The sequence below is a fragment of the Globicephala melas genome, chromosome 8 (genome assembly GCF_963455315.2).
Source record: "Globicephala melas chromosome 8, mGloMel1.2, whole genome shotgun sequence".
NCBI classification, from domain to species: Eukaryota; Metazoa; Chordata; class Mammalia; order Artiodactyla; family Delphinidae; genus Globicephala; species Globicephala melas.
The window spans coordinates 91,856,779-91,928,446 of record NC_083321.1 but is presented as its reverse complement, the minus strand read 5'-3'; the positions used below and the strand labels follow the sequence as shown (position 1 = coordinate 91,928,446).

Genomic DNA, 71,668 nt, shown 5'->3' with positions numbered 1-71,668 from the left:
TTTTCAGTCGGTAAATAACCAACTTCCTGGGAGCAGGAGGAACGTTAAGCTCGGGATCTAGGTGAAACCATCCCAACAAGAGAGGCCCTGACCATGAGAATTGAGGCTGAGGTCAAAGGCAGAGGACGGAGGGAATGGGGACAAGGTGACTCACGCAAGAGGGTGTGGAGTGGATAATCCTCAACAGTGATTAATACGCACGTCCTCAAAATTTAAAAATGAATAAATGTTTCTTTTCAGCAGATGTACTTTCTCAATGATGCTTGACTTAGATTAATGATAATGTGCGTTTATGTTTCCAAAGTACACACAGACCGCTCTGCTTGGAGGGTTGAGGGGAGGACGTGGGAGTGGGTGGATGGGGAGGAAATTCACGGTGGCCCCCAAGACTGTTGAGTGGGAGAATAGCCACAAGGACATTATATTTAATTGTCATCCAGTCTCTCCATATGCAAGATAGGCAACAGTCCGATCGTTGTTTAAACAGAATGAGAATGGGAGGTATTGTATGTCAATGGTGCTCTGGTGCTGTCTCATAATGGCGTGCAAAAATGAACTGTTAAATTTTCAGGAATTCTGTGAGCTGTTTTACACTATATTGATAGCTTGCAATCAACCACAGTGGAATTATTTACACTGAGGCAATTGACAAACCTGACAAAATTGAACCCCACCCCTAGCCTCTGCTGGTTGTTAAACGTTTAACAGCTCACCAGAGTGGTAGCGATCCTTTCCACTAGTGTTCGAGCGGTGGGGAAGGACCACTTGGCAGGTTAAAAATAATACAAGTTAACATTCACCGATCACTTGCTATGTGCCACGCACTATTCTAAGCACTTCATGTATAGAGTCATGAATCCTCTTAACAACTTTATGGGGTTGATGTCATTCTTGAGCCTAATACTGTACCCCGAAGGCTGAGACTCAGAGTCAGAGCCAGAGGAGGTTATTAATCCATATCCCCATTCAGAGGAAGAATTGACAGCCAGAGAGGGGAAATGACTTGGCCAAGTTCAGTGGCCTGGTGATGGGTCTACTGACTCCCCAGCCAGTGTCTGTTCTCCTGCTCTTATACTTTTGGCTTGCTATGCCATAGTCCTGCCTCAGTCCAGGCAAGAGCTGAACCCAAAGGTTGGGAGCTAGGGCTTCCCTGGTGGCGCAGTGGTTAAGAATCCACCTGCCAGTGCAGGGGACACGGATTCAAGCCCTGGTCCGGGAAGATCCCACATGCCGCGGAGCAACTAAGCCCGTGCGCTGCAACAAGAGAAGCCACCGCAATGAGAACCTGCGCACCACAATGAAGAGTAGCCCCCGCTCGCCGCAACTAGAGAAAGCCTGCGCACAGCAACGAAGACCCAACGCAGCCAAAAATAAATAAATTAAATAAATAAATTTAAAAAAAAAAAAAAAAGAAGGTTGGGAGCTGACCAAAGGAGGCAGCCTTAGGCCCGAGTCCACGGGATGAGCCTGGTGGGCTCCATTTGCAGTGTTCCTGCCGCCTCTGGCTGCCTGATAGAGGGTTGACTGCTCCCTGGTGCCCCAGCAACATCCTGAGCTGCCTTTCCTTCCACTCTGCCATTGTCTGAGCATCCCACTGGAAGTAATTCATACTTCAATCTTCCAGCAACAACCATCTGGAATAACGAGAAAAAATAAATAAAAGTCATAAATCCAAGCCGGAGCTCTGCCTGTTAGCCTGGAGTCCTTAGCTATGGGGAAGTGGGGAAGGGGATAGATGGGCTGAAACTTTCACGGACAAATGATCAGCCTGGAGAATTCACTGTTAACTGCACAGGGGTTCAAGTTAAGCCCAGCGGGGACAGGGGTTAGCCTTTGCAGCTTATTACGATGATTGCTTTCGGTGTGAAAAAGGTGGCCTGAGTCAAGGAAAAGAGACTCAAGATGAAAATCCCCTCAATTCTTAAATATATAGGTCTATTCTAATGTAGACTGTATTCTAATATGGTAAACATTCCAATGTAGACTATAGGATCAGGTAGTCCCAGAGCTGAAGGGGCCTTCTAGAACGCTTTGCTTGCCTCTCAGCCTGGGAAACCAACAGTCTCCTGGGAAAAAGGAGGGTGCGAATGCTTTTCTGCTGAGCAGGGCCTTCCCAGGCAGGGGCAGTGGAATGTTTTCTATGTCCGAGTGTGTTGCCGGCAGATGGGGTGCTACAGAAGAAAGATAGGGGTTCTAATTGTGCCACCTTGCACAAATAAATTCACCTCTTTGAGACTCAGTTTCTTAATTCAAGTGGAGGTTTCAGAGTGTGGGGTCCCTTCCAGCTTACATTCTATATCCTAAACAAAAGGGAACATTTCAGAGATGGAATGACACACACACACACACACACACACACACACACACACAAATTGACAAATAGGGAAAGCTTTCAAGATCTCATTCAAATGATTGCTGGATTTGTCTATTAGTGAGATTTGTTTCTTTGCATGTGCTAATTGGTCTTGGCATTAATTAATCTGATTTCATTATATTCTCTTTAATTTGTCAAGATATCATTTTGCTATTGGGTGACAGAACACTTGGGAGAATTGTTAGAATTGGAATATATTTCCCCCCCTTTTAAAGTTCCTGGAGAAAAGTCGTTATCAATTAAGTTAATTTGCATACACGTTAGGTTAATCATTTTAGTTTAGCCAAATTTGTAGAAATTTACATAGCAAATTGACCCTCCACATTTCACTTAAACATATGTAGCACACTGAATAGTGCATTTTGAGTTGCTAATGAAACTGAGGTTATTTTGCACGCTTCTTTTAGTAAAAGAGGTTCAATTAGACCAAGTAATTTTTTATTTCATCCGTAATTGCAAAACAAATAAGCTTCCTGGCATTTTTTTTCTAGTGGCAGCATCACACGAACAGGGGCGTTAATAAGGAAGTCATGTTTTCCTAATTAAGCCCGGTTAGACTCCTGCTCACTGTTCCGGCATCAGCCCTCTCCAGGCTTCTCCTAGGTACTCTTTTGCCTGAGTTGCTAAGCCTCCTGGTATACCTATTAATAGAAGACTCCCCCACAAGGAGCCAGCTGAATTAAAAAATGTAACTAGGAAAGCAGGGTGGGAATTTTGACAGATTTGTTTTTAAATTTTTTTTTTAATACCAGAGAAGAGAAAGTTGAATTCAAAAGGGGTCTTGGTTCTCTCCATCAGGGGAAGAAAAGAGAGGAAAAATAGCTTTTGTTCTCCCCCAGAAAAGAAGCTGGCACAACATATTGGTGGTGTTTCAAAAGTGACTCCAGGGGCTAGCTTGCTCAGTGTTGGAAAATTGGCTGCCATCTCCCCCTCCAGGACGATGGAGCGGTGAAGAGCTTTTAGTGATGTGGGAGAGTTGTAAAAAATGGGATCTGGGATCCCTCTGGCTTTGCTGAGGGTAGAAGGAGGGGGACTCTGGCCACTGTCCTGGAGTGGGTGGGAGTTGGGAATGACGGATGCGTTGGGAGGATGTTGGTATAGTCATACAGAAACTGTGCTCCTACTGTTTCTCCCCAGCGACACAGAAGAGCTTGACCTTCTGTCCAATGCTGGATATTTTTTTCCTTCTAGCGCAGAGGATGTTTCTGGATTGCAGAAGAGGACACTGGCATGGACAGTAGGGAAGAGTTGGACAGATGGGATCAGAAAAGGGTGCTGTACCTTCAGCATGGAGTCAGCAGACTTGGGTTCCAGTCTTGGCTAAAGATTGCAAGAAGTGGTCACCATCCTTCACTCCTCCCTGTGTCCCCAACTCTTGCAGTGTGACATGGCAGCTCTCCTCATCAAGAGGTGGAGTCTATTTCCATCCTCCCTGAACCTGGGCTGTCCTGTGACTTGCTTGGGCCAATAGAATGTGGCGGAAGTGATCATGTGTCAGCCCCAAGCTTAGTCCTTAGAAGGCTTGCCTGCCTCTGTTCACTCTCTTGGAACGCTGCTGCCACCCAGACCCGTTGGTTGAGATGGTGAGAGGCACGTGGCCCATTCGCCTCCATTATCCAGCTGACAGTCAAAACCCAGAAAGAGAGATGCCTCGCTGACCTGCAAGTGGTCCCAGATTACGTGAGCCATCCCGACTGAGCCCACCTAAATTTCTAGTCCACAGAATTGTGAGCTACATAAGTGGCTGTTGCTTTTAGGTCCTTAAGTTTGGGGCTGATTTGTTGAGCAGCAGCACTGGATGTGATCAATACCCACTTGTGTGTTCTTCGGAAAATTCATCTTCCTGTCTGAGCTTCAGCCTCCCAAGTCTGTAAAACCAGTTGGGATTAAAGGATCCCTAAATTTTCTCCAGCTTTAGAAAGCTACCAAGTACCGTGGTGCTGTATCTGACAGCCTGACATTTCCCCAGATGGGACTCCAGCTAAGGCACTCTCGCTGGGCAGTAGCACACCAGGGGAAATGAGTTTATCAGCTCCTTTCAAGATGAGAAGAGGATAGAGTACGTGTAAGGAGGAAAGAGAGCATTGTCTGCCTTGGGACAAAGAACGGGAACTGGGAACCGTGTTGGGGCTCTCGAACAGGATATGGTGAAGAGGTGTTGTGTGTGCGTGTGAGGTTTTTGAAGATGAAGTTCTGAACGCCTGGACGTCAGTGGAGGGAGTGTGCTTTGAATAAGCATGAGTTTGTTGACATTAGTTATGCAGCGCACCCAGCCTGTGGGCTGCAGGCCCAGTCACAGGTCCCAGAGGCCCATGGCCACAGGTCAATGTAGGCTGGTGCAGGAAGTGCCCAGCTAAGCCTTTAGAACTGGTTTCTCAACTTTGTTTCATTACCATACATGCAGATGCTGGTTGCATACAAGACACTTCTGCGGAACGCCTGAGTTACGCGGAATCCCCGGGGTGGTCTCTACCTTTCCCTTTGCCATTCAGAGAATACACTTAGTGCAACAATTAAGAATGAGAGGTGCAGGGCTTATCTTATATAATCAAGGCTAGTATTTGTGAAATAAATGAGTGAATAAATGAATGAATATGATTTCATGGATAAGCTTCAATCCACCCTGATTTAATCAATTTATTTGCAAAATCCAATTTTTTAATTATTTGGAATACATTACTTCTGAAATCTCTCTCAGCTGATAGAGATCTGTGGGTTGAGACGTTCTCCTTTAGAAATATCACACTGTAGGCAATTCCACATACAGGGTTGGGGCCCAGGATAGGTCTGACTTTTCCCTGCTCTCCTGAGTTTCTGGGAACCCAACCGACCCATGTGTTTCTCTTGTCCTGGCCACACCTAGGCTCAAGCTGGTCTCCCTTTCCCAGCAGACTTTGCTGCTGAAGTCCCAGCATTCTTTGCGCTCAAGCAGGACCGACTCATGGCAGAATCTGGTACTTCTCTCTGAGTTTCCCTGATGCTGAGGAAGAGAGGACAGGCACTCAATTGAGCACAACCACTATGGCCAAATGCTTGAGCTAGCATCTTTTTTTTTTTTTTTAACTTGGAATATAGTTGACTTACAAGGTTGTGTTAGTTTCAGGTGTACAACAAAGTGAATCAGTTATACACATACATATATCCACCTTTTTTTTTTTAGATTTTTTTTTTTGCCATTTAGGTCATTACAGAGTGTTGAGTAGAGTTCCCTGTGCTATACAGTAGGTCCTTATTAGTTATCTATTTTATGTATAGTAGTGTGTATATGTCAATTCCAGACTCCTAATTTATCCCTCCCCCGCCTTTCCCCCTGGTAAACATAGGTTTTCTTTTCTACATCTGTGACTCTATTTCTGTTTTGTAAGTAACTTCATGTGTACCATTTTGCGCTGGCATCTTGATATCAGAAGCTCAAGGCATCTCTAGGTGGGGAGTGACTGGAGCAGGGTGCTGGGCCCGTTGGAAGTCCTGGGTGGCTGGGAGCAGGGATGCAGGGGAGAAAGTCATATTTTGTTTTGGTTTCCTCTCACCTTCCCTTTCAGCACCGCTCACCCCTTTACGGTCCTTTCCCCTCCCCTACCATGGCTCTAGGCTGCCATGGTTCTATGGCATCTTTGTACCCACACCACTGGCTTATGATGTAATTCTTGTGTCTGTTTCCTATGACAGATTACATGGCTGGAGGGAAAGGACCACACTTTTTCATCTTGGTATCCACCCAGAGCCTTGCCCACAGAGTTTAACACGTGTTAAAAGAGAGCGAGCTATTTCCGAGCAGAGGGGGCTGGCTAACACCCTAGAGATCCCACACCATTGGTGCCCCCTTCTCTGTGTAAATGCAGAGCTGTCCTTAGGTGGCAGAAACCTTATGTGAGGGGCAAATTCTAGAGCCAGGCAGGGAGCATGCGTGTATGAACTTGTCAGTGTAACACAGGCGGGGATGAGAATGATGTGGGTAACTGCGGGACGTGTGCTCTGCCTAAGACATCTAGATCCACTTCTTTCAAAAACACTTCTGGCAGAAAAAGCATGTCTGAGATCTCCCATGTGTGACTGCTGCTTCAAGGTCAAACCTTAACTCTCCATCTCTGGGGAAACAGTGACTTTGCTGGAGTTTTGCCAGCAGCTGCAAGGCCGGGTGGCACCGCGTGGACTTGGAGTCAAAAGATGAGTATTAGTCTTGACTCTACCGTGATTAGCTGTATGATATCCAGGGCAGGCATTTCAAATCGTTGTGCCTCAGTTTTCACATATGCAGAATGGGTGTGCTAATGACAAAATAAAAAAGGTGAATGCACATTGTAAAACGTAAAAATTTCAATAAAAGGCAGGGCATTGCTCTTAGGGTTCTTCATAGAACCCTCTATGGCTTCTCCTTTTAGAAACTGCTCTGCCCTGATCTTGTCATCAGTCAAGGACCAGTCAGGGTTCAGTGTGCCACCCTCCATCTCAGCCCCACTCCTTGTTCCCTTGCTGATCCAGGAACAAAGTAGAAAGTGGCATTTCTGAATGAGGCTGACAGTTCACCAGGCACAAAAACCCACCCAGTTGTGACTCAGAGTTTTGGAGGCGCAGATAGAATTAAGGAAATGTTAATGTATTCGCATGGCTTTGCCTCCTGCCTACAAAGGCATAAGCAGTGAGGAGGGAGGATGGGGTGGGAAAGGGGACAGAGAGATGGGGAGTCGTGCTGATGGGCTCTGGGGGTGGAGGCTGGTGGGGACTGCAGGGTCCCAAGGCTGCCTGGCTGCTGCAGCTGGGCCTGAGATCCCCAGGGGACAGAGAGGGATGTGCTGGCATCTGGTCTCTTCCAAGCGAGTCCGCCGCCCAGAATGCAGTATCAGCTTGGGCACAGGGCTAGAGCAGAGGGACCCGGGGGTGCATGCATGTGCCCACGCAGGAGATGGAGGTGTGGGGGGATGTGAGCTGAATAACCCAGAGCTGTCTGCCTTGGTGCTGTGGCTTGTCAATGGCAAACAGCCGTTTAGAATCAACGTCTTTTCCAAATGAGGCCCCTGAATGTTGTATGCTTAATAAGATCTATCCGTCTATCTGTGCATTTATGCAGGGAGCTGGTTCCCCAGGGCACAGCAGCCAGTATGCTCCCTCAGCATGGAACAATCCCCTGGGAAGCTGCTTCTTTTTCTCCCCCTCCTGTGGGGGGCTCCAGGACTGAGCCCTAAGGGGCTGGGCTGAGTGGCTGCCAGTTTGATGGGTGTTTGTAGAGGTACCTTGTATCACTGGCTCTGTTACTTCATTTTTCATTTCTGAATGAATGAATGTTGTAGCATTTGCCAGGCACTGACTGGGTGCCATTGAGGGTGTCAGAAACGCAGTCCCATCTCCTAGGTTCACAGACGACCTGTAAACTAGACCTGTGACCCCTGCAAAAGCTTTCCCCTCCACTACCTAGTATCTGGCTGTGGGAGATGCCCAGTAAGTGTTATTATCAGAAACAGATGCTCTCCATAATATCCAGCCAGACTCAGGAGTGGTCTTTGTTCAGTGCAATTATGGGTCCGCTAGGGGGGCCCCTAGGCACCACTCATAAGTATGGTAGCTGGACCTTGGGTTCCAAGTGCGAAGGATACTCCAGAATCTGTGCAGGGGCAGCTTCCTCGTAGAGTAGGGGTCGTCAAGAAATGACATGGCATGCTTGTACTGGGGAGCTTCCATCTTGTCCCTCCCTCTGACAACCTCAGCATCGTCCAACTGAACCCCCAGAGGAAGGGCCCAATATAGGGGCAGTGACCCCAAGAAAAGAGATCCTGTGAAGAGATTGGAAGCTCTGGGAGAAGAGGCCCAGCCAGGAGCATCGGGCATGGGCTTTGAGCAATCCCAGGTGGGGTTCCTCCTGGCTTGGAGAAGCTGGGAGATGTTTCAAACGTTACTCGTCAGGAAAAAGCACTGATTCTCTCTTGCTTTCTCTGCCCTCTCCTCCCCTTCTCCGGCCTTGAATGTTTTAAATGCCAGTCTTCATGGTTTGATGGAGAATTTTACACTAATGCAGAGTATTACCTAGTTAATTTGACTAGAAGAGACAGTGATTTTACACGGTGAGGCTGTTGCCTCCTGAGCTAGCAGTTCCATTACCGTGGGCTGGGCTGCCTGCTCCCCTGGAATCTGCTGAGCTAAGGGCCTTCTACACATGGGCTTCCTGGGAGCCCCCAGGAGGCTGGAGAGCAGGAAGGGGGAAGAAAAGCGCTGGGTTTGTTCATTCACTCCTTCAGCCATTCACTCACTTACGATTGTCTTCCTTTACTCAATAACTGACTTATTCATTATTTCTTAAGTCCATTCATTTCATTCCTTCCTTCAACAAGCTTTGAGCATGGCCTGTGAGGTGCCCGACCTAGTGGTAGGTCTTGGGGGTACAGAGATGCAAAGCCCATTCCTTGCCTGCAGAGTTAGGCCAAGGAGCATGGTTGCAAACAGCTAAGGACAACACAATGGGCCAAAAATTAATCCAAAGCACTGTGGGAGCCCGAGGAGAGGCTGGCTGCTTGGTGGTGGGGTGGGGCTAAGGCCGACTCCACAGATGGGTGAAACCTATCTGGCCCTCAAGGTCTTCCATCAGGCAAGAGTATTGGGAGGTCGACTTGGCAATGGGATCAATGGCTGGGTACAAAGAAATGATAAGAAAACCACACTAAAGAGGGACACCAACACCTGGGCTTCTTCAGGGCTTGTGAAGAGGCACATCTGGTACTGTCATACCCCCTCACCACACCCCAGTGTCCAGTATCCCAGGCTATGGATAAAGAGAGAGGGGAAACCACCGGTTTAGTGGAAGCTGTTGTGACATCGTCTCTCCCTCCCCCAAGCCATGTGAGGGAAGCTCTCAGGGCATTGTTCATGGAGGCTGGGAGGGCCAGTAAGAAGAGGGGTGGAGATCTCACTCCCAGGCTGAAGGAGACATCCTAGTGCTTTGGATGGAGTTGAGGATGGAGGGCATTCTTGGAACAACTTGACTTGTGTTCTCTTCTTGCTTCTTTTCTGGAGATGTCTGAGGTCGGGGTAGGGGCGATGGGAAGTGAGGAACACGATAGCTTGTTGAGACAGCTTGGGTGAAGGCCAGAGGGAGCCTGGGAAGAAAATGGAAGAGTCTCCCCTCCATCGTAATTCTCTCTATCTCTAGGAGGGTACTGAAGAAAACCCAGATCGCATGGTTGTGAAAGAGCCAGGTCTAGAGGAGAGGCAGGTACTCTGGGGCTCTCTGCTATATAAAGAGATAGCCCTCCCAGAGAGGGTCCTTGGGGGATAGGCCACTGGTGGGGGCCTAAGGTAACCATGGCTCCCTCTTCCTGACATGGTCCTCGGCACCTAGCTGGCCAGTGAGGCCAACACGAATCTAAGACAGCCATGGTGCCTACATATGGACGGAGCCACCAGCTGGAGATTGAACCAGGCTGAATTGTTAGAGACCAGGGCCCTCCCTATGGGGTCGGGCTGCCAATCATGAACTATGGCTCCAGCCCTCTCTCCTAACCCCCTCACTGTCCCTAGCACCAAAGGACCCAGGGAAATGAACAGAAAGTTAGAGTATCTGTTAATGAGAGACTCCAGAGAACAGATGAAAGTTATGGCTAGAAAAAAAAAAAGTGTTGTATTTATGCTCCACTGAGTATAAACTGTTTAATAAACTCTTTAATAAACCAGTGAAACAAAGAAAATGGGGAAAGACATCCCAGGCAGAGGTAACCACGAGAACAAAATCACAGAGGGGTATGAGCACATGGCAGGGGGAGTCTGAGGGCTCTGGTGAGATGACTGGGTAAGTGATGGGACAGGGGAGGGGGGAGCGTGGGAGGCTATCATGCGCTCTCAGAAAGAACCTGAAAATGATTTGAGAGGTTCTGGTCCCTGGGCAGTATCAGGTGGCCAGCTAGCCACAACCCTTCCAGCTCACAGTTTCCAGGAACAACACTTCTCTGGGCAAAGGGAGAACGTTACCTGGGCCCTGCGCTTTAAAGGTCCCAATTACTCGCCCTCCGATCCCCACACTAGTTCATTTATTAAAGAACAAATGGGTGCCTCTGTTAGTGCGTTCCAGGGCTCAGCCCTGGCTGTAACTCTAAGCATCCACTCTCATGACTATCACGGTTCAGGCCCCAGGGAAATGCTTCTCCCTGTCTCTTGCCCTCTGTTCTTGAAACAGAAGGCAGCTGGGTTAGAATGACCCGAAGCTTGGTGGGTTGTACTGTTGCCCACATCAGGAGACAGTGTTTTGGGGGTGGTGGTGGTGGAAACATGCATTTAAGCAGTGCAAGTGCTTAAATATAAGACCAATTAATTAACTTGTCAAATCCTTCCTCTCAGATAGCACGGAGCGATAGATTCTTTCATCGTCAAGTATCCGGAGTGCTGAGCAACCATTTTCTTGTATTCTTTGTGTTCAAATTCACATTCGTGGAGGTATTTACTCATTAGTGTGGTATTTGCAGTAGCTGCACGTAAAAACTCAGAAACATTTTGCGATATTAAACAACTCACATTTCTCTTAAATTTGTGTAGATGTAGGTCTAGATATAACATGCATGCGGTGTGGTACGGATTCTCTACCTTACTGTGTAGATCTAGGTATTGCTATAAGAACAGTGATGAAAACGATAATTTGTCATATGTGGCCACGTTATCATGTTTGAAAAATAAGTAAAATTCAATGCTCATTTCTGAGTACATGGAAGTGTGGCTTTAAGAATTCTATTGTCATTTCCAACTTCTCCTGCCTCAGCAGAGAAGTTTCTCCAAATTGAAATTAATAAAAAAAAACTATCTAAGAATGACAATGACTCAAGAGATGCCTAAGTTGGCAAATTATGTAAACATCTTGATTATAACAACATAATTAGGGATTCTGTTTAAATAAAGGCAAGAAAATTAATTTTGGAGTAAATATTCAGTAGTTTTTGAATTATTTTATCTTTGTTTTGTTAGTCATACAAACACTTGTCGGCACTCAAACGTGCAATAATAATTAAATTCATCTATCTTTGATATTTGCCAACTTTCAATCATATGAAAAGAAATCCATGGTTTTCCACTGATATTTTTGACCTTGTCATCATGAAGGTGTACTTGTCAAGGGAGGTGGGCAAGCATAATTTACCATACAGTTTGTTATCTTAATTTGTACCTTTTAAATATTTAGACCTAAGTTTTATTGGCCTCTGGTGCCATGGGCTCCCCCAAGGTTAGGAGAGGTTCTGCTCATCCCCTGTGACAATCTTGGTTGACTTCTTCCTATCTCAGCCTTTACACTGACATCGTAGCCCTTGAAGGCACAGGGAGAAGGTTTGGCAAATTGTTGAAAACCTTAGCAGGAAAAGCACTGGGGTTTAAAGATTTTCTTGTCCTACCGTGTCATGTTAGTGGTGAAGAAATTGAGTTAGAGAGAGAGGCGAAGTATCTTGCTAAGGTCACATGGTTACTGAAGCACTTGGAGGCCCTGGAACGGGGACCGTCTACCGAGCCAGTAGTCAGGGGGAGGGATGGAGGGAAGTTTGCACAAAGCACTCGCACCTCAGCAGCCCCCCAAGGCTTTAGCGCCTTCTAGCTAGTGGTGCTGCACAGAGTTAGTGCAGAGGGAGGGTGTGGGAGGGTGGCCCTTTCGGTGCCTGCCGCCTACATGACTTCTCGGTGGCATTGGTGACGATGGAGGGAGAGCTGACATATGTCCTAGCCCTTTCACTCACCTCCTCTCTCCAGGTCTCAGTTTCCCCCCATCGTAGAAGGAGCAGCTAGACAGGATGATCTCTACGATACCCTCCAGCCCCGACATCCTGTCTGTGTGATTTCCCAAAGGCTGCAGGTTGGTGGAAGCCTGAGGACTGGATTTGGCCTCAATCCATGTTTCTCCTTCATTTCTAAAACCACATGCACTCTCTGGAACACTAACTCCATCTGGCCTCGATTCGCTTCCTCCTGATTTTACTCCCTGCTGGAAAGCACTGCATCCCACCCGAGGCACCTCAGGGAGCTGCTCTCACCAGCTCCCTGTTTTTTCTCCCCTGAGGCTTAGCAAGTCAAGCATTGCCAAGAGCTCCCTTCCTTCTGCCCCAGCAGAGAGGAGCAGCCACTGGGTGAGCAGGTTTTTCCCTCCTTCCTTTGGGGAGGCTGGCAGAAATCACCAGCTTCCCTCCCACAGGTGCCTGGGGTCCTCTCACCCTCCTTGGCCTGCCCCTATCTCTCCAGGAAGTCCAGCCTTTGGAAGTTTTGCTCCCTCTTTACAACTGCATCTCCTGCTTGCCCACTTCCACCTCAAGCTCCTACTAACCTCTGTCCTCTTGCTCTTCATCTATTCTTCCCTTCAGGCAGGAGGCAGTAGAATACATCACTTGAGAACATGTCTGACATAGAGAACAGACTTGTGGTTGCCAAGGGAGAGGGGCTGGGGGAGGGAAGGATTGGGAGCTTGGGATTCGCAGATGCAAACATAATATATAGGGTGGATAAACAACAAGTTCCTACTGTATAGCACAGGGAACTATATTCAGTATCTTGTGATAAACCATAATGGAAAAGAATATGAAAAAGAGTGTATGTATATGTATAATGGAATAATTTTGCTGTACAGCAGAAATTAACACAACATTGTAAATCAACTGTACTTCAATAAAATAAAATAAAAAGAACATATCTAAGTCTGAATCCAGCTCCCCTATTTATGTGGTGAGACTTTCTCTTAGATTTTCTCATCTGTCAGTTGGGCACAATCCCTACCTAACTTGGCTGTTGTGAAGCAGAGTACCTGGTACACAGGAATAACCAGTGTCTGTTGGTCTTTGATCTAAGAACATTTGTGAAACACTTTATGTTATGTTCATTAGTTTCCCCAGGTTTCCTCTAGATTTTAATGAATATCTCCCCCACCTTTTTCTTAGTTTCTAAATAAAATGATCTGAGTCTCCCTACTACACCCCTCTGGAGAGTCACTCTCCCCAGTAGTCTGAGGATTCTTGGGGTGGCCCCGTGCTCCGCTGGTTACCGGTGGTTCTGAATTCCTGTCCTTGACTCAATCCTGGAGTCCCCTCCGGATATCTTGCTTTCTGCTGCTTTTTGCTGCCTGCCCAGATTTGCCCACACGTGATCAAAGGCCTCTTCCCTTCCCAAGACACCACTGGTGCACATCGTGTTATGAGTGACAGTTTTTATAGGGCCTTTGGGAACAGAGGGGGATTATAGGTACCAGAAGAGAAGAAAACATTACAGTTGAATATTATACGCCGTTGTTCACAAAGCCACAGAGTTTGCTGAGTAGAAAGAAGGGAAGTTGGGCCTGGGGGAGGCTTTCCAAGCAGAGGGCAGGGGGTGGGCAAAGATCCTGTGTGGCCCACTGTGGCAGTCTGCTAGCTCTTCACTAAGCCCACGGCCTCCTGGGCACCCTGCTCTTCCCTGGACATTATGTGTGACGTGGGGCTGAGGTGCCGTCACTAAAATATGAGTGGGAGTGATGTGTGCTCCTCTCCACCTGGCCCATGAAAACCTTCCTGTACACTCCTTCTAGCCCTTTTCCCTTTGGCCAGCTGCAATGGTGACCCCAGGACTGCCTAGGAGGATGTAGGTTGAGATGGCAGAGGTGCCGGTAGCCTGTCTCTGAAAGAAATGAAAGAAGAGCTGCTCTCACCAATCAGGAACATTCATTTTGTCCTGCCACATGAGTGAGGCATATAGTTCTTGAGTTTGAGCTATTAGACGTTTGGGGGTCTATTTGTTTTAGCAGTTAGCATTACCTGAGCTAATATACATCCAAACCTCTTTCTTCTTTAAACTCATCATGCTTGCAATTACTTGAGTAAGATCAACCTTCCTTGGTAGAGTCTATGCTACACAGGGCGGGGATCATGGCTTTCAGTCATCTTATCCCCCACGTGTCTCATCAAATGGAATGGAATAGATGTTTGGGGAGGCACTGCAGAGTGCCATCCGGGGAGTGTGTGGAGTAGCATTGCTTTGCTTCCAAGGCTTGTTCTTGCCGTATTGCTCCTCTTCAGGCCATACTCCCGCCCTGGCCCTACACTGTAGTCTCATTCTGTCTTTTGAATTTAGCCTACGCCCTTAGTCTCACTGTTTACATGACAGGAGCCCAAAGCTTCGCCTTAGTGTTCAATTCCCTGTGATGCCGGGACGTGCGTGGACCTGCTTCCTCCTGTTTTCCGCTGAGCCCGGCCAGTTCTGGAGAACTGTCTTATATCACAACAATCACTGATCACACTTGTAGAGCAGATAGAACTAAAATGCCAAGGTTTGAATCCTGGCTCCACCCACTTATTAGCTGTGCGAACTTTGGGAATTTATGTATGGTAATCTCTCTTTGCCTTAATGTCCTCCTCTGAATGATCAGGATACTAATAGGACCTGTCTCATAGGATTACTGTGAGGACTGAGTGGACGGTGCTTGGCACATAGTACGTGCTCAATACATATGGTTATTGCCCTTTCCAGGTCGTAAAGCTGTTTCACAAATTTCAACCAATACTCTTCCTTCAACTTTAGGAGAAATCCATTATAGGTAACATGGCCACTCAGATAATATTATTGATGAGTTCAAGTCTTCATGCCAGTTTTTTACATAAACCAGATGGAGAAACTATGCCCAGAGAGGTTACATACAAGAGTTGCTAGTGAGTGTTAGAATGGGACTGAAACTCAGGACTAAACCCCCATGCAGTTAGCCTGCTTGATATCCTGCAGCTCAAGACAACAGTTCCAAAGGCATCACAGAGAAAGACCTTTATGTCCTAGGCAGAATCCTCAAGACACACAGACATGCAAACCAGCATCTCTGGACCTCTCTGGGTTCACTGGACAGGTGGTCTCAGTGGTGCTCTGTCCCTGACCAGTGTCCGGCTCGTGTCGGTGTTCTGCCCATCTGCAGAATGTTTCTCTTCCACACAGTCCCCAGACGGTTACTTCAAAGTGGGTTTCTGCCCTTATACCTAGCATCCTGATATCACCTTCCAGTTTTCTCCATTGCTCTGCCTTCCCTAGTTACTCTTCCTCCATGGAACCCATTCTGGGTCCCAGTTTTTTCCATTGACCCTGATAAGTGCCAATGAAACTGATACCTGGGTTCCTGCAATTTGTTAGGAGAAACTAAGGGGGAAGTAGTGAGTCACCCTACTAAACAACCAGTTGGCGTTTAGCACATGGCTCTGGGTGGGTGGACCAGGAAAATGGTCTTCGCAGAGAAGCCTTTCCAAGAGCCTGCCTCAGCCCATATGGCCACAGACTGGGCTGGCCCCCCTACCGCTCACCTTTCAACTCATGTCCCACCTCTCCCATTGGGGTGTCAAGGAGCAGACACTTCCCCGGCTGAAGATTCAGATCCTCATCAGCCTCTCACCTGTGCACTTCCCAGACTCCTGCCAGCTCCCTGGTGCGGCCTGTCGGGCCAGCCCACCAGCTCCTTGCAAAGGCTTCTGGGGAGAGTGCCGCTCCAGCTAGAAAGAGCTGCTGTGGTTAAGCCATTTTCTCTGTGCACTTGCAAGGTACATAATTAAGAGTTCTGCTGAGGGGGGAAATAAGGCACACCATTAGATTTGTTTAGCATATTATGCCAGGTCTAGTACATGCCTGGGCCCCCATGCCACACAAGACGTTAAGGTAAGACTCCAGAAACAGCCCCAAGGTTGCTTGATGGGATCTGTTCCATGTTAATTCTGAGTAAATATTTGCTATTCAGGTTTTTATATGCTTCACCACCAGCAGGGATTTTGAAAGGTGGGCTTCTGCACCAAACACTTTTCATTTAAAAATCCGGCCACTTAAACACAAGGTTCCTAAGGCTCTCCCCATTCGCCTTTGTGTTTTCTCTTGCATTTTGCTTCCTTCCTTTTTCCTCCTGATCCTGCCTTTCTTCTTGCTGCCAGTTTCGCTTCTCTCTTGCCCTCATCTGTGTCCTTGGTGTCCAGAGCAAGAAGCACAAAAAATCCTGGATTAAGGGTGAGACTGAACTTTGATGTCCTCCTTTGAGCACTCTGCAAGATGGGATCGGGCATGAGGCTGTGGACCCCACCTGAGGGGCTGGGGAGGAGAGGGGCTGGAAGCCTCAAAAGAGGGATGGAGGGCTTCCCTGGTGGCGCAGTGGTTGAGAGTCCGCCTGCCGAAGCAGGGGACACGGGTTCGTGCCCCGGTCCGGGTGGATCCTACATGCCGTGGAGCGGCTGGGCCCGTGAGCCATGGCCGCTGAGCCTGCGCAGCCGGAGCCTGTGCTCCACAACAGGAGAGGCCCCAACAGTGAGAGGCCCGTGTACCGCAAAAAAAAAAAAAAAAAATGAGGGATGGAAAAGTCTGGAACTTGGGAGGAGACAGCAACTGAATGAAGGTTGGGGTCCAATGTGAGAAGGGGAGGAGAAAGTTCTGAGGGTCTTCCTAGAAGCCATTTGGTATGGAAACTTACTTTCAGGGCCTATAGGGTTTAATGTATGAACTGATAATGACCAGAGGAGTGATGGACACCCTCACAGCCCCCTGCAAATGGAACTGTTCATGGCCCACCCAAGGGTCAGATCAGGAGAGGTTGTCCCTTACACCTGCCACCGGAGAGCAAAGGATGCTGGCAAGGGGGGAGGGAACATTGGCAAAGCTTACCTTGGTGCCGTATTGAGAAGCCATTGTGAGTCTCACACTTGGAGGTCATGTAGGCCAACCCGAGTATTAATCCCCTCTATCCATCCCTAATGTTCATGTGGCATGCAACCTCCTGTGTGCAGAGCCCATTATAGAGCAGTGCTGAGGGTTAAAATCTCCTCGTCCCACTGAGACAGGTTTTCCTGTTTTCACTGTGCTGTCCTCGTCCCAGGTCCCACCTTGAGGTATCCAGAGAGCTTGTTCAATCCCTCTACCTTGTCAATCCCTCACATATTTGAGTTCACCTGTCAAAGTATTTCTAAGTTTCTTTTCCTGGCTTCAACGATTCCCATTTTTCCCTTATCACAATTCCACTATGGAGTCTGTGTGTAAGCTGTAGTTTAATGTCTCCCAGTAGACTGGTTACTTCGGGAGGGCATGCAGCACGTTCCATTCCCTGCTGTAACCCCATGCCCAGCGGAGTGTCAGCAGATAGCAGGCACCAATCAATATCTGTGGGGTGAATTGAAGATGTGGTTTGAATTCCTTTCCTTTACCATCTTCTGCCTCTGCACTCCGTGGTCTCTCTATTTACCTCTTAGAATGTATTGTGCTGTTTTGACCAGGGACGACCAGAGTAGGACCACCACCGCCACGCTTGACATCAGGTTGGCAAACTTTTTCTATAAAGGGCCAGATACTACATATTTTACTAGTGATGGTCTTAGTTGTAACTGCTGAACTCTTGTCATTACAGCCCCAAAGCAGCCATAGACGATACTTAAACAAATGGTGTGACCATTCCGATAACACCTTATTTACAAAAACAGACGGTGGGATGGATTTGGCTTGCAAGGCCGAGTTCTAGGAATTCAGTTCACTGAAATTCTAAGAATTTGGACTGGAATTGGATTAGTTTTTAAAAATAATCGTTATCAGAGAACTACTAGTGGCAGCCACCCAAGCAAGGAAGAGTAGGCAGGAAAGTGCCCTTGGGCCCCTTGTGGGGACAGCAACCTCTGTAGAGGGCAAAGAGAAGAAGGTTAACTGCAAGGTCGGTGACTCATCTGAGGCCTTGAAGCAGAGAATGAAGCAGGATGGCTGCTGAAGGGACTTTCTCTGTACCCACGGCCCTGTTGCTGCTGGACTAGGTCCTCAGTGAGCAATCCAAGAAAGGAGGCCCAGTCCCAGCAATGAAGCGCTCAGGGGAGAATATTCTCACCTGGTAGCAGCGTTACCGTCCAGGAGGAGACTGATGGTGACCTGTGAAGCCACTATGACTAAAGGAAATGAATGATCACACATGGTTAAAGTTGGGGATGTAGGCACAGAATGGGGATATATGGGAATGTGAATTCAGCTGTGCCCATTTGTACATCTGAGATGTGCAGGTCGAATGTTCCTGTAAATTTGGAGCTGCTGAGCGTGCGTGCTCGTGTGTGCATGTACTTCTGTGACTGAACTAACTGGCTGCTTTCTTATTCGTTTCTCTTCCTAGACAGGAAGCTCCTGAGGGTAAGCGCTGCTGTTCTTTTCCATCTGCATGTTTCCAGCACTCAGCACCGAGTCTGAGATGGGCTCAATCATTTAGTTTAGTTTTAATTAAACTGAATTGATGGTGAGCATTTGATAGAACCATGGTGTGTCAGAGGGGATTGTACACGCTGCCTTTGCATGTGGAGATGGTGGGTTTGGGTGTATGTCCACGCACTGGGGTCTCTGTAAGCAGGTATGGAATCATTGCAGGGCTTACACACACGCATAGGTATAATAGAGCATTTGGGGGTGTACATCTGAGACATGCATGCAGATAGGAAGTTGGAGTATGAATATGGGCAGAACAGGAGTCTTCTATGAGTTCATATGATGTGAACATACAGACAATAAAACATTGTGGGATGTTTACTTGAAACATACATACACATGGGGTTAAGAGTGTATTGCATGGGTTGTGAGCATGTAGAATGGGGTATAGCGTATGTGTGCCCATGAGGTGTGTACAAATATACCTGAAATATACATTAAAGGCCACCTTGCAGATAGGCTGTTGGGAGTGTTGGTTTATATGCATATGCAACAGACGTGAGGGTTTGGGGACATATCCAGGGGTAGGGAGTGGGGTGCACATGCAGACAGGATCTGCCTACAACCTGTGTCTATGCAGGAGTGTACACTGAAGGCATGGGTTGTTGAGGCTGAGTGTATCTGGTGTGTGCACATGCAGATGTGACTATTAGAGGTGCACACACGTTGGAAGTGTGTAGGCAGGCTTCAGGCTGTGTACATAAATGGGGGGGGTGCGTGCAGAAACAGCTGTGAGGTACTTACAAAAGTGTGGTTGTTCACATCAGTTCTGAAGGTGCATCTATGTGGGGATATACTTGAATATGGCCTTTGGATGGGGTGTCTGAAGGCAGTGAATGCACCTGTGGACTTGGGGGTGTGCCTAAAGACCTGTGTCGTTGAGTGTGAGTGTGTGGGTGTGTGCCTGTGAGAGACGTGTGCATCCAGGCTTGAGAAGGCCCCTCGGGAAGGGGTACAGAGAGGGGGCTACGGTGTAGGATGTGCACTCAGCTGTGGGCTCTTTCAAGTGTAAATACTCAAGGGTACCCGTTTGGGATGTGGATTTTTTGAGGCTGTTAGGGTCTGTACATGCCGATGTGGATGGCTGAGTGTATGCATGCAGAGTGGGGTTTTGGGGGTGTGAGGGGGTGGTGGGGGCCTGCCGATGCAGGCAGTTGAGCACATGTGCACAACTGGAGGCGTGTCCACGCAGGCACCCGTGTCCCGCATCTGGCAAGTGCTCTAAACTAGGTGCCTCTTCCTTGGGCGAAATCTCACTCTGGGCTGCCTCTGTCCTTGAACCCAGCTTCCTGGGCAGGAACCGAGGACAAAGCATTAACTGGGCAGAGGCAGGCGAGACTTCAAGGCTAAGTCTTCTCTCAGACTGGCTGCCTTCTCTCAAACTTATTTATTTATGATAAAAAAATAAATAAACAGGGGCTTCCCTGGTGGCGCAGTGGTTGAGAGTCCGCCTGCCGATGCAGGGGACACGGGTTCGTGCCCCGGTCCGGGAAGATCCCACATGCCACAGAGCGGCTGGGCCCGTGAGCCATGGCCACTGAGCCTGCGCGTCCGGAGCCTGTGCTCGGCAACGGGAGAGGCCACAATGGTGAGAGGCCCGCGTACCGCAAAAAATAAAAAAAATTAAAAAACTTAATAAATAAACAAAACTGGGACCCTTTAGCTGTTTGGGGAGGGAGGGAGGTACAGGTTGGGGAGAGAGAGACTTTGGGAAAAAAAAAACAAACAAAAAAAACAAGGAGAGAGAGAGGGAGGAAGAGAGCAAGGCAACGAGCAATTTAGTTGAGCCGGAGGCAGAAGAGCAGGCACGGCAATGGCAGCAGCTAACGGGCTGACAAGTTGTGTGTGTTTTACATGCCCATTAACTCGCTTACTCAATAAAAAATGCATAGTTACCACCAGCCAGAAGTGCTTTGCTGGTGGAGGCCTGCCCAGGTTGCCTGCCTCCAGTCCGTGGTCGCAGACACAGCCACTGTCAGGCAGCAGGCAAGAAGTCACCAACCTGTGAATGAGAGAAATTAGGCAGCTCCCAGAGGAAATCAGGCATCAGCACTGTAATAAAATCCAATCAGCTCTCCTCTCTCAGATTCTTTTGGACAATATTAGCTTCTCCAGGGACACTAACTTGGGCTGGGAACGTGCTGTGTTCTTAGGGGTAGGAAGGAGAAGGAAAGAGGGGAAAGGAGTGGGTGGGCTTGGCAGAGAAGGTATAAAAAGAACAGGGTCCGGGGAGACTCAGCTTTTCAGAGTTAGGTTGCCAGGCTGGGCTCCGGCCCGCAGTATCAACAGCTTCTCAGAAGCTTGTTTCCATTCATGAGTGAATGACCCACGGCAAGTTATGGAGAGAAGGCTGGGTGTACATTTCAGTGTGTGCTCTGACTCTCCTGTAGAAAGTTCGCATCCATTTGCTCTCAGGGGTTGAGTGAGTACCTGCGGTGTGTGCCGGCTGTGCTGAGTACCGTGCAGGGAATACTAGAAGAGTGTGAGACTCGGTGTCTGGCCTGGGCTAAGGACCCTCTGGAAGGGACAGAAGATGAGCAGGATAGACTAGAAAGAACATGAGATTGGGGAGTCCGGCTCTGATTCAGGCTCTGACTTTCTAGCCACGTGGCCATGGAAAGTGATTTACCCTTTCTGGGTTTTTTTTTTTTTTTTTTTTAATGTCACAGATAAGAGATACACCCAGCTTACATGATCAAAACCAACACTTCATTCATCAGCATTCAAGTTAACGATGGCATCAGGCTTCCCCTTAGAATAGCTGTAGGAAACTTAAAGGTCCACAGTAATGTTTCCCCAGAACGAAGGGCAGCCTTTCCATAGGTAAATTCAAGTCCCCTTGGTAGCGTATGTAGCCAGGCATCAATCCTGGGCAGACGACTCAAGCTCTCCAAGCTAAGTTTTCAACTGTAAAATGGAGATAGGGATGGTTCCTGTCTCGTGTCTTGTTGTGAGGATTAAATGAGATAATACATGTGTCAATTAGCAAAGGGCTTGACACATAGTAAGTGCTGAACAAATCCGAGCTGTTATTGTCATGAGCTATTATTTGAGGACCTCTAGGGTTCTTTCCAGGGATGTTCTGATATTCTCATGGCCTAAGTCAGAAAGCTTTCAGGGCTATAGGAAGTCGGCAAGTAGGCATCCTTTGGAAAGCCAGCCCTGGTGTATGAGAGAAGCCCACTGGACTGTGGGGTTAGAAATAGTCCATATCCTGGGCTGGGCTCAATGGAGAGGAGTGAGATGCCGGATTAATGACCTGCATGGGGGCAAGGGTAGGAAAGGAGCAGCCACTTGCCTCTTAGGTGCCAGCACAGAGCTACATAGGAGAGAAGAGTTCACGCGAGGGGTGGTAGCCACGCCCCTACCCTTTCACCCCAGCAAAGGCAGATTACTGGACAGGTGATATTTTGTTTTCTGTCCTCCTAGAGTGACTTCCTCTCTCTCGGGCTACCTGCCTACCTTTTACACAGCTGAGGGCTTAGACTTCCCCCATGGAAGGCATAGCTGCTGGGGAAAGGGGGGCTGGTCCCTACTCCCCACTCCTCACAGGGAAGATAGTGCAAATAGTCATGATGATGATGATGATGATGATAATAATAAACCTATTGGTGGTGCCGCCCCACACGTATTTCATGTTTATGCCAGACACTATTCTAAGGACTTTGCATATACCAAAACATTTCATCCTTATGACCAGTTTTCGAGGGCAGTACTATTATTATCTCCTTTTATAATAATTGGGAACATGGAGGCACAGAGTTAAGGAAAGGGCCCTGGTCTCCCAATAAATCATGAGCTAAAATCCCTCCCTCCCCGACACAGGGGGCATCTTTCTCAGGCAAAAGCACCCTTGCAGGTCTCTGGTACAAGTCCAAGGGCAAACTCGAATTCAACACTTTTAAGAAAATAAAAATGTTGGAAGGTAATGCATTCAGATGTTAACAGTGCTTGCTGTAGGTCATGGCCTCCCCTTCTACTTTTTAATATGGTTCCTATTTTTCTCAAGTGAAGTACAAAATATTTGTTGGGAACGTGAAAAACTTAAATGAAGTTCTATTGAAACAGTGAAGGCACCCCTCTGTTCCCCAGAACTTCGCGCAGCTCTGGAGGGCCCTCAGGGCTGCGGGAAAGCCGGACACCACCCGGCAGGCCTCTGGGCCCTGCGGAACCGCCCCTTGTGGTCCAGAGCAGCAGGGAGGCTGCATTAAACAGCTCAGGCCAGTTTGTTTTCTGAAGTCAGAGGCCAAAATCCAGGCTCTGGTTCGCTGTCACCTGAGGGAATTTGCTGGGAGGTTCGGGCAAAGCTGCCAGGCAGCTTACAGAGCTGCTTCCCAGACAGGCTCCTGTACGAGCCAGAAGTACTCAGAGCTGCCCCAGAGCCAGTGCGGGGGCCCTGCTTGGCTCCGATAAACACTGCACAGCCTTGAAGGCTCAGAGACGGATTTAGAAGTAGAAGGACTAAGGCTTTTGGGGGGTAGACCCTCCTGGTCCACACATGTATTTCCTCACACCAGGTCCCGGGCCTTGGGCCCTGCCGCTACGTGTCTGCCCATCTCCTCCACCACCTGCCTTTATTCCCTGCCACTCTCTCTGGTCCCAGGCCCACCTTCTCCAGGGTCTGGGGGCGTTGGGGGGACCAGGCACAGAGGCCAAACTGCAGGCTCCTCTGCTCTTCCCCGGGCCACTAGGATCCTCCACCCAGGCCCGGCTTTTCTTTAGAGAGAAGGCAGCTGTCAGAAGCGCAGAGGGGATGCCCTTGATGACAGCGTAAGAGGCAGAGCTGCAGAAGCAGCGCTGCCCGGAATGGTCAGCATCCCGGAGGCCATTGTCCAGACCATACCCAGCCTGCGGAGGAGGTCCCTAGGGGCCGGCCCTGCACCCCACTCACCGAGCCAGCCTGAGCCCGCTGACCCACCGCCCCTGCCCTCATGGGAGGCTGCCCTCCTGCACAGCCCATCCTGCAGGGAGAGAGGAGGTAGCTCATGTGGGCTGAGGGGTTCGCCTTTGTCCCCCTCGAAAATTCCAGCGGATTGTTGCGAGGGGCAGGGGCCGCTTGGGTCTGGGCACTCTCTGCTTGTGTGTGTAGTGTTGATTATGCCTGGTTAAAGATCATTAAAGCCTTTGCTGGGGAAGCTGAGAGACAAGGAGAGTGGACTAATATTAGAACACCCTGTCACAACTGGTGAAAAGGCGGGATTGATTTTATAGGGAGTTTAGTCAGAGCTGCACGTAAAGCCCCTGGGGTTGCTCTGGAATGTACGCATCTCCTCCATTAGGAAATCCCCACGGGAGTATTCAGCTGCCGTGTTTATTACAACTAAAGCTGCGCATCGTAGATACAGTATTCGCTGCTTTCATTCGGCTTTCTTGCTCTTGATTGCCCTGGCTCCTAGTGCCTCTGTCCTGTGTGCCCAGGCAGCTGCCTGGTCAAAGGGCACAGTCATAGGCTGGACTGGGAAGCTGCATCCGTGTGTATTTACATGTGTGCATGTGTGTGTGCGTGTGTGTGCACAAACACGATGGGTTGGAGATGGGGTAGCTCCGGAGCTTCCCTTTCTGGGGGATTCTGGGGAGAAACTTCTATTACGCCTGCCCCAGATCTATCCAGCAAGACCCATGTTTCCTTTCACCCCAGCCTGGTGGCTGAAGATTGAATCAAGAAAGTAAGGTCTGTCCTCTTCTGACAAAACATGAATTGAAACTTAGAAAACTTGCATCCCCAAGAGACTGTTTGCCTAAGAATTCTCAGAGTGATGGTTTAGACTGAGTGGCGGCCAAGAGTCAGTTCTGCCACTTATTAGCTGTGTGACCTTGGGCAAGTCAGCTAACTTCTCGGGGCCTGGTTTCTTCATATGGGTATAATGAAAATGGTGCCTGCCTTGCTGGGGCGTTCTAAGAATTACATGGGCATTACAAGCAAAGTACCTGGCACCTGGTATATACTCCATGCTAGTCAGTGCTGTCAGGTCTGATTTTTGCATTTGTACCAGATTATTCCACTATATTCTAAATGGATCTACAAATATTTAGTTTAAACAAAACTTTTCTGGAAGACTTTCCTTACAGAAAACGTAGTCTACTTACAGAAGCGGAATGGTCACGGAAGAATGTTCATCAACTCCTCTCCAACTGGAGGGCTCATGGAGCATTGGGAAGAAACTGAGACCCAGGTGGGAGAGCTCCGGGGCCAGCTGTGTCTCTGTGCACTGGGGTGGGGATGGGACACTTGGCCCGCTGGGTCTGAGATGACGTGGGGCAGGGTCTGGGCCAACCAGCCCGGTTCAGGTGGACGCAGAGCTGGAGGCCAGCCAGCAGACGTTGCTCACTCAGAATGGATACCGAGCATAAGTAACAGACGAGATGTCACACCAGGGCAGAGATAAAAGCAGAAGCTTGGTTAGGTGAGCAGCTAAGAGGAAGCTGGTTACATGTCTGGGTCTCATGCCAGCCAAGAGTCTGAGAGCAGAAGAATCCATGACTTGTTTTCACCGAACTCCCGCAGTCCTTTTTAGTTTTTATTTTTTTTAGGTCTCCCATATACTTTATTTTTTTTAATTGAAGTATAGTTGATGTGCAATGTTGTGCCCATCTCTGCTGTACAGCCAAGTGACTCAGTTATACACATAGAGATGTTCTTTTTAAAATGTTCTTTTCCATTATGGTTTATCCCAGGAGATGAGATATTGTTCCCTGTGCTACAGTAGGACCTTGCTGTTTATCCATTCTAAATGTGATAGCTTGCATCTCCCAACCCCAAATTCCCAGTTCGTCCCTCTACCTCCCTCCCTCCCCCTTGGTAACCACAAATCTCTATGTCTGAGTCTGTTTCTGTTTCGTAGATAGGTTCATTTGTGCCATATTTTAGATTCCACATATAAGTGATGTCATATGGTATTTGTCTTTCTCTTTCTGACTTACTTCACTTAGTGTGATAATCTCTAGTTGTATCCATGTTGCTGCAAATGGCATTATTTCACTCTTTTTTATGGCTGAGTAGTATTCCATTGTACATATGTACCACATTTTCTTTAGCCATTTGTCTATCCATGGACATTTAGGTTGTTTCCACGTTTTGGCTATTGTGAATAGTGCTGCTATGAACATAGGGGTGTGTGTGTCTTTCTGAATTATAGTTTTGTCCATGTATAGTTTTGTCCATGTCTTTTTGAATTATAGTTTTGTAGATGCCCAGGAGTGGAATTGCTGGACATATGGCAATTCTATTTTTAGTTTACTGAGGAAACTTCATACTTTTTTCCATAGTGCTGCAGCCCTTTTTATAAATGGCTATCACAAGACTCAGCAGCTGGCTTCCTTTCTTTTTTTTTTTTTTTTCCCATAGAGCATGATGTTTAAGACTGATGTCTCTGGAGCTGGATTAATGGGTTCAAATCCCTGATGTACTGCTCAGCTCTCTGTGACCTTGAGGAAGCTACCTCTATGCCTCAGTTTCCTCCTCTTTAAAATGGGTACATAAAAGTGCTTACTTCATAGGGTTATTGTTAGGGTTACATGAGATGATACAAACAAAGGCTGTAGGGCAGTGCCCGGCGGTAATAAACCTTCAGCGTCAGCTACCATCATCGTAGTTGTCCCTCAGTCACCTCCAATACACTGAGCTCCCCTCAAGAGCAGGGACCTACGCTCATGGTTTCTGTGTTCACAAGACTGAGCCAGGGGCTGAGCACATAACGAGCACACAGTGGGTGCTTTTGGAACTGTGAATCAGGTAGGATGGGGCATTGTCACACCTAGCATGGTGGGGTGCCTTGAACCTGCCAGGAAGCAGCAAAGTCAAAGATGAAAGAAGGAGCAAGGTCAGATACCAGGCTGCGTGTTAGCAGCACAGGGCTCAGGTGAGGAGTAGAGCTGATGGCGGGGATTTCCATGTCTGATGAGAGCTCAGTAGTGGAATCAGAAGCCAAGGTGCAAATCTGAAGAAAGGGTGGTAGAGGAAGTTGAGAGGGCCCTGGTCAGCCTGGACAGAAGACGTTTGAACAGCATCCTTCTGATGGTGGTGGGGCAGCGGGCTTGGGGTGTGATGGGGGTAGAATCTGAGTTACGGAGTTCCCATGGGCTTGCACCTACCGAGATACCCCAAACTTGGCAAGAGACGACTGAAGTTCTCCGAGGAAGGTGAAGAAAGTTAATCAGATTGCAGACTTTGATAGGCAAGACATGGAAATCCAGGCTATTGGGATATTGTAAAATAAAAAAATAAACCAGTATTTGTGAGCCATCCCTAACAGAACATGTTACAAATCATTTTTCTGTAAAATGTTTGAATAATAGTAAAAGTTCAAAGAAGAAATTAAAACATTCCAAATCCCGCCTCCAAGAGATAATAACTATTAATATTTTGGTCAACACCTGTCAGCAGATGGCCACTGCCCTCCCTGCCATCCCCAATGAACATATATTCTAAGAAAAACAAAACAAAACAAAAAACCACAAAAACTTGATGGTTGGTTAGCAAATGCAGCTTCAAAGTGGGCCCCGATCCTCTCCCCGCCCCTCTGTTCCGAGACTTCAACCTTTAAGCCCCTTCTATCTGAAGCCAGCAATGCTTTAGGCATTTAGTTATCTAAGACACACATGCAGGTTTCTGCACGTAACTTGACATAAACGGGCTCAGACTTTGCATGCTGTTCTGTGATTTCTTCTCACTTCACAAAATGTCAGCCATCCTTCCAAGTCAATAAATTTAAAGCTGCGTTATCATTTTTAATGACTGCATACTATTTTGCTGTTTTGTGTGTTTCACACTCATCTGAACCATTCCCCTATTGACTGAACAAACATTGTTTTGCTTCTATCTTTTCACACTTAGGTGATTGCTCTCATAGGGTAAATTCCTAGAAATAGGATTACTAAGTAAATAATCACACATATTTTATATTTTGATACATAAAACTGTCTTCCAGATAGATTCTCACCCTTCCAGCCATGTAAAATATTGTCCATTACTTCCTCCAGTTGACAAAGTAGATTTTGCCAGGTTTTTTTTTTTAAACCTATGCTAATCTGATGTGTAAAAATAACATCTCGTTCCTTTTCTTTGACTATTGTTGAGGCGAAATTGTTTTCATGTGATTAGTGACCCTTAGTGTTTCTTTGTCTGCAATTTGCCTGAATATTAAAAATCATAAGAAAAACTACAAATATAAGAAAATGCCATGTTGTAGAAGAATATCGAAATAAGGAAATGTTTAGAATACATTCCAAAGTGATTAAAGTGCAGACTGTAGAGCATGTTTACAGTATAATATTTTTATTAAAAAATATGAGAAGATGCAAAGACTAAAGATGAAAATAACACATTCCAAAAAGCTTGGGAAACAGGTTTTTTTTTTTTTAAATGCTTACTCTTGGTTTTCAAGTTTTCTTGCAATTGGAATGATTACTTTTATAATTGGAAAAAAATCCCAGTCAGTGTTAATAAAGCCAGAAAATATCTTTTAGGTAATCTGTACTACCCTACTGCTCCTTCTGTGCAGATGGTCATAAAATGATAGGATTCTTGAGCTACAAGAAAACTTAAATATCATATGCTCTCTGCTTCCCCATTTTAGAAAAGAGATAACTGCAGCCCAGAGAAGTTAAATGACCCGGCCAAGGTCTGCCAGCCAGTGGAGACAGGAGAGGAGTGAGGTAACATTCTATGAAACGCCAACAGAGAAGGTAAGAACACCCCACTCCCACCCTCACTGCCTCTTCTGTGGGAGTCCTGCCTGGTGGATAGAGAACCAGGACTGTGCTTAAAGTGCAGCAGGGTGAATTTGAGTTCAACTTCATATGTGATCCCGGAATCAGTGGTAGAAAGGATTGCAGATATCTGGAGATCTTAAGGACCTGGAGACCCAGTGTCTGTCCAAGGTGAGGAGTCAATCCTGCCTGAGGTAAAAGGAATGATCGGTGATTTCTGAAGTCCAGAGATTTGAGGTGATGGGCAGTAGGGAGAGCTCAGCTCACACCAAATGGCCCTGCCCAGCTCCTGTTCAGGCTGCCCACGCCATCCTCAGGAAACCCTCAGGAGCCCTGGCGGGTGACCCTGCACGGCCCCTGAAGCCCCATCCCAGCTGTTCCTCCCCAGCAGCTCCAGCCCTCCCCAAGCCCCTTCCCTACCCTCCCTTGGAGACCTTGGAATCGGTGTTCTGTTTTGCAATTTGTTGCAGGGTTTTTTTTCCTTCCCTTTCTTTCAGAAGCCTGTCTGGGATTCTGCTCCACACTGAGGTTGGAAAGAACAGCATGGCTGCCTCTGGAAATCTTGTTTCCCGTGCCACATGACATCAGTGGGTTATATTGCAAGTTTCCACATGGCTGCCCAGACACAGACAGTTGTGTTTATGAAAATCCTCATGATACAGGCTTGGAGCCTCCCTGGCACTCAAGGCTCAAGTCTCTTTCTCGGGCTGCGGTGTGTTATGCTTAGAGGAGCAGCTGACAAAGGGCGGTTTGGAAGGCCAGGTTCCCTGCCAGGTGCTTGGTGGTGGGGCAGGGAGGGGGGCCTCAGACCCCTCTCCATCCCAAGAGAGTAGGAGCATCTTGGCCTGCACCGCACCCACCTCCACTCCGGGAGGCCTCAGCTGCGCATAATCAGGGTTTTTTTTTTGACAGTGGGGTCAGTTGGGGTTGGGTGGCGGGGAAAGGTCTGGTCTGGGGGTCAGAACCCCTGTTTTGGCTAGCTTTGTTGTTGACCTCTGGTGTGGTTTGGGGTAAGCCACTTCACCAATCTGGGTCTCAACGCTTCCTTTCAATTTCCCAAAACTGGAAGAATGATTCCCACAACCCCCCTACCAATGTGGCGCTAGGGATTCAATGCCAAGAAATACAGAGACACATTTGCACAGAAGCTCAGTGGACTTAGGGAAGCCATTTCAACTCTCCAAACCTCAGTTTTCCCTTCTATAAGGTAATGGTGTAAATTAGTTGGTTCCTAAGGTCCTTCCAGCTCTAAGAAAAAAAAAAATCATGTCTTTGTGACTTTTAAATCTCTAGGCACTAACACTAAAAGATTAGTTAATACTCAGGGACCAAAGCCATCCAGGAATCTTAAGTATGAGTCAAAGCTTAGGAGGCTTAATTTAGGGTAAATTCAGTGAATTGTGGAGCTACATATTCCTTTGCATAACAGCCCTTTGGTGCTGTTATGTGCTCCCTACAGTAATGTCTGGGGGTGTTTAGGCCCTCCCTAACCTCCTGTTACTCCCTCCTGGTGCTGGTGGGCCTGGGATCCAGTTTCTAAGTTTCTGGGACATTCTCCCTGTGATGGCTGCCCTGGCAGCCCAACCAGAATGGAAGCACTATGCAGCAACAACCATGCTTTGGGGTCTTTGCATCCCCCATAGTCCCATGCTCAAAGATCTCCCTCCCCTCCCCTCCCCTCCCTTCCCTCCCTCCCTCCCTCCCTCCTTTCCTTCCTCCCTCCCTTCTTCCCTTCGTCCCTTCCTTCCTTCCCTCCCTCCCTCCCTTCTTCCCTTTGTCCCTTCCTTCCTTCCTTCCCTCCCTCCCTCCCTCCTTTCCTTCCTCCCTCCCTTCTTCCCTTCGTCCCTTCCTTCCTTCCTTCCTTCCCACGCCTTGAACAACACATGGAAAGACACGGTCTAGTGGAAAGTAAACATTCAGCATACTTCCTGGGTCCCTCCGCTCCCACCCACCCACCCATCCCAGGAAATACTAACAAACAACAAGAGCAGCAGCTAACATTTATTAAGCTCCTACTGTGTACCAGGCTCTGGTCCGAGAGCTGTCTGTGGATAATTCTCACAATGATCCTACAAGACACGCGCTCTCACTATCCTGCCCTTTAGAGTGAAGGATACAAAGGCACAGGGAGGTGAGGTCACCGTCCAAGGTCACACAGGAAGTGGTGGAATCTAGATTCAAATCTAGGCAGGATGACTTCAGAGTTCACTTGGCCACTGCACCAAAGGGTCTTTGGACCCAAACGTTAAAGAAAAGAGACGAGGGAGGGACCAGTTTTCCCCAGGAGGACTGGGAAGGGTCTCCTAGAGGAGAGGCTGTTATAGGAGGATTGCAGAGGATGAATAAGAGCTCCTGGAGTAGGGCGGTAACCAGGGCCCCAGCTCTAGCCAACAGCTGGGAGGGCCCAATCGAAGAGAGGAGCCGGCAGTGTCTCCACCACACCATCCTTCTCAGTGGCTCTTTCCTCAGAGAAAAGGAGGTGAGATCACACAGGAGCACCCAGTGACTCTTACCCTCTCACAGAGGGCCTGGAGACCTTGTCCTTTTCACACCCGTCCGGGCTCCCATCCCCTACAACATACAACCTTTGGTACCAACTTCTTGGAATCCTACAAAAGAAGAAAAAAATTCTTGGACAAGGCTGAGAAAGAGAGTGTGTAGACACAGCAGTCACTGGAAGGCCTAAGAAGAATGTGGGGGGCGCTGAGTGCAGAGGGGAGCCAGGCCAGGCTGAGCGAGTCCCCACCCTTCCAACCTCCCGACCACTTTCCCTGCCTGCCAACTGCAGCACTGCTCTGGATTCGGTGACAGTCTTCTCAGACGTGATTTAGAAGGGGCTGTGCTGAGCGGTCATCCCTTCCTAATGGGCCTGAGTCATAATTCTTAGCAACCATCCTCCTCTCCTCCATACCCACCCCTTCCCTGTGGCTACTGCTCTGAGGCAGTTAGAGCAGATTTAAGATCAAAGTCAAATCAGATTCACCAAACAAAGTGTCAGGCCAGGCAGGAGGGGCTGGGGGCTCAGAGTTACAGCCCGGAAGGCCTGGCAGTTCCTTGGAGACTATTAAGTGAGTATATTTTATGGCCAGACACAATGCTGAGAGAACCATCCATAACACAATTACGGGAAACGTCCCCACGCGTCTCAGGGATGCTGTCGATGGCTGGGTGGGTGATGAGTAAGCATACATTTGTACCCATCAGGCATTCCTGAGGGTCCCACCTGCTGGTGACTGCTGCCTGGCTCCATCCTTAGGAGCCAGGCAGACTCGGGGGCAGGATTACTTCCCAGAAAGGGTAAGGAGGTGTGCTCTGCATTTAGCAATGAATTCCTAAGATGAACGGGGCTCATTTTACCAATGGAAGAATGGACACTCAGAGACAGGAAGAACCCTTCTGGCCTGCAGTCACACTGCTCCTGGGAACTAGAAACGGGTCTCCTGACTCCAAGGCCAGTGCTTTTTCAGGCTGTCAAGTCTCCCAGCCTCCTGTGGAAAAAGGCAGAAAGAGATTTCCCCCACATACCCTGCCGGTTAGGATTCTGTGCCTAATGCCCCCGATGATGAGTCTTGACTAGTTTCGAAAGTAATTTTCAGGAATCTTGCAGACCTCAGGTCCAGGTTAGGGCCCTGGTGTCCACTGGGGTGGAGATCATAGCGTCCACTCTGGGCTCATGTTCCGTGAGGGATGCCCTGACCTGGGATCCCCTAGATACCTGTCATTAAAGCCCTAGATCATGGAATCTGAGGAATGTCCCACCCTCCCTACAAGAACACCAATCTATCAATATCTGAAGTCAGGGATGTATTTATTATCTTTGCATCATATAAGAGGGCATCTGGTACCTAAGAAGTATTCAGTGGATATATGCTAAATTAATGAGTGCACCTAAGCCATCCCCTTTACCATCAATTCACAGAGGAGGAAGTTGACATGTACAGAGGTACCGTTACTTGGTCAAGGTCACACAGTGACAGTGACAGGACCCGGATGAGGACCAAAGTTTTTATCTCCAGTGCCCTGTGCTCTGCCCTCTGCAACAATTGTCCCCTCTCAGATTCCCCAGGGCTGAACTAATATTGATCCAGAATGAATCCTCTGCTCCCTTCCCGCTGGGAAAATCCAGTTGTACCATCCATTCTAGCTGTTGGGGTCCCACTCGAGAGTGGGTGGGATTTAGAGGAAATCCTCTTCCTCTTGTGGAGCCCTGGGGTCCCTCTCCCCTCTGCAGCCACCAACCCTCCCCCTCCAGCCCTCCCCTTTCTGGAGTCAGTGCAGAGCTCTTGCTGGACATCTCTGAGGACCTGGAGAGGCTCTGGGGAAACAAAACCCAGGGCACCCAGCTGCTTCCCTGTCAAGTCCAGCTGCCCTGAGGGCTGCCAGCTTGACAAGTGGCATTAGAATAAAAAACCTCACAGTGGCAGCTGCAGGCTCTGTGCCAGAGCCTCGGGCGTCCCTGCCTGGTGCCATTCACTGTCACCAGGGGTAGGCACCTGCCAGCCAGAGGTGCATGGCTGTATCTCAGGCCCGGGTGTCAGACCCTGAGCACCTCCGGTTCTCTGGTCTCCTGCAGCAGCTCTCTCAGCAACCCAGCAGCCCACCCAGGTACCTCTGAGCCCTTTCCCCAGGGGGCAAAGAGCCTCCCTGTCTTTGTCCCAGCTTTTCCTTGTCCCGAGGAGGGCCCCAAATGCCCCAGGCCCCTCCAGTTTCCTGATGGGAAAATTCTGCTCTTCCAGCGTGACTCAGCTTAATTCCTCCCATGTCCCTCACACTTCTCTTTCCTAATTTTTTTTTCTCTCTGACTAGGATGCCCTGTGCCCACCCTCATTTTCTCATCTGAGGTGAGAGAGGGAATCTGTGAAGTGCTCTTGGGGATGAGGACCTCGATGTTGCTCAAGAGCAGGGGGACACCCTTTCCTGGATTCTCTGCCTAACGCTCTGGATAACAAGTCTTTACTATGTGGGCAGAGATGCGCGGGGCAGCAGTCGCCCTTGTTGACAATAAATGACAGGCCCTCCAAGATGAAAGGCAGAGGAGACCTCAGGGCTGTGGTGCAGACTGGAGGCTGGGACCAGATAAAGTGACCTTCCTCTGGGATCCCCCTCCCCCAGGTACCATGACCAAGGTCTTGTTGCCCCCTCTCCAACCTTTGTAACTTGGATACACAGATAAGGCCTGAAAACCTTCCCTGGGTTTCCAAAGCACGGACTTTTTTAAAACAGAGTAAAACTAGTGGAAGACAAAAGAATAGCAACTACAATAAACAAGCAGCTTATGAGCCCTCTTCTGCCCTGGGTCCAGCTGGTCACTGGTCACCCCGGGGCTCTCTACCTGGGACATACAAATGTGGGAGCAGCCCATTCTGCCTCTCCTTCTCCCCTTTGCTCTCTTTCTCCCTCCTCCCCTCCCCTTCCCCTCCTCCCCCCTTCTCTCCCCCGCTTCCCTCTCCACCTCGGCCTTCCTCACACTGAGGCCCACTGGTCTTCTCTTGGTTCCTGCCCTGGGCCTTTGTGACTGTCTACCTCCCCTGCACCCTCCCCTCTCGCTGCCAACGCACTCTGTTCTTGTCTTTCATGGCCCCTCCCAAATTATGAAATTGTATACTTTTGTGTAAATACTTATCTTAAAAATACTTATCAGTTAATATGTCCTTCCTTTCCTTTGTAAATTACTTTTTAACCAAAGTGATAGACACACAAAATTTAAAAATCAAATAACGTCAAGAGGTTTTGCAGGAAAGGCACCAGGCCCTTTCCACCCTCTAGAGTCAACCACTTTCAACTCTGGGCTGTTTCTCCTAGTGTTTAGATCTCTTCATCTAAGCAACATATTCACACTTCCACCTTTTTCTTAACATCTTATTACAAAAATTTTCAAACATATAAAAAAGTTGGATTTACAGCGGACATCCATAAATCCACCATCTAATTCTACAATTAATATTTTGTGATCATTACTCTATCACATAACTTTGTAATTTTCAATCCTTCTATCCATCTGTCACTCCCTCTTATCTTTTGGTACATTTCCAAGTCAGTTGCAGATAGGAGTACACTTTAGTCATCCCTAAACACTTCACCACACATATCATTAGAATTCAATATTTGCCTGTGGTTCTTTTCTCCTTCCTTTTGAGATAAATTTTACAGGCAGTGAAATGTGCAAATCTTCAGCATACAGATCCATGAGGTCAAAGCTATGCATGTGACTATGTAACCAAACAGAACTTTACCATCCCCTTGGGGAATTCCCTCAGGCACCCTTGCAGTAAATGCCGACGGCTGCCCACATAAGGCAGGCAGCTACTGCTTTCGCTTTTTTTAACTCTATTTTTTGACAAAACAATTTTTTGATCTTGTCTACTGACTTCCTATTATGGCATGAGTCTTAGCTCATAGCTTTGCTTCCGCATAATATACTTATATCACATTTTGAAAATTAAATCTATAACTCTTCTTCCACAACAAGAAGTAAAACATGTCCGCTCCTGAGACAGGACTCTATGATGGTTCTGTTTCCTTTCTTGGGCAACTTTATGCTTTTCCTCATTTTTGGTTTGCTTTCTTTTCTATGGTCTTCTCATAATTTTTTTTATGATTCAACAAAATGGGAGACCATCTATCAGTATTATTTATCACATGAGCAAGTGTATCAATAATCTATAACTTAATTTTTTCCCCAGGAGACTGTCCTCTAATCCACTGATGGTGACTCCACTGCTGCTCCCTTTCTGGAAGCATTTTGGAGCCTCTCATTTCTGGTGTCTGAAACATAATGACATTATATTATACTTTGGGCCTTTAGTGAAACCTCAACCTGAAAACCAACATCGCTCAGTTCTGGGAAATTTTCTTCTATTATTTCTTTGAAAATTTTCCCCTCCATTTTCTTGGAACCTGTCTAGAATTCCCAGTGGTCAAATGCTGGACCTTCTGAGCTGATCCTTCTCTCCCATTATCTGTATTTCTCTTACTCTCTCTCTTTCTGTTCCACTTTTGGGGAAATTTCTTCTATTTTATCCTTCAGAACTTTTATTGAATTTTGAATTTTTGCTATCACTTTTAATAGCCAAGAGCTCTTCCTTGTGTTTTGATTTTATATATGGCAGTCTATATCATGCTTCCTCCCTCCCCCTTTCCCCCTTCCTTCCTTCCCTCCCTCCCTCCCTCCCTTCTTCCTTCCTTTCTCTTTCTTTCTTTCTTTCTTCCTTCCTTCCTTCCTTCCTTTCTCTCTCTCTTTCTTTCTTTCTCTCTTTCTTCCTTTCTTTCTTCCTTTCTTCCTTCCTTCCTTCCTTCCTTCCTTCCTTCCTTCCTTCCTTTCTTTCTTTCTTTCTTTCTTTCTTTCTTTCTTTCTTTCTTTCTTTCTTTCTTCCTTTCTTTCTTTCTTTCTTTCCTTCCTTCCTTCCTTCCTTCCTTCTTTCTTTCTTTCTCCTGCTCTTATTTCAGGTAAAATATCTACTTTCATCTCTCTGAGAATATTAATCATATATATTTTTGAACTTATTTTTTTAATTCACAACCTTGTCTCTGTTTCTTTTGAGTTCCTTATTCTCCTCCTATTTGCTTATCTAGTCTTAATGGTGGAGGCTTTCCTAGGATGTCTGGTGCTCCTCAGTTGCCCATACTTAAGAGTGTGAATCATTTTAAAAGATAACCTGATTGGTAATTGTTTGAGTATGGATGGGTCCCTGTTGGTTGGTGGGTTTCACTGTAGGGTGAATAGACAAGGAGCTGGCTTTATTTTTTTTTGAAAGACCCACAAAATTCTGTTGGCCCCCTACAAACTTGGGGCATTTCATTTTTCCAGAGGAAGATTCTCCTGCCTCCAGTCTGGGGTGGGGGTGAGGGATGGGAGTTGAGTGATATCTTGGCTGTTACCACTATGAAATCTCAGTTGGGAAGGAGGCTGAGGATGTCCCTGTTCAGTATGGAGAGTTTAACTTAATATTCCTGTTTTATACTACTTTTTTGCCCCCTTCTGTCTGTGTGTGTGGTGTCCCTGTGCTCTCTGGTTCAATTTCTTCAGGAGCTGGCTTCCCCCTCACCCGCCCTCTCCCTCCCGTAGTTTGGGATCAGGACGCTTGCTTGGCTGTACAGGCCAGGTGAGGGGCCATGAAGGTCTAACTGGTGCCTCTGTGTTAGCCCCCAGTCCCATCCTACCTTCTGCCATGTTGATGTGCTGCTTCCTCAGGCTTTCCTGAGGTACCCAGGGGCCATGACTCCTTTCTCATGACACCTCCCTCCACGGTCTGGGACACTTAAGCCTCCTCCATTCTGTTAAGTCAGTTGTCACTCTTCCATTTACTTTCTCTCTCCCCCAGATTTGATAACATTTCTTGTGTGCTGTTGTCACCTCTTCCACTTTCTTTTTCCTGCAGGATTTTTAGTGACTTGAGTCTCACTTTAGGGTGATTTGGGGAGAGGACAGTGATAAATGATTGTTATCAATCCACCATCTTTAGCCTGAAGTCTGTTTAATTAATAAATCCCCCCCCCATCGTAAGACACTATAGATGTGGATTATGCCTGTTTTATTCAATACTTTTCCTAGCAGAGTGGCTAACTCATAACGAGGTTCATAACTAATTTGGTTCCTAGAAAACAGATACTGACTGAATTAAAAGTATGAAGGATGGAAGGTTTTATATATTCTCTTATGTAACAAGGTTCAGTGCCCTGGATGTGGGGATCCTCAGTCTTTGGAAAACAGAGAGGCTGGATTGGATTAGGGGATTATCAACTGTGGTTGGGATGGAGAAAAAAAGAATCAAAAGTGGATGATCTCTTGGTTCCACCGACTCAGATGTTCTAGCATTATAAGGACTGGCTGGATACCCCTTAGAGGGAGTGGTGGCTGGGTGTCCTGGGGTGCCTGGCTTCAGTCCCACTACCTGTCCCACTATCCCCTTACCATCCTCCCCTCCCAGAACAGAGGTGCTGTCTCACAGCTGGAGGGAAGGGAGTGCCAAGGAGGACTTGAAACCTCTTTCCTCCCCTAGAAGGCCAGGGAGGGAGGAAGGAGGGGAGAGGAAGACCAGGGAGGGTGGCGTACACAGATGCTGGCTGATGAGCTAAATATACAGCCAGAGGTGTCCCCCCTCCCCCACTGTCTTAATGTGGTTTTTAAAATAAGTCAGCCTCTCTCTAGTTCTCCCTTTCCACTGTCATTTATTTCAGTTTTTATCTCCACAACAAAAATTCCTTCCAACTTTTTTTTTCCCTCTCTCCCTCTAATGCTCCTCTCTTTCAAATGCTAATAATCTCCAGCTGTAAAAGGCTTAGAAGTGGCTCTAGATTGTTTGATCTTTGGCCTGTGATCTGCTTTCATCTCTCTGCTTTCAAATGTTACTTTAGATTTACTTTAACCTATTAACATGCTTGGTATTCATAGACACGCTCCCAACCTGCTTCCCAGCACCGCGGCCCCCCAGCCTCCCATCAGAACTAGATAAGGAAAGTGAAACTCCAGGCACAGAAGGTAACTTTGGCAGCGAGGGGGCAGGAGGCTTTGAAGGCAGGGACAGGTGGATGGAGCGAGGAGGGAAAAGGCTGCGGTGTGTTGCGGGGGGCGGGGGGGGGTTGCGGGGGGAGGGGAGGTGATGGAGAAGGAGAGGGAAGGAGAGGAGACGCAGGAAAGAAGACAGGAAGGTGGGAGAGGAGAGGAAAGAAAGGAAGAAGGAGATGAAGCCAGAGAAAGGGAGAGCTGGATGGACGCGGAGGGACAAGTCTTCCTCGCCGAGCACGCTGCCTCCTGGCTGGTTAGACACCAGCTAAATCTGCTCTCCCCGGCGCTGGAGCCGGGCTGGGGAGTGGAGAGACTGAATTAGTGCTTCAGATTTCTTGCTCCCACCGTCGTCGTGCTGGAATGTCGCGTGTTCGTTTCCACAGGAAACGCGAGGCATGAATATGGATGAAGCTCCTCACCGAGACCACAAGGGTACGGCTCAATTATTTGCCATATAAAGCAGCACAGGAAGATTCTCTGCACTTGATCGTCTCCTCTGTGTAGGGCTGTGTGCTCGCGCACGCATGTGTGTTGGGGGGGCCTGTGCGGGGGCTCGGGAAGGGGACCCAGGTTGGTCAGGCGGCGCCTCTGAAGGGCACCGTGCCGTTTAGACCCTCCACGAAGCTCCGGTTACAGAAGAGTGCCTGGGGGTGGTTTGGGGAGAGAGCCCCCCCCGCCCCCGCTTCCCACCTCCCCACCCAACACACACACACACACACACACACGGTGACAGCTGTGACTCCACAGTCTCTGACATAGAGCCACAGAGACCAAAGGAGGAGGCCTGCTGTTAGCAGAGTTTTTGGAAAACCCAGCCCATGCCAGGCTGATGGCCTCTTTCTCCTGAGGCTGTTCCTTTGGGGAGAAGGCAGATGTCCCGTCTCCCCGAGGGAAAGCCTGAGCCAGCCACCCAGCTTCTGAAGGGTGGTGACTCCAACAGGCAGCAGGAGGGAGGGGCTGTCTTGGCTGGCTGAGAGGGACACTGCGGGGCACCAGAGTCTGCTGGACAGTCTCCCCATAGCTGAAAAGCCACCGAAGCCGCTGGAGGCAGAGGAGTGCAAGGAAGTCTCACTGAGCACCAGAAAGCCTGAAGTTCAAGTCTTGGGCCAGTGATCTTGCCCTTCTGCCCTCAGTTTTCTCATCTATGAAATGGACTAACACCGCTCCTGACTTCCAAGGGCAATCGTGATGGCAAAATAGTCGAAGAAAGGATTACAATTATAATTCACAGAGCACTCATGATGTGGCAGGTACTATTCTAAGTATGTTATTAACTCAGTTAATCCTGCATTAATCCTCACTTAATACTCATTTAACCCTACGAGGTGGATCCTGTTATTAGCCTCATTTTGCAGATAAGGAAACTGAGACACATAAGGTTTAAGCAATTTGCACAAGGTCACACAGCTAGAGCTATTAGGTTCATTTTAGGCTAATTAGGCTACTGGGTCACTTGAACTCATCTGTTACTCATTTCCTCCCCCAACATCCCTCTGGGTTGGTATCCTTGCTTCTACTTTACACAGAACCTAGCAGTAAGTACGAGCCCAGGTCCTCTGTCTCCCAAGCCCACATGTCTTATCATCCTGCTATGCTGAAGAGATGCTTTTCAACTGCAAAGGGCTTAAAAATGTCAGTTATTATTATCCACAAATGTTGGGGATTTCTGCCAAAGGGGAAACTCACATTCAGTGAATTGGAGGTCCAGGGTGCAAAGGAAAAGCTGGGGTTCCTAGGCTGTCTTCTCTCCAAGATCTTCTCTGGGGCAAACCAGACCCTTCCTGCTGTAGCCAGTCAGTTGCTCCTGACCCTGAGCAAAGAGGAGGGGTGGTGGTGGAAGTTATCCCACCCTGTAGCCTAACAGACTCTGCATGGGAAAGTGGGGAACAGGGACCCACCTTAGGTTAGGGGATCACCTCCACGGGTGCCACACCCCAGCTTCCCACAGTGGAGGTGGTGGAGGGCGCAGTGTTTACAAGGGCTCAGCAGAGGGGTGACTGAGCTGAGCCCTCCTATGGGCACCTGGGAAGCTTTTCAAGTGACTCTGGCCCATTGAAGTGGAAGGAAGCGGACCCAGTCTGAACACTGCCACGTGCCAGGCAACGCAGGAGGTCTTTACATACGTGTTGGTCTATTCAGACTTCACACCAACGCTGTGAGTCAGGCATCCATCCTCATCATCATTTCTGAGATGCTGAGAGTTTAAGTGACTTGGACGTGGTTGCACAGAATCTTCTCACTGCACCCCACTGCCTCTCTTAGTTCTCAGCGGGTACAGATGGACCATAATAATCCTGTATTAACCTGGAAAGCAGCTCTGTGGGCCCTCCAGAGGCCTAGACACCAGTGATACCACAGTCCCACGAAGGTCCCGTTTCACAGGGTGCTGGGCTTACCTGGGGCGGGGCCTCGGTCTGCTTGTGACCTGGTGGCACTGAAGCTTAAAGCATTTCTTCTTTTCACTCTGGTCTCTGTCTCCTCCCAGTGCGGGTCCAGGAATGAGCCCACATGCCAGGTGCCTGTGTGACGAGAGGGAACTCAGCTCTTCAGCTTCCTGGCTGTGTCCCCTGCATAAGTACCTTAGCCTCTTTGAGGCCAAGTCCCCTCATCTCCCTAAATGGTGGCATGGCCCGAATGAGCCATGGCCCCAGGGGTGATGGGGCCCTGGGAGTGTTGTGCCTTCTGCTCAGCCCCTTGGACTCTTCCTGGGGCGGGGAGGGCCTCACACAGAGCCCCTACCTCTGGGGCTTGGTGAAGTCTCCTGCTGGTGATGAAGGAGGGAAGGACACTTGTATCCTTCACTTTTTTGACTCCAGCAAAGCTCAGAGGCCCCACCTCCACCCCAAGCATACAGTCTAAACACCAGTGGCTGTTTCCAGATGCACCTGCCCAAGGGCAGGACACACGCCAGGGCACCCAGCCTCTGCGCTGAGGTCCCCCCCCGAAACCCAGGAGTCAGATCTTCAGGCCAGAAGAATCATTCCAGGTTGTCATGGGAGTGGAAGAGAAGCCAGGACTTGTTAGGGCATTTGCTCTTGCTTCTCTGTCGCTCTCTTTGGTGTCACAGCCTCACCAGGAGCCTGGCGAAGCTGGGGGTGGGAGGTGGGCAGTGGGCACTGAGGCAGAGTCCCTACTTCCTTCACACCCACCCACCAGTTCTTAGTTACTGGAAAGAGCAAATGCAAATGGATCCAAAGCACAACATCCATAATGCACTGCCACGCTTCCTAGGGGCTCACTCTAAGTTAGAGCTGGGCTCCTCCTGGGGGCTGACATTTTCCCTGGTTCAAACATCTGTGCCTTGCCAAGCTTGGCAAAAGGTGAGGGAGCCAGTCACTGCCACCTCAGAGTCAAGTGAAAGAGAAGAACCTATCCCCACAGGTTCCTCCCACCTGGATGGAGCTCTGGGCCCCACGTGCACTGGCACACGTACACCCTTGCCTGCGCATGCCTGCGTGCATGCAGACTTATGCGTGTACCCCTTCACGAACCCTCATGCTTCCTCAAGCACACACACGTATGTACACGTGTATCTGCCCGTGAGCAACAACAACACGCAAGCATCTGTGAACCAGGGGAGCAGGTCTGCCCTCCCCCATCTCCCCCCACCCCCAAGAGGGGCTGCCAAGGATTTGAAATAAACACATTCTTAGGAAGAAGGACCATCTTTCCCTACAGGCTCCAGGCCAAATCTCCAAAAGAAATCAGACTGGGAGAAAGGAACCACTGAGATGCACAAAACAATGTGAAGAAGAAACTCCAAAGAAACAAATAATCATATAAAAAAAAAGGTGAGAGTTATTTTTCAGCTCACTGGCTTTCTGAAAAGTAATATAAAGTTGGACAGCATCTTCTTGGAATCAACCTTTCTGAGCCGAGGCCCGGACCGCACGCACATCTCTTTCTATTACCCGGAATTTGTATGGTTTCATCTCCTCCGATTTTCTTTCATTTGTGCGCCTGTGCAAACCCCTTGTGTCAGGGGCCTGTTCCTAACCCGACAGCCGGCCGTGCTGGGAGCTGCTTCTCCCTGGCACCCTGCGGGGCTGAGAATTGAGAGCCTCCCCTGCAGTTCTCCCACTCTGCCACCCTTGACTCTGTCCCCTCCCTTCCCAGAAGGGCTGCAGACCTCCTCCCTCCCCCTCTCTGCACCAATCTGGCCTTCTTTGTTCCTAAAAGAATTCTCTTGCACACTGTTCTCTCAACCAGGGCTGGAAAGCAGGCCTGGACGGGGTGAGGGGCCCAGGGTCCTGAAGCCCAGAGCCCAACCCAGGCCTGGGTGCAGAGAGGAGCAGAACAGATATTTAATAAATGCAGGAAAGAGCAGGCGTATCAACGGATGATTCTGCCTCCTTCAGGGTGTGGAGGGAAAAAGATTTCCCTTCTAAAATGTCCAGGAAAGGGAATTCCCTGGTGGTCCAGTGGTTAGGACTCAGCACTTTCATTGCTGTGGCCCGGGTTCAATCCCTGGTCAGGGAACTAAGATCTTGTAAGACACGTGGCACAGCCAAAAAAAAAAAGAACATCCAGGGAAAAGGTTTAGGAAAGGGAGATGAAGAATATTCCTAACAATGACATCCCCTGTAGTTCCAGTCGATTCTCCAGCAGAATGAGCCTGGGAGGACTTACCTAATGATGGTCCCCCTGCCTCTCCTCTTCTGCCACCTCCCATTCCGTGACACACACACTTCTGTATGTGCACACATGGACATCTGCCCATGTGCGAACACTGCAAATACACCCATACTGTACACATGCACCCAACCCTGAAACAAACACACATGTGCACCCCTCAAATACACATGTGTATATGCCTCAAACACATCCACACAGATATACACACAGCTCTCAGACAAACACACATGCACACCCTGCAGAAACACACAAACTCGTGTGTGCAGCCCTCAAAACAAACTCGCATGGATGCACACACAATTTCCTCTCAAACACACACACATATGGAGACAGATGCACATGCACTTTGCCTACATTTTAGAGGTACACCAGTGACCTTTCCAGGGACCCATGTCCATTCCCAACTTCTACATCCTGCCCTGAAAAGGTGGGGGACTTGATGGTCTATATCCCTATCAATCTTGGCAATAAACACACCACACAGGGGATGATGGCAGGTTGCATCTTCTTTGCTGCAAAGGGGAATGAAGGGGGCCTGGCTTCCCCCAGCCTGGGGATGCAGTCGTTTCAGTAGAAGCTTCAGTCTGGCACCTGCCCTGGGTCCACCCAGCAGAGATAAGAAATCTCTGTATGGATGTGTTTGGGGTAGGGAAGTGGGGACATGGGGAGGTAGGGAAAGTTATTGAATCTTTTCTCCAGAAGAGATTAGGATAGTGCACTAGTCAGGCTAAGCTCATTGCTGTGACAAACAGCCCCCAAATCTCCGTGGATTAGTTCAATCAAAGTTTCAAAGACATGTCTCTCTTCAGTGAGAGATGGCAGGGATGCTCTATTTGATGAAGTATTATTGGGACCCAGATTCCTTCTGTCTTGTTGCTCTGGTGTCCTCCAGGTATTTGGCATATCTTGATTTAGCGGGTGTATGGAAAAGCCAGGAAAGGTTCATATGGAATGCTTTTTATGGGCCATGCCTGGAGATGGCATGCATCACCTCTGCTCACACTCCATAGGCTAGAACACGGTCCCATGGCTACGTCTAATGACAGGAATGCTGGCAAATGTAGTCCAGCTGGGCATCCAGGGAGAAGAGGAGAATGTAGACATTGGTGAGCCCTGCCAGTCTTCATCACACCCAGAATCACACAGCTAATCATGGTGGAATCAGTTTTTTTGACATAGGTCTCCTGATTCCAGAACTGTGCTTGTTCCTTCCAGTACTTTACTTTGAAGCATTAAGCTTTACTAACAGAGCACTGTTCCTTGGTCCTTGTTCTAGGTCTAGAAGTCCTTACATTTATAAGAATATAATGATAATGACAATACTATCTGTTCTATTATGCATGATATCTCATTTAACCCTTATCACCACCCCCTAAGATATGTAGTATAACCCTAGTTTCTAACTGAGCACATTGCAGCTCAGAGAGATTAAGGAGCCTCTCTGAGGTTGTAGGAGAGTGAGAACGTGAGCCTCAGGCTTTCTGGTCCTGGTCTCCCATCTTCCTCCCTTGCTGCCATGGCTCCCCCTAGACATGAGATTTGAGATTAGGTGGGTGAAGCATCAGCCTTCTTTATCCTGTAGAGCAGACACCCTGGTGAAGCTTATGTAGGATGCAAATGGTGTCAGGAGTGGGCAGAGTTCTTGCTGCCTTTCTGCTCTGGGAAGCATCTGGAAAAATGTGAGAGCCTAGGCCATTGTAGCTTAGTTTAGTTGATAACTGTTTACCTGGAGATATTAGAGGCACTGGGATTTGAATTCTGATTATATGATCCTCAGCAAAGTATCCTGGGTTACGAGTCAAAAGACATTCATATGGAAATCCATCCATAGTTAACTGTGTGACTTTGAGCATCTCATGTAGAGTTTCTGGTGTTCAGTATGACCAGCCTCCCTCCCTTGCAAATTGGAAATTGTAGCCACCACCCTCATTCCAGACCCTATAAGGACATCAAGGCTCCCAGTTGGTTTCCCCAACACCACACAGTTTCTCTTCAAATCCTTCCTGCCCATCCCTGACAGAGTAACTTTCTTAATCACACACACATTTCATCATGTCTTTTTTCTACTCAGCAACTTTCACGACTATCATAAAGTCCAAACTCCTTAGTCAGCCCTCATATTTCTTTATACTCTGCCCCGAGATTACTGGTCCAGATGGAGCACCCTTGACTACCCTAAATATCTCAAATTCTCCTGCCATGCTGCCCTGTTCCTCTCCCTGAATCCCCTTCTCTGGGTGGCCTTCATTGCCAGCCTACCTGTTGTCACCTAAAATATACCTCCCTTAATCACCCCATATAATCTTCACTCTTACATCATCGCATTTGTGCCCTCAGGCAATGTTTGGAGAGGAGGTACCCTGGGTGCCTTGGTCTTATGGGAATGTTTCTTATTTTCTTCAGCAGATTGCCAGCCTCCTCAGAGTGAGAGCTAAGTCTTGTACAATTTGTCCCCTTGGATACAACAGCCCTTGGACAATAGTTTTTGAGTGAAAAAAATAGTCAAAAGATAGCAAAGACTTTCAGGGATACGCAAATGAAAACTTATCTTAGGAACCTCATTAAAGTTTTTTGGACTCTTTTCTGCCAGCCAGGGATCATGGGGCAGCTCCCACACCTTGGAGGGCTGGTAACCTCCTTGGGTTTATCTGCAAGAGTTTATGGCTGGGACCTCAAATCAGAGACTTGGGGCACTTTGGGTTGTGTTTCTTTGCCCACTAGTCGGGGAGGGGATAAGACCAGTCCTCCAACAGGCTGACCTGTCAGGTAGAAGCGAGCTGGTGTGTGCATTTGGGGAACATCTCAAATTGAGCTCTTTTGGCTTTGCTGCCCACACTCAGCCCCTCCACACCAGGCCAAACTGTAGGCTGAAGCCAGTGGAGAAAGTAATAGATTGGAAGCACGATGCTCAGGTTAAATGGGCCGCTTTGTGGAGCTCATCCATAATCCTGCTGGAGCCCAGAGAATAATACGTTAATTAGAGCCAAAGGCAATGCTCCCACCAGCCATCCATCCTGCCTGTGTCTGCAGGGCCATCCCCATGGACACGCCAGCCCATTCCCTTCCCTGAAAGAGATTTATTCATTATCAATATTTGTCTGCAAGAGGGACTAGCGGGGAGGGAATGAGATTCCTAGAGGGATGGGATATGAAAAAGGCAGAGCCAGGCCTGCTGGCAGCTAACAAAGTGGTGTGCTTGGGGGCTGGAGACGGGGTGTTCCCAATTAGGAGGATGAGGCACGTCTACCTGGTTGGACAGGGCAAAGGTGAGCCAAAGGGAGTGAGAAAAAATTCAGTAAATGTGTCTGACAAGGGGTCCTTGTGGGAGTTTTAGCTTGGGACCTCATTTTCTTTAAGCTACAAATGATGGGGAAAGAAGATAAGGAACAGATGAAGCCCATTTATCTAATGTCTACGCTGGTGCTTTCACTTAAAAAGCACTCAGAAAGTGCTTGTTGAGTGAATAAATAAATGACTTTTGTGGCAGCCAGAGGGATAGCATAAGGAGCTCACTGCTGATGAGCAAAGAGAAATAGGAGCCAGAAAGACCAGGAAAGGGTTCTGGGATTTTCACACAGGAGTTCCTTGAAAGAAAGGGAGATATATTTCATTTTTCCTGGATCCCATTTTCTGTGTATCATGTTGAAGTTTGGAGAAAATGGGAGAAGACTGGCTCTCCCCAAGATAGTATGGCAGCCTGCAGAGGGGAGAAGTCTACAGGTCAGAGACTGCAAAGGACCGGCCGGGTAGTGGCCCACTGACCAAAGCTCCAGGGAGAACGAGAGGGGGTGAGCAGAGGGATGCAAAGTCACTGCTTCTCAGATTGTCTCATAAGAGGGACACGCAGAATTAGCGCCCCTTCTCAGTGGCTCTGCGGCCCAGATGGGGAAAGGGGAGGTGGCGGGTGGTGACTTGCCCAGAATCCCACAACTAGTGTATGCCAGCATTGTGCTGTTCAAGGGGTGAACAGCATCCCATCACCCAGGGCCTTGTTGGAAATGCAGAAGCACGGGCAGCACCCCAGAACTACTGAATCCAAATATGCGTTTTAACAAGATCCTCATGTGATTTCTATACACACCAAAGTTTGAGAAGCAAGTCAGCTACATCGCGTGCCTAGTTCTTAGGGGCACCACATGGTGTCTTAGGGAGAGTGTGGTGGATTGGATGTTCTAGTGCTGACTCTCCATTAATTGGCTGGGGGAGTTGAGGGAAATCGCTTAGTCTCTTTGGGCCTTAGTTTACACTTCTTGTTTTTTTTTAAAGAAGTATAGTTGATGTACAGTGTTGCGTTAGTTTCAGGTATACAGCAAAGTGATTCAGTTATACATACATATATATACATATATATATGTTCTTTTTCAGATTCTTTTCCATTATACATTATTACAAGATATTGAATATAGTTTCCTGTGCTATACAGTAGGTCCGTGTTGTTTATCTATTTTATATAGATTACTCATTTTTTTTTTTTTTTTTTTTTTTTTTGCGGTACGCGGGCCTCTCACTGTTGTGGCCTCTCCCGTTGCGGAGCACAAGCTCCGGACACGCAGCCTCAGCTGCCATGGCTCACGGGCCCAGCCGCTCCGCGGCATGTGGGATCTTCCCGGACCGGGGCACGAACCCGCGTCCCCTGCATCGGCAGCCGGACTCTCAACCATTGTGTCACCAGGGAAGCCCAGATTACTCATTTTTAATGTGAGAGGATTGAAGCAGATCAGTGACTTAAACTTTAGCCATCATCAGGATCACCTGGAACGAAAGGCTGGTTCCTGGGTGCCACCCTGAGTTTCTGTGTAGGGCCTGAGAATTTGCATTTCTAAGAGGTTCCTGGACCATGATTATACGGCTGGTCTGGGGAGCCCACCTTGAGAACTACTTGACTAGATGATTTCTAAGGTTCCTTCTTACTCAGATATTCTGTGGGATTCCCATCCCCAGTTTGTAAGCTTCCTCCTCCCAGTGGCATCGACCGGTCCCCTGTTGTTTCTCACTTCCCCTCCTTCTCCAGGTATTTAATGTCGTTTTCCCAGCACACCGGGGACCAATGAGCTGTCTTATAAAATGCATGGAAGGTAATACAGGCAAAGTATTATCCGCAAGATTTAAGAAGAGTCCGACAAAATACAGCAATAAAACCTGGAAATAACTATCCATTTCCTACAACAAAATGTCTCATTTCCGAGTCCATAAACGTTCCCCCTCCAGATCCCCAGACCCATCTGTTTTGTAAGCATGTTTAATTATTATCACCATAAAGTCTCTTTCTATACCTAATGTCATTATCGGGGACCAAAATAATATCAGGTAAAGGAGGGGGATGGAGAGGGAGGCTTGCTCACCACAAACTCAGACTGTTTTTTTAAAGAGAGAGAAATAGGCACATGGGAAGATAACGATTCTTTATAGTGATATTATACTTCCTGTGGAGGCTTTGGGGACAGCTTTGCAAATAAGACTGAACTGGCTCATCTCAAAGTAAAGAGTGGTTTCCAACCTTGGACAGAGGATTTAGGTCCTATTGGGAACTAGGAATTAGGATCACCTTGCTTCCGCTGCCACCATCTTCAGATTCTCTGGAGGCCCTGAGGACATGACTTCCCATCCAGAGGTATTCCCAAAGCCAGTTTTTTCCTTTCCTTCCTTTTGTACTTCCGCTGGAGGAAAAAAAAAAAGTTTACAGAGCTACTCTGAGATAATGGCCAGCTGGTAGTTCAGAGTAAATTCAGGACTAGTGTCTTTGTGTCCTGCCTCCGTGACTTGAGTAAATGGATGAAGTGATGGACAAATGGATAAGGTACAGACGATGACAGGACCTGTTATTACAGGAGGAGGAGAACGTATTCCTTCTCTTTTTATGTCTCATTTCTGATGGGGTGCAGGACCAAATAAGGACCAATGAGACATTACTGCCAGGCTGATTTTGATTTACCTTATTATTAGCAAAATAGCAGTCTGACCATGAGAGCTGTCCAAATGGAAGTGCACTCTTTGCCCAAGGGGTGAGTTTTCCATCATTGGAGATTTTCAAACAGAGCCTGGGAAACTTTCCCCATGAGTCTAATCTAGGAGGTTGATGTATTAGGTACGAAAGAGGGGTGGGGGCGATGAGAATATTTATTGAGCATTTACTGTGTGCCCAACTCTTTATATAATCTCGTTTAATCCACTCACCAAACCCATGAGGTAGATGCTCTTACTCCTATTTTAAAAATACAGCAAGCAAGTTCAGAGATTCATGGAACTCGTCCATGCCACCCAGCTAGTAAGAGGTGGAGCTAGGATGCAAACCAGCTCTGTCTGCTCCAAAGTTCATCTTCCTTCTACGGCGACTGGAGATACCACGCTAAGCTTCACATTCTTTAGTGCACTCAGCGGAACAGAACTTGACATGCCTGACTTGGGAAAACATGGGCTGCTGCCACTGCTGGCTGAGACATTGGTCTATTTTCTGGATCCGTCACTGAGAATTCAAAGCTCTCTTAAGAGGGCCTGTTGTGGGAAGTGACTGTTTTCAAGGCAATTCTCTTTGGGTTCGAATTGTTTTGTCAAGCTGCTCTTGCACCTTCTCATCTGCAGATTTGCTTGCCTGCCAGGATCCTGAATCAACGTGATGGTTTCGGGCTTTCATTCTCTGATCTGGGAATCCATATGTGCTGTGGTCCCTTCATTTCCCTCCCCGCTCTGCGGAATGGGCCCCCGTCTCCTACTCTCACACTGACTACATTCAGGGCCGCCTGGAGGAGCATTTCAGCCGGGCAGGGGCAGATGGCAGGGGCTGCAGACTGCCCGGCTGTCACTAATTTCTACTGATGAGAGAATCCCCAAGGGGCTGGTAGTGCAGTCTGGGCAAGACTGAAAAGTTGGACTGATGTGCTCTCTGAAGCCTCTTGGCAGCCTCTGGAGGCAGCTTCGTGTGTCTGTGTTTCCCTCCTGTTTCTGTCCCTTGTTCTCATGCCAACCTTCTTTGGGTGCCCACCAGATCCCTTCCATTCCCTGTCTCTCATCTCTCTTTGTAACCGCATGACGGGGACTCCTTGCCCATGTGCTGTGGGAGCGGGTGATGAAACGGGGCCGTAATCAACTTGTCTGCCGGTGTCAGGCCACCACCTTTCCTCTCTGAAGTCCACCCCTTTCCTTTGCCTCTGCTTGCCTTTGCCTCTAGTTCCTTCCAATCCAGCTTAATATCATGCCAGGGTCACCCCAGCTAGAGAAGGGCGCCAGCCAGGCCTCTGGGAGGGCGTCTGCTTCTGCTGATAAGTACCCCGTCTTTCTCCTACCCTTCGGTGGGGCAGAGATGCCCTCCCCCAGGAGCTATGGAATTAAAGTAGGGAGCTGGGCTTTGGCAACTAGCCTTCCCACTGGCACCACGCCTGCTCTGTCTCCACAGATTTCTCTCTGAGCGTCACTGTCGCCTGATGAAAAATGATTCCTTCTTGCAAAGCAAAATAGGGTTTTGTGTGGAGTCCACCCCCTAAATGTGATGGAAAGTTGGAACTCTAGGGTCCCAGAACACAGTCAATAGAAAAGAAGGACTTCAGGGTCTGATAATCCGTTTCCCTTCCAGGCTGAGGGGAGGTTCTGGAGCAGAGGGCTGCATGGAGGGCAAACCTGATCTTCCCAGCCTCAGGTCTGTGGTTATCTGTCTAGCCTAGTGTGTTTTTCTGCTCGGACTGCTGTGACAAAGTGCAACAGACTGGGTGGCTTAAACAACAGAAATGTACTGTCTCAGGGTTCTGGAGGCTGGAAGTCCAAAATCAAGGTGTTGGCGGGGTTGGTTCCTTCTGAGGGCTGTGAGGGAGGACCTGTGCCAGGCCTCTCTGCTTGGCTTGTAGACGGCCGTCTTCTCCTTGCGTCTCTTTGTGTCATCTTACCCCTGTGGGTGTCTCTGTGTCCAAGTTTCCCTTTTTTATAAGGACACTAGTTGTATTGGCCAGCTCAGGCTTCTGTTGCAAAATATCACCCATGGTATGACTTAAACAATAGGTATGAATTCTCTCACAGTTCTGGAGGCTGGAAAGTTCAAGATCTAGACCTGGCAGGGTTTGGTTTCTGGTGAGAGCCCTCTTCCCAGCTTGCAGATGACCTCCTCACTGTGTTTTCACGTGGAAGGAGAGAGCTCTTGTGTCTCTTCCTCTTCTTATAAGGACACCAGCCCTATCGGATTAGGACCCCACATTTATGACCTCATTTAATCTTTTTTTTTGGGGGGGGGAAGTTTTAATTTATTTGTAAATTTTGGACTTTTATTTTCTTCTTCCAACAGTTTCTTTGACAGTCTTATTTTTCCATTGGGTTCCTTTGAGTTCAATTTACCTGTAACCTGTAAACATTTCTTCTATCAACAACCTGCTCCACCGTTGACCTAACTCTTCAGAATTACACAGCCTTAGCTTAAACTAATTCCAATGTATAATCTACAATTTCCATGTATAATTTATAATTTTCAGTACTCTATAGTCCAGGCTGACCTCATTTAATCTTAGTTACCTTCTCACAGGCCTGATCTCCAAATACACTCACATTGGAGGTTGGAGCTTAAACATATGAATTTTGAGGGCATGCAATTCAGTCCCCAGGCATATAGGATTAAGCCCCACTCTAATAACCTAATTTTAATTGATTATCTCTGTAAAGGCTCTATTGCCAAATAAAGTCACATTCTGCAGTACTGTGTATGTCGGGACTTCCAAGCGACATAATTCAACTTATAATACTCAGACTCCACTCAACTCACTCTGCCACTGTGAAATCTATTCCAGAGAAGACTAATGGCTCCTCAACAGGGTTCCCCTTCCTTGTCGGAGCCTGCCTGGCTTTCTGGGGGCAAGGGGTGAGTACAGTCCCCTTATCAGCTCCCTTTTCTGATGCTGGACACCCAGGGCACCCTAGGTTCTGCTCAGCAGCCCCACCTCTTTGTTACCATCTCTGCTCACAGCTGCAGGTTCCTGTGTGTCAGCTCGCCCACGGCCACCCTGGCTGACTTGGCTTCCCGTCAGCAGGGTGTGAGGAAGTACAGCATCCCGGTGGCCGTTTCAGGTGTCCTTGGGGACATCTGGGCCAAGCCAGCCAGCAAGCACATTTGAAGAAGACTTGGGGATGGGGTATGTGGGGAGGGTCAGAGAAGTGGGGGAGATGGAGAAGAAGGGTAAGAAGAGAGACAAGTGGGAATTAGATTCTCTTTCGTTCCAAATTCGCTGTCACGGCCACGGAGAAAACCTTTTCTCCACACTTTCTCCTCATAATAGGATTATCCCCAAAACATTTCAAGCGAGAGAAATGCTGTTTTCTTTTAAATCTGTATTTAGAGTACACAAAGATCAGAATTTTCTTCTCTAGATTAAGTAGCCCTTATATCTTTATCATTCTCCCATTATTTCCCTCTGGGGGTAGAGAAGGCAGACCTCGGCTATTCTCAGGTGGCCCCCAGGCCATGCTGTGATTCTGAGTTTCAGAGCTGGGGCCTGGGTCAGGGTGTTTGGACTCCTCTCCCGTCCCCTCCTGATGACCACACACTCACCCCTGGACTCTCACCCCTGATGAGCCCTGGATCTCTCCAGGGCTACTCCTCTACCTCCCTCCTTAGCATCTGCATGCCCCTCTCGGCATTGCAGAGAAGGGAGAACACTGGGCTGGGAGTTAGAAGAACTCACTTTGCTCACCGTGTGATCTCAGTGGGTTGGGGTGCTGGGGGCTCAAAGGAAAAGCTCACAGGGGAGGTAGATTTCATGTTCCTTTCATTCTGGTTGCAGCTGCCCTGGCCAGCTTCTGGGGAGAAGGGTGGCTGCATGATGCCCTCCCCATCTCTGCCTTAAAATCACAGACTTTGAGAGACAGAATATTCTTTGGAAAGTGTCAAGCTCAGCTCCCTACTGAATGCGTGGATGCCGGATGGGGCTCTGCTTTCATACATCCAGGGTGGGCAGCTCAGAGTGTTAGAACATCTTCTCTAGATGTTCTCTAGAGATGCGTAGGATTCTTCCTGTATTAGTCAGGGTTCTACAGAGAAACAGAACTAATAGAATGTGTGTGTATGTGTGTGTATACATATATTTCCATATATATTTATATATTTTCATATATATGTGCATATATATTTCCATATATGTATTTCCATATATATGTGCATATATACAGTTTCACATTCATATGCCATATGTATTGTATACAGAAATATATATTTCCATATATATGTATATATATGTGGAAAGGGATTTATTAAAAGGAATTGGCTCATGCAATTATGGAGGCTAACAAGTCCTAAAATCTCCACGGTCAGTGGGCAAAGCTGGAGAACCAATGGTGTATTTCCAGTCTGAAGGCTCAAGACCCAAGGCATGCCAATATTTTGGTTTGAGTCCAAAGGTGGCAAAAAGCCAATACAGTAAGTCCCCTACATATGAACCTTCAAGCTGTGAACTTTCAAAGATGGGAACGTGTGTTCACATGTCCAATCATGTAAGTTAGTTCACGTGTGTGGCATACATGCATGTATTCTCTACAGGGGGTTGTGCTTTTGTGTACTTTACTGTACAGTACTGTATAGAGTACAGTAGTGCAGTATCTTTATTTCAAGACCAGGATGTCCAGAAGCAAGTGTAAAAGCATCAGTGATGTACCTGGTACTACTGTACTTTGCAAGGTGCTGTACTGTAAGATTAAAAATGTTTTCTTTATTTTTTGCATTTCTTTGTTTTAATGAATTATTTGTGTGAAAATTATTATAAACTTGTTACAGTACAGTACTATATAGCTGATTGTGTTAGTTGAGTACCTAGGCTAACTTTGTTGGGCTTACAAACAAATTAGACTTATGAACGTGCTCTAGGAATGGAACTCGTTTGTATGTAGGGGACTTTTTTTATCTTAACTCAAAGGCAGGAGAAATTCTCTGTTACTCATGGAGTGTCCGCCTTTTTGTTCTATCCAGGCCTTCAACTGATTGGACAAGGCCCACCCACACGAGGGAGGACAATCTGCTTTACTCAGTCTATTGATTCAAGGTTAATCTCCTCCAGAAACACCCTTAGAAAAACATTCAGAATAACGTTTGACCAAATGTCTTGGCACCCGGTGGCCCAGTCAAGTTGACATGTAAAATTAATTATCACACTTTCTTTCTACAATTCCCCATTAGCCTGGTCCTCCTTAACTGGTCTTACAAGGAAGGAGGAAGCCCCTCAGTGGGGCTCAGAGTGTTCAGCCTAGTTGACTGCTCCTGGGAAGGGGCCTGGGTACCCCACCTGGAAGATGCTTCCCATTCCCACTACGTTGCCTCTCTCCACAGTCGAGCAGCCAGCTCCTCTTACCTCAGCTGGGCCAGAGGCACATCTACCATGCCTGTGCCCTGCCCTCCCTCTCCCCAGTGCATCCAGCTGTGGTGCCAGGGTGGAATTGTCAGGGGTGCTCAGGCCAGAGGGAGTAAAGCTGGCTGGCCCGTGCTTGGTTCTATCTTAGAGATAACTTGCTCTCAGGATGAGGAAGCCCATCTCCCTCCCCCTCCCCACCACGTCCCTCTCTGCTTCTGGCTGAATCACTGGCAGTGGTGACCGGGGCTAATAGGAACCATATCCTGCGACAGATCTTTGCAGAAAGGAAGAAAGTGCATTTCCATTTCTAGGGGCCTCAGGGAGGGAGGAGAAGGGGGCTACTACTTAAATGCTAAAGGCTCTACATGCCTTGCATCCTTGAAGCTGCATGAAAACTCAGCACAGGCAAATCTCATCTCTGTTTTAACCACAGGGAAACTGATGCATGGTGGGAGGGGCTGCATGTCATCAGCTCAGAGTCAAGTAGCTGCTAACTGCAGGAGCCAGGATTTGAATCCAGCTTTTGTGGGTTTCAAAACCTCCACTTTCCGCTACGTCTTGGGATGTTATGTGCCTGTGCAGGCCCCATAAACTGTATTGCCTGAGGGCTGAGGGGCAATGCTCAGATTTAACAGAATTCCCACAACAGCAATGTAGTCCTGCCCAGGCAGCTCAGTGGTCAGTGGTGAGTCTGTGAACGGAGTCGCTGGAGGTCTGGCACTGCTGTGTGGTGTCATCTGCAGTAGACAGTAAATGAGGAGGCTGGAGGAGATGACCACTAAGGGCCACCTTTTCCAGTTCTGGGACCCTAGGGATGAAAGCCTTTCCAATGACAAGGAGGACCCCCAGGGCAGGAAGCCTGGAGGTTCCTTCATTTTGGTGGCACTTAGGAAAGTGACAGGTGGAGGAACAAGTGGCCAGCTGTCCCAGAGTGCCTCAGGGCTGGCTGTCCTTTCCCCTGTTGTGTGAGAGCAGGGCCTCGCTGGGGGAGGTGGGTGGACGGGAGCCTTTGCAAAGGGCAGAGCGGAAGTGGATTCTGGTCTCCTGTTTGTCTGGGACCCTGCCGGCCTGTGTTCTGCAGTGACTCGGAAGAGGAAAGCAAACAAGGGATTTTCAGATGGTCTTTGGGCGCGTTCTCCTTTGTTTTCCCTTGGAGGGAGAGGCAGCCGCCACGGGTCCTCTAAATCTTGGCCTGGAAGGCACAAGAAGTCGGAGGGGGGATGGCTTATGTGAGATGAGAAGGCTGAAGCCACGTTAGGTTGAGCTGGGGGGCAGTGGATCTGCGCCCTGCTTGGGGAAGCTCCGGCTTCTCAGGAGAGGATGCGTGCAGACTGTTCTGGATCTCCTTGCTTCTCTTACAATGGACTCTAACAGGAACTGTTGTTAATTTGGAGAATCTTGGGGCTGAGGTGGGGTCTGAAGTTAATCACCCGGGTACTCCTTGAACCCCTGTGGAGACGGTGACCTCACTAAGCTTCCAGGGCCGCCCTTTTCGTCTTTGTGCAGCTCCTGCCTGGGAAATCTGTCTCCTGTTAGCTTTCATTCATTCTGGGGTCTCCTCCTTCATAGCAGTGCTGTGCGTATGCATGTCCTCTGACCCCGCATGTGCATTTTGCTTGGAGAGCCATCGTGCCCCCACGGGAATGTGGCCCTTGCTCTGAGATTACTTCCTGTGATAGTCATTTCACCTCCTCGGCTGGACTGTAAGTTGCCTTCAGCAAGTATGTCTCGTCTCTGTCTTTTTATCCCCCGTGCTCACTACTAGAGGGCTGAGCATATGGTGAATGTTTAATCACTGCATGGTGGAAGGGTGGAAGGAAGGAAGGAATGAAGGAAGGAAGAAAGGAAGGGAGGGAGGGAGAGATGGAGGAAGGAGAGAAAGAATTGCCCCCATCTTTTTTGTCTGCTAGACAATGGATGTGCACCCTGGATTACAATTAGTTGTTCCTGTCTGGGGGGTACCCTGGTGTGGGGAACAGCTCCAGGCTCTGGCCTCAGTACCTGGGTTCTAGTTCCGGCCTTTGTATTTCCCAGCCAGGCAACCCTGGGCCAGTTAGTCCTCTGAGCCCCAGTTTCCTCTCTGTACAAAGGGAATAAGAATCAGTCACTTCATACAGGGCTGCTGTGGAGATCACATCAGAGCAAGGACTCACACCCTCTGTAAACTGGGTTTCCTTAGTCACGAGGGGCAATGCTCAGGGTTAGCATATGGTAACCTTGATTCTAACATTAATGATGCTGTTATTATTTGATTAATTTCTACTGTGTGCTGACCATTGAGAAGTGTCTTATGTATGTTGTTTTTGTATATACAAGGCTTATGAGGTGGGTAGTGTACCAGAGAAGGTCAGAAAGCTTAAGCGACTTGAAAAACTAGGATTTGAATTCAGATCCCTAAAGGCATCCAAGCCCAAATACTCTTTCTACTGCATCAGGCTGCTTCCCATTAAAGGCAAATGAGGGCCAATATGAGGGGGCGGTTGACCAGGGTGGTGATGGGGATGTTGGCTTCCAGGACCCTAGAATAGACCCTAAATCTTGCGATTTTGCACTTTCCTGTCGAATAGGGCAAAGGAAATACCCAAGGCTCATTCTTCTCCTGGGTTGTTTTTGAAAATCTTTTCCTCCGTCTGAGTGTCTCATCTGGAGTCAGATTTGGATCTGCTAACCAGGCACTACTTCTTTTCCAAAGAACCAGGGGTGGCTGCACAAAAGATATGGGTTTCCAGAAGCACTCTGTGGGAGTGTGTTTTTGTTGGTGGGGGGTGGGGGGTGGGAATCTAGAAATCAGGCAGGATAAGGCAAGGAAGATGCGGCTTTGAGGCCGTAACCAACGGATCATTCGGCGAAATTTATTGAGCATTTACATGAGCCAGCACTGTGCTAAACCCTGCGGGGCTGAAGAAATCTCACGCTCTGATCTCCAGGAGCTTACAGATTGGTGAGGAAGACAGGATTCAAGGCAGATGGAAGCTCCTTCTGCTTAAGGATGGGCTGGGGAGGGGAGGGGAGGATGGCGGGAAGGAGGGTGTGCGCTGGGAGAGAGGATCTGTTGTGTGGGGGGGCAGTGGAGGAGGGTGGCACACCTGGGCCCCTCTCTGGAATTCTCTACCCCGTAGTCCCCGTGGTCCTGATTCTCAGTTTAAGTCAAATGACTTTGGTCCCCAGTTGCCTCCTGCCTGCCACGTTCCAGCTCAATCATTCTTTGAAATTTGGAGCTGTAGCTAAAACGCCTTTGCCCAGTAACAGGATTTTCACAGGCTCCGCAGCGGCGGTAACGTGGCTCATCACCTGCTGTTGTAATCGGCCCCACTAAGCCCGCGGCTCCAGGCAGAAAGCTTAACTCGCCTTGCTGATTCCAGCTTGCTCTTCCTGGCATCCGAGCGCTGTTTTAGGAGGGGAGCTAATCCATTCCCCCCGACTTGCATTTCAAAGGAAATACAAATGGCAGAGGGAGGGGCTGTGAGAACCCAGTTCCTCCAGACCTAAGGGGTGGCAGGAATGGTGTCCCGGGGTCTGTGACCTGTCCCTTCCCCTGAAGGGGGTGTGTGAGGGAGCTGGTGTTGCTGCTTTCCCTGAGGGTCCTGTTTCTTGGCCAGGTTTCAGGGTCTATATTGAGAGAACTGGCTCTGTTGAAGGGAATGGTGAGTTGTGAGTAGGAGGGAGCGTGTGTACATTTGCCCACTGTGCCTGATGAAACACCTAGAAACTTTTTCTAAAATCAAACTCGTTGCTGGTAATTTTTTGCCCTCTATCTCCATCTTAACACTTTGTACTTCCAAAGGCCAGATCCCGGAGCAGCTAGAGAGAGTGTCTGACACACATAAGAGTTCACTGCGTGTTCCTTGAATGCATGAGTACCAGCACTTTAGCTCAGCTTTGTTCCAGGCACTGTGCTATGCCCTTAAACCCATGGGGACGATGAGAATCAGATCACATAGGTGATAAGTGGGAAAGGAGGTTGGAAATAGGAACAAGTCGTAAACTACTCGGATGCGTACAAGCATTCATTCCTTCAAGAAATATTTACTGAGCTCAACATGTGCCACATGTTCTTACTAGATGCTGAGGATATAGGCATGAAATATATAGACAAACATTCCTGCCCCTGTCCTAGTGAAAAACACTGGACCGAGACTGGGCAATGATCAAATTTTAGCTTAACCTAAGAAATAACTTTCTGACCACTAGAACTGCTCGACAATGTAATGTGCTACTGTTTTAGGTAGTGAGCTCCCCGTCAGTGGAAAAGTTTGAGCAGAGGCTACATGGGCATATACTGGGGATACAGAAGAGGGGGTACAGCAGATCCTATGGATGACTGCCCACATCCCCCTTCCCTTATCTCTTTGGTGCACACTGGAAAACTTCCGATTATTAGCACCTGCATTTGTTTGCCTGACAGTTTTTCTGGCCCCCAGAATCTATCGTGCTGCCCACTCAGCAAGCCGAAAGTGCCAAGGAATTAATGCCCCTGGGAGTATCCTTTTCTGTGTCACCTGACCAGAGAAGAACCAGGGCAGAGGACTGAGCAAGCAGTTAGCGGGGCTCATTGCCTGTTACCTCACAGGGCCTGGGCACCAAAGGCCCAGGAGTAGTATGATTAAAGCCTATTTTCTTGTGGACGGGGGAGAGGGACAGTAGGTATATGCTAGACACCCTTGCAGGATGCGCAGATTTGCCTTCAGTGAAGGACTTGAACTAGCTGCTGGGGAATGGATCAACAAACAGACTTCAGCAGTTGGCCCCATCTGAGACTGCTTCAGCTGCAGCAAGCTTCCTGCCCAAGGTTATCCCCCTTCTGGGGTGGCCCACATCCAGCGACAGACTGATGCGGGAATAGAAGGCTTGGCCATCTCGGCTGGATCGGGGACTAGATCCATAGGACCAGTCCAAGCTCCAGAGCTCCTTGTGGGGTAGGCCAAGGTGCTGTTGGTCTATATAAAAGCTGAATTCCTCCCTCTGCCTGTGCTTACTTCCTATCCTTCCTTCGCACTGGTGTGGATCTCACGAGCACTCCTTAATAAACACCTTGCTGGCTAAACTCCATCTCAGAGGCTGCTTCCCAAGGAACCCACCACATGACAGCGGGACCTCACTCCTGCCTGCTTAACTGAGCCTCTGGAACTGGTCTGCTAAACCCTGTTCTTCCCAAATTGTCATGTCTACAGCAAGCTCTAGCTACCTTAAAGACTAAGCCAGGCTCAGCTCCTTTCCTACTGGTCTTCGTCTCGGCTTCTCAAGGAAGGGATGTGTGTCAACAGGCTGGTGGGAGTAGGGTACCTGCTTGTCTGATGGCCATGGCCCTTCCCTTCAGCACACACGTGCCACCCCATGGTGTTGTGTGTGGATGCCTCAGGCACTGTGCACCCAGACAAATGTAGTCGGGGACTGCCAAGAAGATTGAGACAGTCATGGGCCCCAGAGTAACAGTTCTGGGTCTGAGGCGCATTCCAGCAGCTGGAACTACGATGGGAGCTTGCTTCACTAGATCCCATTATAAGAGGATGATTTGCCATCTCGGAAGATAAATGGGAACCTTAATGCAGAGGTATCCTGTCTGGAGAAACTGGAGAGTTATGGATGTTAGCTTTGTAGCTTTATGAAAGCACTTTCTTATGGAAACTGAAATGACCAAGATTAGATTGAATTAATAGGTACTGGTATGAGCTTTTTCTCCCGCTAACCATCTTGATTTTTTTTTAAAGGGAAGAGATTTGCCTCCTGTATGAGCATTTCATAAAAATGCAAATCCCAAGTTTGGATTTGATAATTAGCAGAGTTTTCTCCTGGTGCCAGTGAGGCAGCAGCCCAGCTGGGACTCCCTTTCGCAGTGGAGAAGGAGGCACCCTCTCCTGGCTTCGTCCCAGGGCTGTGTCTGCTCCTTCCGGCCTACTCCCTTCCCACTGGTGCCAGGTGTTCCCCTCACCTGTCCCCATAGAACACAGATGGATTAGTGAGAACTTCTGTCCCAGCAGCTGGGCTCCTGGCCATCCCCTTTGAGGGATGGGATCTCCCCATCCTACACAGATCCCGCTCTCCATCATGAGTTCTCCAGCCTGAACTTTGGGCCCAGATCCTAGCTGGGTGGCAAGGTTTTCTGCCAGAAAACAAATCCATGATGGATGTCTGAGCACTTTTGATAACAAGCACAGTGCCAGGCACTGGAGAAACAAAGATACAGATGCTGATCCTCTGCCCTTGAGGAGATCAATCTAATTGTGGATATAGATTCCTTCCAAACCTGAATGGCCCAATAGAAGTTTCTGTGATCATGGAAATATTCTATATCTGTGCCGTCTGGTAGCCACCAGGTGGTCCCTTGGAAATAACTTAAGAATGGCATTCTGGAGAGGAATTCCAAGCTTAGTTTTTCAGCCAATCATTTTGGAACCTCAGTTTCATCTTCTGTAAAATGGGACTATTAAAACCTGCTCTGCCTCTCTAGAATATCAGAACCAAGGTACCTGGCCCAACTTCCTCATTCTATGGAGGAGGGAGCTGAGGTCGTGACCTGTCTGGTCTTACGGCAGGGGAGGGGTGGAATCAGACCCTTAACATCTAGTCCCTGGCTTTTTGGCCACAGCAGGCTGCTGCTTGGGGGTACTGTGGGGATTGAATATAGAAAAAGAAAGGAAGATCTTTGAAAAGTTAAACTGTATTTAAGATGGTGGCTGTTGAAACCACTCATAGGAGCCATAGCAGCTGTTCAAGACCAAGTGTTGAAGCTTAGAGGACAAAGATGGAAGAGGCCTTGTTTGTGATACTACTCGGGCTCTAGGCCTAGCACACATCCCACAGTCAGTGTCTGCCCCAAACATCAGCATGGTAAAGGGATTCCTAGAGTCAGGCTGCAGAAGGAGACAAAATGGTGTGTGTGCCACCTGAGGTAAATGGAGACCTCAGATGTGGGGAGCCCTGAGAGCTTCAGAGCCTCTCAGATGCTTTACTGGGGTTGAGGGCTGACCTGTTGAGTGCCCAGGATATCTACCAGGCAACGAATGGGGTGTCCCAGACAGCTTCTGGAACTGCCTTTGAGCCAAGAAACTCTGCAGAGATGGAGAGAAGGAGCCCCCAAATGAAATATAAGTGGAGGACTCCTAGCAATGGACTTGGCCTCCAGGGGAGGGGTGTCAGGACAGAAATGGAATTTAAATGAAGGGTTGAGTGTTGGACAGGGAGATGAGAGGGTTCATTTAAAATTTAAAACACAGGTTAAACATCTTTTTTTTTTTACTTGAAAGATATAAAATGCAATTTAATGAAATCATAACAGATAGTTAAAGATGTGTACTCGTCATAAATTCAATGAATTTTCACAAAATGAACACACCTCTGTAGCCTACATATAGAACAAGAATAGGTAAATGTATATGTATAACTGCATCACTTTGCTGTGCACATGAAACGAACACAACATTGTTAATCAACCACACTCCAATATAAAATAAAATTTTTTTAAAAGAGTCAAAAAAAATCATATTTGTGTTTCAAAAAAAAAAAGAAACAGAACTTTAACAGCATCTTGGAATTGCTCTCATGTTGCTTTTGAGTCACTAACTTCTTTCCCAAGGTAACTGTTATAATGACTTCTAATAACGTTCCATTAATTTTGCATGTATATGAACTTGATATAAAAGGAATCATACAGTAAATACCTTATTGTATATGAATTCTTTTGCTCAACAGTATGTTTATGAGATTCATCCATGTTTTTTATGTATAAGTTCATCTTGTCTGTCAGCAAACTAAATGTCCATCAACAGATGAATCGATAAAGATGTAGTGTATGCATATGGAGTGGAATACTACTTAACCATGAAGAAGAGTGACATTTTGCCATTTGCAGCAACAGGGCATTATGCTAAGTTGCATAAGTCAGACAGAGAAAGACAAATGCTGTATGATATAACTGATATGTGGAGTCTAAAAAATACAACAAGCTAGTGAATAAAACAAAAGCAGGCTCACAGATATAGAGAACAAACTAGTGGTTACCCGTGGGGAGAGGGAAGGCGAGAGAGGAAATATAGGGGTAGGGGGGAAACGGGTTATAATGGGAATATATGAAATCACGTGTGTGAAACTTTTGAAAACTAAACAGCTTCTTTTTTATGATGATAAGCGCTGTGCCTCTCCCAAATCCCAGGGTGCTTTCTCTGTGAGGTGCTGAGCTCTGTTGAATGGAAGTCCAGCACTGAACTAAGGCCTTGGGGGCTGCTTTTCCTACAGGTCCCCACCTTGGCCCCCCTCAGGGGCTCCGCCCAAGGCCTGCCAGCCCCAAGGCTGACTCCGTTTCAAGCTCCGTCCAGTAAGACTGTTTTTGCTCAAGGAAGCTGTTTCCCTCTTGCCTGGTGGTTCCTTTCTTTGGGCCCGGAGAAGGTGAGATATTGCTCAGATGAGATGTCCTTCTTCCTCTTAACGTTGGCTTCTCCATCTCCTCCAGGCTGAGACAGGAATAAAGCTGAAAGCAACTTGGGGAGGACTGCAAACATCTCCTCCACCCCCATTTGACAGAGGAAGAACTAAGGTCCCAAGGCAGGACGTGACTTGTCCAAGGTCACACAGCTAGTCAGCAGCAAAGTTGGAACTGATGTCTAACAGGATGTCTAACTCATTCAATCCATAGATTTTTAGTAAATACCTAGTATATGCCCCAAACTGTGCCAGCTAAGGGGATGGTAGAGAAGAGACACGGCCTCTATTCAAGGAGTTTGCCTTGGAGTGGGGCCCAATGAGTATATAATCCTAGACTTTTACAGGTGTTAGGAAGGAAATTAGCAGGGTGACATGAGAGAGAGAAGTTGGATGGAGGCTGGTAGAGGTGTCTCACCTGAAGAAGTGACATATAAGCTCAGATCTGCCGGGTGAATGGGGGCAGGTAAAGATGGGGAGGAGAGGCTTCCAGGCAAGGCAACAGCCTGCACAAAAGCCCTGAAGTAGGAAAGTTGGGCATGTTTAAAAAAAACAAAAACAAACAACCAAAAGGCAGTGTGTTTGGGCAGAGTGAGTGTGAGAGAGAGTGGCAGGAGATGATGGCGGGGAAGGAGGCGGGGCGAGACCACGAGGCAAACCTTCCTAAGACAAGTTAAAGATTTTGGATTTTATTCTTATTTCCACTATGCAGTAGGCATGTGACAGATGCATTTAGGTGGCACAGCGAAAGGCCGAAGGATGACCATGGCATCTGGAAAAGCGGGGGCATAGCAGTGATGAGTAGAGGACTTCTGAAGACCCTGGTGTGACTCGCGGTGGGGGCCACTGGTACAGCTTAACTCAGCCAGGGAAGAGGATGCCCAAGAGAGCACAAACAAAGAGGTCCTGGAGGAGGGGCCTTAGGGCCAGCACCAGAGGCTCTTAGGGGCCACTGGGAGGGCAGCTTGACGAGAAAGGGCTAGGTGCACCCAGGGACTGGGGCCAAGGGGGATGGCCTAGCTAGCCAGGCCTTAATAGCTCCTGATGGAAGAGGCCAGACTTGGCCCTTAGGCTGTGATTAAGCTGTAGATCTGTGATTCACTTTCCTGTACGTGCTGGTGATTCTAACTAACAGGTGGAGTGTGTGCAATACTGACATGTCACTTACCTGGGAGATGAGCTGCAGAAGATGCATGTGGACAGGTGGCAGGGCCGAGTTCAAAGCTTCTCCCACGGATGCAGCACGGAGGAGAATGGGGTGGGGGGCTTCCTTAATGTTAAAGGGACCTGGGTCCGCCATTCTTTCCCAGGGGACCCTCTTCTCTGGCCCTGGCTGTGGAGGTCCAAGGCTATAGGGTCAGCCTGCTTCCTGCCCCATGTGAGTGTGGTGGGCACAGCTCTGGAGACGGACCTTCCCAAGCTTTCATCCAACGTGGCATAACAACCTGGTTGACCTTGTTCCCTCTCCACAGGCCATCATAGTGCCCTCTCAGGGTACCAGCACCGGATGAAAAATGGCATGTAAAGCACTTAGCACACGCCCAAGATACTGTAGATGCTCAGCTTAGCTACTGTCATCCTCATTATTTATTGGATCAGGTGTCCTCTGTGAATGTGGGTTAACTCCCTTGCCCTGAAATGAGCTCCCTGGCCTCCCCGCACGACCTGATGTTCTCCCATCTTTCGAGAGCGGACAATATAGTACAGGGACGTTAGTTTCCCACTTGGTGCTGGCCCAAGTGTGTGACCCTGGCCAAGTCACTTTTGCTCCCCAAATTTGTTTTCTCATCTGTCAGCTGATGAGCTTATTCTGAATCTGAGCTTCTCAGCAGATGTGCTGCGGTACACGGCGGCGGGGTGGGGGGCTGAACTCAAATAGGTAAGATAAGGATTGGGATTCCCTCAGCCCTCGAGTTGCCTGGGTGGGTGGGGACGGCCCCCAGGGCCCTGGCCGGCTCTCCTCCAGCTGGGAGTAGCCGATGCTGTGTGCTCCAGTGTGCAAAACAAATGTTACCATTTCTCTGTGCGCCATGACGTAAAAAAAGTTAAGAAGTCCTGGAGATCGACTCTGAAGTCTGCTGGGATAATATCGCTAATGTTCTGAGTCATCTCCTAGCTTCAAAATGCACCTCTTCTGAGAAGTCTGCCCCTACAACATCGTTCAACGACGTATCACCATCATGGTCTCCTTAGCGTTCATGACCTGGTTTAGCCTGAAATTTAGTTAATGTGTACTTCTTAATAGGCGGCCTGTGGGTTGTTTCCTATAACAGCTACTGTTACTGCTACAACTGCTCCTGCTGACATTACAAGCGTGCAAGTGCTGGGCCCTTCACGAAGGGCTCTGCTATTCACTCTCACAACAGTGCCATGGGGTGTGCGTGAACTATTGTGCATTGCACATGGGAAACTTGGGACTTAGATGGTTTGAAACAATTACCCAAATCATAAGTAGATGAGTCGGGATTTGGACGTGAGCCTCTTGGTCTGATGCAGCCCACGCTCTTAGCCGGTGAAGCAGTGTGTGTGTGTCTGTGTGTGTGTGTGTGTGTGTGTGTGTGTGTGTGTGTTCTCTCTCCCAGTTAGACGGTCGATGTCCAAGGAAGAGGCTTGTGTTTTCTGCATTCTTTCCATCTCCCCACAGTTCAGGACCGGGCTCAGTAGTTAAGAGCTCAAGGGTGATTGCTGGCATGCCAGATACTTTAGTGTGAATGGAAAGCAAGCGTCAGGACAGCCTTTCAGGACAGCCTTCCCCCGTCAAAGATGGAAGGCACAATTGACCTCTAGTCATGGATCTCTTTGGAGGTGAGTGTGTGAAATCTTACGGGCACCGTGGCACAGCAGAGCAAGCTCCGTGTAGCCTGACCTCTGTTGTTTTAGGGTAAGAGGTTGCCCCCAGGGAAGTCCAGAACTGACACAAAGTACCCAGCCAACGAGGACCGATCCTGAGGCCCCCCGAAGCTTGCCCCACAGCCCTGTCCAGGGCTCTCCACAAGAGGGAGAAATAAGATTCAGTGATTGGCAGCTGGGATCAGTGGGTCCTGGGAGCCTGGAGTGGGGTTCAAGTAGCCAAGCAGTGCTCGCCCGGGCGGCCCTGGCCTCCCGGCTACAGCCTACAGCGCCCCAGGACTCGCTCTTGACCCTGTCTCCTTCCTTCCTGGGACTCGCTTTCCCCCTAGGTTGTGAATCGGTCCTGACCTGCCTTTTCACTGCCTAGGCTGCCGGTCAGGTCCTGGGAAGGATTTACATTTGGACTCTTGGTGAGTTGTCCACAAGGACCCCAGCCCACTCATCCTTCACCTGAACACCCAAACCACACACGTACATGCTGCGTGGTTAAGGGTCAGACAGACCTGAATTTGACTTTCAGCTACAACCCAGAACATGTAACCTTGGATAAGTTTGCTAACATTTATTCAAGAAATATTTTCTATGTATTTTATTGTACCTGCTGTGTTTCAGGTACTGTTCTAGGCATGTGGTGGTATAGCGTATAGAATAAGAGTGACAGGTGCGTGCCTAGGAAGGTGGTCAGCTAAGGCCTCTTTGAGTTGAAACCTGAGTGATGATGCAGAGGTAATCTAGAGCAAGGACATTCTGCTGAGACAGAGGGAACAGGCAGTGCAAAGGCCCTGGGGCACAATGAAGGCTGACATGTTCCCCGGGTTTATAGCTTATTGCTCCATGTAGAGCGAATAGCAGGGGATCGAGAGTGGAAGTAGGGAGACTGGTTAGAAGGTTATTTCAAAGCTTCAGTTCAGCAAGGATGATGGCTGGGTGAGTTACATGAGCTCTCTGAACCTCAGTTTCCTCACAACATGAAGATAACCGCAGTACCTACCTTACAGGGTGGTTGTGAAGATTAAATGAGTAAACACATAGCATACAATAAATGGTAATTATTAGCATTAATAAAAAGAGTAATAATCATAAGCATGAGGGCTTACATAGTTAGGCCCTCACAGGAGGGCTAAGCCTTTAATTAAGCTGAGAATTTTCCATTCAGCAGGTCCAGGGATGCTTCCAGTGAGGCAGGAATTGGATGTCTCCTGCCCCTCCTGTCTCACCTATCCTGGGCTTAGCGCAGGGAGGGGGAACAGATAGGTGGCCTTGGGAGGGAGGGCAGTGACTTCTCTGTGTTACAAAAGTGAGCCAGCCCATGAATGAGAAAGCCCAAGCACCCCACGCTCCATTTATTTCTGGGAAAGACCCAGGAGAAATCCTCCCCTCATCCAGGAAGCCTTCTGAGTTGAGACGGGGGCTTGAGCAAGGCAGGTTGATGAGCTAGCAGGGAACGCAACCAGGATAAGAAGGCAAGGAGGCAGGCTCTTCTTATTTCTGACTTTCCATAACCCAAGGCAGGGATGTGGGGCGAATGGAGGAAGGGTATGGTGTCATTACCTGAGTTTAAGTCATCTTTGAGATGTGAGAACGAGATGGAAGAGGCTGAAACTCCCACGAGGGATTTGCAGAGACACTCACAACCTCAAAGGCAGCAGCTGGGCCCTATGGCATATTTCTGCTCCAACAAGCAGGGGCTTCTCCCCTGCAGAAATTCTCTTCCACGCAGTGCTGGGGACAATCCCACCCAGAGGCGGGTGGAGCTCCAATGACCTCCAGGGGGCCCCCACCTGCTCTCAGCCTCTGCAATGGCTGTAGAGGGACATTTTATGAGCTCTTCAGTTCTCGGGTCCCATGAGGCTTTTGCCTTGCTCCAGACCATCTCTGATACACACATATATCTTAAAAAGGAAAAGAAAGAGAGAGAAAAGTTATTTTATTTCATTGCCAAACTATCCACTTTAAATACCCTTTTTATTACAGTATCTGCATAGTAATACTAATAATAGATCTTGTTGGCAGCTCTAATGAGGGTGGAGAATATAAGGTTTCCAATAAAAATTGTTGCCTTTAATATTCTCATACATTTATACATGGTAAATCTTTAAAGGAGAAAAAACACTCCATTTCTTTCTTGCTAAGCAGCTGGTTCTAGACTAGTTGGGGAGAGACTGCACTGGTGACGTTGGTGGAGGGCTGGACTCTCAGACAACTTGGATTTTGATCTCCCAAACCTTTTTCCAGTGGTAAGAGCATGAGTTTTGAGCCAGAAAGATCTGGGTTTCAATGCTGGCTTTGTCACTTCTAGCTTTGCAGCTAGGACAACGTGCTTACCTTCTCTTAGTCTCAGTTTCTTTGTGTGTGAAATGGGAGTCAGGATAAATGGATACAAATCTCAACATAGTGGTTGGCATTTAGTCAAGGCTCCACACATACGAGCCATTTCTGTTACTGGACACTATTAAACATGACTATTATCATATTCACTCACTATATCAGTAACTGTGGAATAAATCAGGGTGTTACAATCATAGTATCTGAACTTCACAGCTAGCTGCTTCTTTTTCTGTTAATCAGTTTCTCAAGTTTACCCAGCAGTAAGTGACAGATAGGATGAGAAGCCAGGATTCTTGGTCCCCTGCAACTTTGTAACTAGGCAGCCCTTGACCTCCACAGCTCCTCTCCACCCCACGACTAAGAGCTTCCTCGAGCAACTTTCCCTTCTGCTCACCTCTTCACCAGACCTGTGTCCACTGCCTGGGCCCTGGACCAACCTGGTTAAAATGCCATCGTGAAGGGAGGAACCTTCCTCCAATCTTGGGACAGACTGTTGTGACTCCAGTCCAACCTCTCCCAGTGGTCATTTTTCTTTGTTTTTACCTTCTCTTGAAGAAATTTCATGATTTTTACAGTCACAGAACAAGGAAGAACGTATGTTTCACCATTTCTTATGTAGCTGATTTCATGTATTTTTGACAGTGCCATCAGATTTCTGACATTTACAATGTTTTTCTCCCAGGGGGGTGAGTAGAAGGAGAGGTTCACCTCCATACGCCACCCCATGATCAGGGAAAGGGAGAGATGGACTTGAAATGCCCCGGGTTAGGGACAGGCCTATGTGACTTGGGTTTCAACAAATGGATCACCAGCAGGGAACCCCCACCTCCCCAACCTTCCCCACCCAGCCAGGGTTCTTCTGCTCTACACATCAACGCCTCTCCCGCTGACAACTGGTAAGAAATACTATGTGACAGGAAGGTTTCCATGGCAACCCTCATTTCCAGTTAAACAACCGGGCCCTGATGAAAGGAGTCTCGTTTGCTTTGGTTAAAGATTTTTTGGGAAGGGTGTGGGGCTGGTTCCCTCCTTCTTCTCTCATCCCCTTTCTTACTCCCTACTGGCTCCTTCTCCTTTTCGGGGATGAGGTAGAGGCAGTGATGGGCCAGCCTCTGTCCAGGCCCTAGAGAATGGGAGTCTAGTTCCAAGCTGGGCCAGAGGAGCCAGGATGGGGACTCAGTCTGAGATGAGAGCCGAGGTTGTATGTCCTCAGGAAGACAGCCACGGTTCTCCTCCCAGCCCCGCCGGTCCCAGGTCCCCAGGTCCCCAGGTCTCCTGCCCTCCCAGAAGAAGGACCTGTTGGGCGAAGAAATGGGCTGGTGGAGGACCCTGTGTCCCAACAGGTGGTTGGGTAATTAAGTGAGCTTTATGCACACAACACTGTTTTGCCCGATGTAATTGCAGTTTCCATATAAATAATTCACGGGAAATTATTAGAGTGAGGACATCGCCCGCCTCCTCATAATTTGCTTAACCGAAATAGGCTCTTTCATCATCTACGTTGATTTGCCTTAAGACCATGTACTCAGCGTCCTTCATAGGCCTGCTCCTTCCAAAAACGAGAATGCAGAATTTAATTAAGTTATGCAAATCGGCGTCTCCTGCCTGGGGAGAGGCAGGGTGTTTGCCCACATGGCTGTGGGATGGTGAGGGGGAGGGGGGCAGGGGCTGTGCTGCACCCCAGGTGATGGCAGCTGTTTGGGGAGGTGGGAAGAAGCTCCCCCCACCCCAAAGGAGGAGCAGCACACCCATGGCAAGTTCAGGAGATGAACTCCACAGATAAGGCAGAGCAGAGTCAAAGCTTGAACTCTGGGGTCTGCCTCCTGGCTTACTAGCTGCATAATTTGGGGGGAAGTACTTAATATCATTACACCTCAGCTTCCTTCTCTGTAAAATGAGGATAATAAAGGCCCCACTCTCCTAGGATTGAGGTGAGGAATACATGAGGGGATCTGTGTAAAATGCTTAATATGGTCCTGGCCATAGTGCTTCTTAAGCAGCTGCTATTACTGTTGTTATTATTACCATTACTACAGTTGTTATTATTGATATTTTTAGATGTATTAGACTTTTGGCTTGTGGCTTCCACGGCTCTTGATGGAAATATCTGATTGACTCCACCCTGTCCTTCTGCCATGGGGAGGGTTAAATTTGTGACTTCATCCGTAAATTATTCCATGGTTTTGGGAAGGAATAGTCGAATTGGAGGAAAAAATCCTGACATTTTGGAGGCACACAGATCAAGGTCCAAATCCCAGTGCTGTTGCTTGCATACTGTGTGGTCTTGGGCAAGTCACTTTACCTTCATGGGGCCTTGAGTGCCTCTTGGGTAAAATGGGGGGAGTATTTTGGCCCCGTTTGGGGCTTGTGAGGTTTAGGAGTAATGTGTGAAAGGCACCAGGCACATGTCTGCCACATCATTTATACCCAGCAAATACTAAAGGGAATCTTCAAGTCTGGAGCCAGCATCCCTGCAGTGAGTCCAGGCAGAGCCTTTCCTTGCCTCTCACTCTCCACTCTCTCTGTTCCTTAGTGGCAGGCCTTCCTCTCCATCCTTTCAGTCACCCTTCCTCTCATGCTTTCTTTTCAAGGGTCCAGTAAACTCACTCAACCTGAGGCATTAGTGACTGATGTGCTTAAAGTTTCTATTTCTCCTGAGGAGACTTTCATTTTCTCAAGGGGATAAAATGCTTGATTATTCCTTTTCTCTTTAAGATTTATTTATTTATTTATTTTATTTATTTTGGGCTGTGACGGGTCTTAGTTGTGGCACGCGGGATCTTCGTTGAGGCATGAGGGATCTTTCATTGGGGCGCATGGGCTTCTCTCTAGTTGTGGCGTGCAGGTTTTCTCTCTCTAGTTGTGGCGCACAGGCTCCAGGGAGTGTGGGTTCTGTAGTCTGTGGCACACGGGCTCTAGTTGAGGCACGCGAGCTCTGTAGTTGTGGCACGTGGGCTTAGTTGCCCCACGGCATGTGGGATCTTAGTTCCCGGACCAGGGATCGAGCCCGTGTCCCCTGCATTGCAAGATTCTTTACCACTAGACCACCAGAGAAGTCCCTACTTGATTATTCTTAAACTAAAGTATTGGTGCTTTAATGGAAGTATCTCATAAACCTACAATAATGCAGAGAGGTGCTCCTACAATCTCACCTGGAAAGCAATGGTTTCCTTGCAGAAGAACCACTGGGTGTGGGGATACGCCCTGATGGCCGGTGCCTCTCATCACTCTCCATCTCTTGCTCAGATTCAAGCTCTGTCACAGAGCCAGTTGTTTTATGCATTCAAAGATTTATTGAGCACCTACTATATGCCAGGCATTGTGGGAAGCATTGGGTTTACACTGGTGAGAAAAAGAGCACTGCTCCTGCCTTGAGTGAACTTAAAAGCTAGTGGGAACTACTGGGCATATACCCTGAGAAAACCATAATTCAAAAAGAGACATGTACCACAATCTCCATTGCAGCACTATTTACAATAGCCAGGACATGGAAGCAACCTAAGTGTCCATCGACAGACGAATCAATAAAGAACATGTGGCATATATATACAATGGAATATTACTCAGGCATAAAAAAAAAGAAACTGAGTTATTTGTAGTGAAGTGGATGGACCTAGAGTCTGTCATACAGAGTGAAGTAAGTCAGAAAGAGAAAAACAAATACCATATGCTAACACATATATATGGAATCTTAAAAAAAAAATGGTTCTGAAGAACCTAGGGACAGGACATGAATAAAGATGCAGATGTAGAGAATGGACTTGAGGACATGGGGAGGGGGAAGGGTAAGCTGGGACGAAGTGAGAGAGTGGCATAGACATATATACACTACCAAATGTAAAATAGCTAGCTAGTGGGAAGCAGCCGCATAGCACAGGGAGATCAGCTCTGTGCTTTGTGACCACCTAGAGGGGTGGGACAGGGAGGGTGGGAGGGAGACGCAAGAGGGAAGAGCTATGGGGATATATGTATATGTATAGCTGATTCACTTTGTTATAAAGCAGAAACTAACACACCATTGTAAAGCAATTATACTCCAATAAAGATGTTAAAAAACTAAAAGCTAGTGGAAGGCACAATTATTAAACAAATCATGGCAATTAATACATACTTACATACTCAACAGGATTAGAAAGGAAAGGAGCAAGGGGCAATAAGAGAACAGCAGGGGGACTGAATTTAAATGGCGGTGGGAAATGAAAGAGAGAAGGAAGAGGAGTGAACTGGGTGAAGAGTGAGAGGAAGGGCATTACTGGCAAAGCAAAGTGCATGTTCCAAGGCTCAGAGGCAGGAAAAAGACTGGTGCCTTTGAGGTACTGAAAGGAGATCAGTGGCCGGAGAGACTAAGGGAGACACGAAGTGAGTTTGCTGACGTAGGCGAGCATCACA

General features: G+C 48.2%; 1 non-coding gene across 1 annotated transcript; it reads left to right on the top strand.

Moving 5' to 3' along the window:
* Positions 1 to 42,149: 42,149 nt before the first annotated feature.
* Positions 42,150 to 42,221, top strand: TRNAE-UUC (transfer RNA glutamic acid (anticodon UUC)). Its single transcript has one exon. It is a non-coding gene; the product is annotated as a tRNA-Glu (tRNA).
* Positions 42,222 to 71,668: the final 29,447 nt, after the last annotated feature.